The following is a 72,089-nucleotide window of genomic DNA, read 5'->3' as shown; positions in this document are numbered from 1 at the left end:
CTATGGATGAATCATCACCCTTTGATAATCAAAATTCTTTGGATGAGTCTGAAGTTCCTGAAGAAGATTCTTCTCAACTTGAATCTACACATGAAAAGGCTTTTGATCCTGAGAAGGTTCTCGCAGAAGACGATTGGGGATCTCTTGATTTTAATCCCACCTTTGTAGGTGAGTATAGAGTTCCTCCTAGAGAGCTTAAAGTTAAAAAGGAGGAAGAAACTAGAGATCAATCAGTCTTACCTAAACCTATGAGCAATAATTTTGTGGCTGCTTCTCAAACTTCTTCTCCTCACACCTCTAATTCTGAAGAATTTGTTTCTTTGTCTAATGAAAAACCACCTTTTCTCTCTGAAATGGCTAATTGTTATGGTCGTGGTTTTCATATTTTGGCTAAGAGTGGCTATAGTGGAAATGGTTGTGGCACAAATGAACAAGGAATTAAAGTTCCTTTAGAACATAAAATGCATGAGTATTCATTTGGACTTGGATATAATCTTTCTAAGCCCACCAAAGCATCTAAAAGACCATCTCTCAATGTGAATGCTATATTTAGTAGTGATGATGATCTCACTTCAACTAAATCATCTTCTACTTCTATCAACTCTCATTCCCCTCATAAGGAAATCTTGGTGATGAACAAATCTCTTTATGACTCCCCTCAAATTTCTAAATCCACTTATGAATCTTTATCTCCTATTCATTATAAAGTCCTTTCCTCTGGGGATAAGGCTCTAATAAATTACACTCATCCCTCTTCTAAGATTTCTTGTAACTTTTCTTCTTCAATTTTTATCATTTTATACATGTTTTTGATCTCACTTATAGTTGAGCATTTAGCATGTCATATTCAAATACCTCATTCAATCTATCGTGTCTTTAAATAACATTAATGGCTGTTATGTTGCTCATCATTATGTGACATTGGTAGCTCATTTACTGGGGGCTCATTGTCATTCATGATGGTTCAATTTCAAGTGCAATCATATTTTTGAAGCAACATAATAGCCTAATTTTTCTATGTTATCTCTTATTCCTATGGGGTAATAGTGTGGAAATATTGATCATCTTTTCTTTAGAATCCTCTTTTCCTAGATATGGGAGAAGATGTGTATTCTCTTTCTTATCCTACCCACTTCTTGTGAGGAGCATTTTACATACACTAATGTCTTGCTTGCATGAACTCATGTGAGTATGTAGTACATTTGCTTATGTCTAAATCTCTCCCTGGAAGATTGTGTAAGTCCTTCTCATTGTCCTTATCCTTGGGAGGCAATGATCTTTCCTTATTTTTATCTAAGTATCCACTTTTTCCTATTTCGTGGATGGTGTGAACTTTATTACTTGATGTTATTCCTTGTATGCATTTGTTGTTTGTTCAAGGATTCTCTCGTACAAGAGGTGTAAGTCCTTGACTACAACCTCTTTTGCACTTGGTAAAATACATCCATAATGAATTCACTCTCCCAATTGGGTTAAAAAGAGCGTCATCCTTCATTAAGAATCAATTTCACCTTGCAAAAGAGGGAAGTATTGCATTCTTATTCTCTTCTTTGTCTTATTCTAGAAGATGTTATATTTGTCTAAGACAATTCCTCTCGGGGATAGGTGTCTTTTGTACAAAGATCTCTTCTCCTCTAAGGATCTCCTTTACACATACTACAAGATATCCCTTTTCAACTATCTTATCCTTGCTTAAAAAGTAAAAAACTCTCTTGCTTGGATCTATGACATTGTTGCATTTTTGGGGTAGCTTCTTTTGTGATGAAGGTAGGTATCCTTGTTCTACTTTGCTTATGACATAAACATTACACTTTTTGAGCAGTGGGTCATTCTCGGAACCAGAGCACAAACTCTTAGAGCGAGATGTCTCCATTTTTCTTTTATGCAAGGTGATTATTCTCGGAACCAGAGCACAGACTCTTAGAGCGAGATGTCACACTTTTGTACTATACATATACAGGTTGTAGCATACTCAGGCATAGACTCCTATGAGGTGCTTCTAACCTCCCTTACACACACATGCACAAGGTTGAGTGGAAACTAGCGGCATAAGGCTAGACTTTCTCACTCTCCTCCCTTACATGGATCACCTAGAAAGACTCTAGGGGCTAGTTTTCCATGTCCTTTTTCCCATGGATCACCTAGACAAGATCTAGGGGTGAGAAGTCCATGTTTTCTCTCTCACTATTCTTTTCATGGATCACCAATGTGTGTATTCATGCTTTTTTCCTTTCTTTTCTTCTCTTTGCATTTTGTTTCCATTCACATCCTTCATCTTGTGTTAGAGAACTCTCAAATCCTCACACTCTTTGTTGTGTTGGAACTGAGATTTAGTCCTCTTTCTTACCAAATGATTCTCCATTAGTTTTTGATCTCATATCAAATCTTCTTGTGAGCATTTGTTATCAATATTCTTTAACAATTCGAAGTGGTAAACATGATACCCTGTTTCAACTCACTAAAATTAGCAAGCCAAAATAGGGGGGGGCATATAGTTACCCTCGAATTTTCATCACCTTCCTTAGTAAGCATTAGGTGATTTTGTGATCTAACATGTGTTTTGTAGGGTGCGGTTCCTAACTGTGTACTGCAGATACCGCTGGGGGCTTCATCCGACAACTTATGGATATATCCTTTTTCAAATAATGTTTACTTTTCTATACTTTAGCTTGCATATGCACGTAGTGTTCATATGACCGCTAAAGTGGGGGCTAAATGTAGCGTCATAAATTGTACGCACTTGCTAGGGTGGTACAATTTCACACCTAGTTTAGCACCTGCCTTGGCACATTTTGCATTTTGCATTGCATTTCCCCTTTAGCACTTAATTAATTAAATTAATTAGGTCTAAGGTTCTATTTTATCATCTCCCATATCATAAAGTTGGGCCCTTTTCATTAAAGTGTGCCCCTTTCATTTTATTCCTCTAATACATCATTTAATCTAAAACCCTAATTAGGTCTTATTTTGAACTTGGGGGCTTGATTTCAGGGGTCAAAACATCTCGAAATCACCTATAACTTCGGGATTCTCTCTAAAATCATCATATCTGATGGCCCTGAAAATTTGGTGAAAAGTTGTTGGGACCATGGCACCCGGAGTGCACATGGTCCTGGACATTTTTCTCAAAATTTTAGGAGCGCGATCCAATCATAAAATAAAGCTTAACCCCAAGAAATTGGCGGGAGATTCAATCTCTAGGTCGGCCAAAAGTTCAAATTAAGACCTAGGGTTTCATATATAAGAGCTCTCTTTCTTCATTTGAAAGGATCCAGAATTTTGGTTTCAAGGACCTTCTATGCAGCGAAAGAGTAGATCTTTGAAGACTTCAACAACATTCAACATCCATCCATCAAGCATCTATCAATTTCATTCATCCATTTAGGGCTTTGAAGGCATTGAAGAACAATAAGGGATCACCGACTGAAGATTGGCTTGTACCCCTCCCTTGGGGTTAGGTATGATTTCATGTTGTTTTCATGTCTTTGCATAAGCTTTATCATATCATTTGTATTTACGGAAGCGGACCGAGACAGAACAACACACCAAATTTCAGAGCAAAAGACTAGGACAGGGGCATGGGGTGCCCTAGTCCTACCAGGACAGGGGCACTGGGCGCCCTGGTCCCTGGGACAGGGGCGCTGGGTGCCCTGGTCCTTCTGTCAGACAACATTTCCGACAGTTTTCCAGGTTGTAAAATAGCAGTTTCAGGTGTAGTTTCAGGAGCAAAATCAGGACAGTGGCACCCGCACCCCCGTCCCGAACATTTTCACTCCGATTTTAACCCTGGGTACGCATCCGCATTCTCCTTTTATCCTTGTGTTTACAGCTTTTCATCACTTAATCTCAATCTTGCAATCTTGTTACTAGTTCATACTTGCACTCTAGGGCTAGTAGTTGAACTTGCATCATTTTATCTTTCAATTACAACAAAGGAATAGAAATCCTAATAGGTAGCCCGTGGCTCTCTCTTCCACAAAAAGAAGTAGCCAATTGTGTGATACCTCTAGGCTCTTTCATATTCCACAATGTGTGTCAAAAGGTAGGATTAGGACATGTTAGCCTAGTCTCGCTTTTCCCCCCTACACAGTTACCAGTTGGTCAGGGGACCACTGGACATCTCCTACACCTAGAAAGTAGCCTTGGAAATAGAAAAACAACCCTACCAGTAGTTGTCCAAACTTAAACCTTAGTGAATTGTCCATTTTGATTGCCTTAAGATTTAACAGGAGTTGCCTCTGCATACCAGTGCATATGTCAAATGATTTATCCTCTTTAATCATCCGGTAAGCGGCATTTATCGCTGCAACAGATATAGAATTAGTCTTGCTGGCTGAGAATGTTCTGTAGCCTATCACCATGCAGGCGTATTTCACCAGTTCATCCTTGATAGGATTAACTATCATACCTCATGAATCACTTGTCAAACCGGTGAGCTTGGTCAGTTCCATTTTGCTTACCGTTCTCAGGGCTGACACTTCCCTTGTGTTGCAGAAATCGATGACTGGATGAATTGCCTCAGGCATGATATCATGCGTCCTCTCCAGGTACATCTTGTCACCATGGACTCTGCTCAAGATGATCCTGATGTGATCCTCCGTGAAGTCTTCCAGAAAATATACCGCATTATGGAGTTTCCTCTTCTCTAAGATACTAAACTCTGGTTTGATCTTTTTGTCCTTGCCACAAAATAGACCTAACTGAGTGTGAATAGCTAAAGACCCTAGGTCTTCTATTTTGCAATCAATATAATCAGAAATTCCTTCTTTGACTATGACTCCAACTGGAACTTGTGATAAAGCATTATATTTGGCCTTCCTTTGAATAAAACTTTCTGACTCTATGGATGTACTTGAACTCGTATGAGATGCGGAAGCCATTGTAGAGTATTTCAAGAACACGAAAAATACCTTTCAAATGCGAATTTAGGGCTTCCAGATTCTTCTTCACTTTGAGTTCTCCACTATTGCTTGCAAACTAAATTTGAATCTCTTTCAAGGTTATCGAATTTCTTGAAATCTTAGCTCAAATCATCTTTTCTTCGCTCGAAAACAGATAGTGAGAAATGATTTGAAAAAAATTGCATTTATACATGTCTCTCACCTACCGTCATTAATGCTCCTCTATTAGGGTGTAAACCCTAATTTGCCTTTTTACCATTTTCGGTCTTCTGCCAAGCAACAGGTATCACATATCGGTTAAGGTCTTTTACCAGTGTCAACCGGGGGTTCGAAAGAATTTCGCCGTTTGCTCCCCCTAAGCCTTTGAGGCTTAGTTTGCCGGTTCTGATATTTCCACACTAGGTGCAGAAACCAGTTCCTCCTCCGACAATATTGGTTTCTTCCTCCATGTTTTCTTCATGTCTCCTTGAAATTTTTCAACATCTATTTCTCCTTCCTGAGTGACCGGTATATCATCAAATATACTTTTTCTGCTTCTGCAGAATCTTGCAATGTGACCCGGTTTGTTGTAGTGATAGCAAGCAAGTCCAGGTGCTCTCCAAGGTCCATTGTACATGTTTCCATTCTTTCTTCTACATGTTGCAGTAGTGTGACCATGACCATGACAAATCATACAACTTTCTCTCCATCCGGTTGCCACTTGATGACCACCGCTTCTTGATTGATGATTGAAGTCATTAAACTGGTTGTGGTTCCAGTTCATAAAAGATTCAGGACCAGTTCCTTGGGTCCTCTGAGGATATCTTCCAGTGTTATCCACTATAGACCTGCATTCAAATGCTTTATGCCCAAATTTGTTGCATGCATAACAATGACCATTGAACTTATTGAATCTAGGTACATTGTTGATGAAATAAGGAAGATTATTGTAGGATTTGCTCCTACATACATTGGCAGTGTGTGCTTCTTTAAGACAGTTAAAGAAAACAGATTTGAATTTTTGCTTACCTTTTCCTTTGAGTGTCGGTTGCTTCTTTGATGCTTCAGCATTTGTTCCTGAGGATTCTCCTTCCTCATGTCTAGAAAAACCAAGACCATTGGTATTCTTTGCTGGTCTAGATGACTCAAGCTTTTGCTCTAGCTTGACAGTACTTTTTCCAAACTTAGCAAGTATTTCCTTTGACTCAAAGAGTTCTTTGGAAATAGCAGTATTTGTCTCCATTAGACTTGCATTTTTAGTGATGGCTATGTTCAGTTCTCCTTGCATGTCTTCCTTTTCCATTCTGCTCTCATGAAGGTGAGCAGTCAGTGCACTAATCTCTTGTTTCAACTTGGAGATCTCATGATCTCTATCCTTTATCCGATCTTCAGCTTTTCTCCGGTTCTCAAGCTCTTGACTAAACCGAATAGTCAGTCCCTCCAATTCCTTTCTCAGATTGGAGTTTGAATCATTCAGCTTATTCACTTCAACAATCATGGCTTCCATGTTAGCTTCATCTTCAGAACTACTTTCAAATAGTTCCATTAGTTTCTCTGCATGTTCTCTTTTTTTGCTTGAGATGCCTTGTATTTGACCATAAGATCATCATAGGCTTGCTCAGACTTAGTGAGCTGTTGAGTAAGTTCCCTCAAGGTGTATTCCCCCATATCTCTTTCCAAGTGGTTAAACTTATAGAAAGGTTGTCTCTGATACGAATTGATGAATACTAAGAGGGGGGGTGAATTAGTAGTGCAAAAATCTTTGCACTAAAACACTTACACAGTCTAAAGATAAACTGGTAAAGCAGTCTGATAGTCAAACCGGTTACCACACATGCAAACCAAAATGCGAATAAAACATTCACCCACAAAAGTAATACAACCATAACACAAGATATTTGACATGGAAACCCAACTGGGAAAAACCATGGTGAGATGGAACTCACAAGTCACTATCTGTAGAATAGAAACCAGATCAGTTAAGGTTAGACCGGTTAAGGTTTTACAATGTTCTTCACCAGAACAAATCCTGTTAGGAATCTCAATCTCTGTTAGGAGATAAGTCTGATTAAAGACTACCTTGTTAGAGGATTTTAGATTCACATGTGTGAACCATCTTGTTAGAGGATTTTACAAAGGCTTTGAGGCCTACCCGGTTAGGGGCTACAGACTTTTCAAAGATGTGAGTAATCAACAAGTGTTTGATCTATCTAATAGCACAAACTTCTTGGTTAGATCCAGTATTGCTCATAGCTAATGCATTCTAGCATTACTTCAGTCTTCTCTATCTCTCGCTCAGTTACAACTCGATCTTCTCAGATAAGATCACTCTTACAACAACTCAACATCCACCTTAAACCCTAGCTCAACATTAACCCTTTTTGCAGCCACCTAAAACCCTAGACATGATGTCCTTTTAAAAGAATCTGATTTCATGTTGGTCCAATAGGATTTCTTTACAATTTCCTAGGTTCAATGAACCTAGACATACTTAGTAACATGACACAGGAATCACCGTCAATGTGTCAGCACTGTCAAACAATCAGTGGATTGGTAACTCATCACAAAATGTCGGTTGGTAACTCATCACAGAGTATTACCGGTTCATACAAAATACCGGTTGCCGGTTTGACAAAAATGAAGACTGGTAAGAATGTGTTGTGCTGCTTTGCTCCCTCGTACTGCTTGTGATTTGCGAACCGCTTGGGGTCGACATGCCGCTTTAGACCGAGAAACACATTTTGCAAAATCGCCACTAGTCTAGAGACTAGTATAAAACATATTGGTTGGAACAAATACCGGTTGAGCATAAGCTCATACATATAAAGGGGATCTCAATACAATTGTGTGTCTATCAATGACAATCATAGCATAAACCACAAAAATGCCAACAAGTTGTTGATTACTCACATCTTTAACAAGTCTGTAGCCCTTAATCGGGTAGGCCCAAAAGCCTTTTGAAAATCCTCTAACAAGGTGGTTCACATCTATGGATCTAAAATCCTCTTGCAAGGTAGTCTTTAATCAGACTTGTCTCCTAACAGAGATTGAGATTCCTAACAGGATCTATTCTGGTAAAGAACATTGTAAGACTTTAACCAGTCTGGTTCCTATTCTGTAGATAGTTACTTGTGAGTTCCATCTCACCGTGGTTTTTCCCATTTGGGTTTCCACGTCAAAATCTCATGTGTTATGGTATTTGTGCTTTTGTGGGTGAATGCATTATTTGCTATTTGGTTTGCATGTGTGCTAACCGGTTTGTCTGCTAAATTGTTTTATCAGTTTACTGTCAGTCTTGTAAAGTGTTTAAGTGCAAAAAGTTTTGGCATACTAATTCACCCCCCTCTTAGTATTCATCAATTGGTATCAGAGCCTACCTTTCTATAAGTTTAACCACTTGGAAAGAGATATGGGGGAATAATCTATAAGGGAACTTACTCATTGTCTCACTCAGTTTGAGCAAGCCTATGATGATCTTATGGTCAAATACAAGGCATCTCAAGTACAAAGGAGAGAACATGCAGAAAAGCTGATGGAGTTATCTGAAAATAGTTCTTTAGATGAAGTAGACATGGAAGCCCTAATTGTAGAAGTAAATAAGTTGAATGAATCAAACTCCAACCTGAGAAAGGAATTGGAAGGACTGACTATCTGAATGTGTCAAGAGCTTGAGAACTAGAGGAAAGCTGAAGATCTGGTGAAAGAAAGAGATCATGAGATCTCCAAGCTGAAACAAGAGATCAGTGCCCTAACTACTCAACTCCATGCAAGCAAAGTGGAAAAGGAAGACATGCAAGGAGAACTGAACATTGCCATCTTTGAGAATGAAAACCTGTTGGAAACAAATGCTACTATTTCCAAAGAACTCTCTGAGTCAAAGGAAATACTTGCTAATTTCAACAAGAGTACTGTCAAGCTAGAGCAAAAGCTTGAATCTGCCAAACCGATCAAGAATACAAATGGACTTGGTTATTCCGGTCGTGAGGAAGGTGAGACCTCTGGTACAAATGCTAGAACATCAAAGAAACAACCAACATCAAAGGATAAAGGTAAGAAAAAGTTTAAACATGTTTGCTTCAACTGTCTCAAAGAAGGACATACTGCAAATGTGTGTAGGAGTAAGACTTACAACAATTTTCCTTATTTCCTAAATGATAAGCTTAGATCCTTTAGATTCAATGGTAACTGTTATGCATGCAACAAGTATGGGTATAAAGAATCTAAATGCAGGTCAGTTATGAACAACATTGGTAGATATCCTTAGAGGACCCAAGGAGCTGGTCCTGAACCTTTTGTGAACCGAAATTACAACCGGTTTAATGCCTTCAATCATCAACAAAGAAGTAGTGGCTATCAAGTGGCAACCAGATGGAGAGAAAACTGTATGGTCTATCATGGTCATGGTCACAACACTGCAACATGCAGAAGGAAGAATGGAAACATGAATAATGGACCTTGGAGAGCACCTGGATTGGTCTTCTATCACTGCAATAAATCGGGTCACATTGCCAGATTCTGTAGATCAACAAAGAACATATCTGATGATATACCGGTCACTCCAGAAGGAAGCATTGATGTTGACATTGTTCAAGTGGATATGAACAAGACCTGGAAGAAGAAACCAGCAATGTTACAAGAGGAACCGGTTTCTACACCTAGTGTGGAAATCATGGAACCGACAAACTAAGCTTCAGAAAAGCTTAGGGGGAGCAAACAATGAAATGTTTTGAACCCTCAGTTTACACTGGTAAAAGACCTTAACGGGTATGTGATACCTGTCACTTGGTGGAAGACCAGAAATGGTAAAAGGCAAATTAGGGTTTACACCCTAATGGAGGAGCATTAATGATGGTAGGTGAGGAATATACTTAAAAGCATTTTTCAAATCATTTCTCACTATTAGTTTTTGAGCGAAGAAAATTTTTTTAAAGAGAAGAGCGACGAAAAGGCGATTTGAGCTGAGATTTTGAGAAATTGAGAAACCGCGAAGGAGATTCAAATTCAAACTGCAAACAGTCAAGTGGAGAACACAAAGCGGTGATTTAGCAACCGACGAAGTATGAAGTGAAGGAGAATTTGCAAGCCCTAAATTCACTTGTTTTAAAAGGTATTTCTCGAGTTCTTAAAATTTCTATCATGGCTTCCGCATCTAATACCAGTTCTAGTGCATCTGTCGAGTCTTCAAGTTTTATTCAACGAAAGTCTAAGTATAATGCCCTATCACAAGTTTCGGCTGGTGTGATAGTAGAAGAGGGAATTTCTGACTACATAGATTGCAAGATTGAAGACCTAGGGTCTCTAGCTATCCACTCCTAGTTAGGTTTATTTTGTGGAAAGGATAAAAATATCAAACCGGAGTATAATATTTTGGAGAAGAAGAAGCTCCATAATGCTGTTTACTTCCTGGAGGATTTCACAGAGGATCATATAAGGATCATTTTGAGTAGAGTCCATGGTGACAAGATGTACTTGGAGAGAACACATGATATCATGCCGTAGGCAATTCATGTAGTCACTGGTTTCTACAACATAGGGGAAGTGCCAGCCCTAAGGACGGTAAGCAAAACTGAAATGTCCAAGCTCACCGGTTTAGTGAGCGACTCACGAGGCATGACAGTCAATTCCATCAAGGATGATCTGGTTAAGTATGCCTGCATGGTGATAGGCTACCTGACATTCTCTACCAGTAGAATTAACTCTGTATCTACTGCAAGGGTAAATTCTGCTTACCGGATGATAAAGGAGGATGCATCATTTGACCTGTGCACTGGTATGCAGAGACAACTCCTATTGAATCTAAAGTCGATCAATCAGGATAATACACTAAGGTTCAAGTTTGGATAGCTACTGGTTGGGTTGTTCTTTTATTTCCAAGGCTACTTTCCAGGAGTAGGAGATGTCCAATGGTCTGCTGACCAATCGGTGACCAAGCAAATCAAGGAAAGCATTCAAGCAATTGGAACTAGTTACCTTGATGTTCTAAACAAGTATTTTGATGGGTTCAGATGGAAAATGAGCCAAAGAATGAGGATATTAGGTGACATTGTCAAGAAATATGAAGACAATATCTGTTTCACCATCCAAGTGGATAAATGCATAATGGAGGCTATTGAGCCTAGACAGGAAGAAGTGGAGCCAATGGGCTATGAGGTGATATACGATGTGCTAGAAGGGTATGCCTCTACCCTTGTTGCCTCACCTCTTGATCCTAAGGCAAAGAGGACCGGAACCTATTTGGAAAGGGTTACACCGGTCGAGGAACCCTTTGCAAAAAAAGGAAAAGAACCTGCAGTGAAGAAGGCAAAGGTAGTGCCTGCAGCATCAACACCGGTTACTACTGCAACTCCAAAAGTGACCAAGCGGTCACCAACCAAAAAGAAACCAGAAGCGACACCTGCAAAAGTCTTCAAAAGGAAAAGGAAGACTAAGTCAAATGAACCGGACTCTGAAGAGACTGTGTCTGAGGAGATGCCCAAGAAGGTCAGACAGACGAAGAAAAAGACAAAGAATGAACTGACATCATCTACACTAGTAAATATAGATATCTCTTCCTATAAACCTTTGACACATTGTCAAAGAACAATAAATAATATTAGGAGAAAAGTGCTACATGACTTAATTGAGTATTTTCTTCATGAGAAGAAGAAGACTCCTATTATTGGAAGGAAAGGGTAAGGAAGTGCTCAAGTATACAAACACTCATGCTCTAGAAGCTCTGAAGATGCATCGAGTGACTGAAGCCAACGAACAAGCTAAGAAAGAACTGGTTATATCCAAATCGGACGAAGTACTTGATGATGAAGGAAATCCGGTTGATGAACCGGTAGACACTATTGATGTCGATGCCCTAGATGTAGAAGATGTAACTCAAGAAACACCATCTGAGGCAATAGGATAGGAGCAATAGGTTAAACAGGTTGATAAGCAAGCCGAGGACAGACAGGATGTGGCAAAGGAACAGGCCGGGTAGAGGAAAAAGGATGAAGAAGAGAAGCGGAAAAAGGGTGAAGAAGAGAAGAAGAAGAAAGATGAAGAAGAGAAGAAGAAGAAAGATGAGAAGAGAAGAAGAAAAAGGATGAAGAAGAGAAGAAGAAGAAAGATGAAGAAGAGAAGAAGAAGAAAGATGAAGAGGAGAAGAAGAAAAAGGATGAAGAAGAGAAGAAGAAGAAAGATGAAGAAGAGAAAAAGAAGCAAGAAGATGAAAAGAAAAAGAAAGAAGAGGAAGATAAGGAACATGAGAAGAAGAAGGAAGCAGAGAGGAAGAAGAAGGAAGAGGAAGATAAGGAATAGGAGAAGCAGAAGGAAGCAGAAAAGAAAAAGGCTAAGGAGGACAAAGAAGAGGAGAAGAGAAGAGAAGTGGAGAAGAAGAAAGCGGAAGAGGACAAGGTAGGAGAAGTGGAGAAGAGAACCTAGATGGAGACTCTGAAGGCAGCCGGGAGTCAAGCCAAACTAGCTAATCTCACCAGTCCTATCGACCTCCAGTTTGCAAGTGAAATGGAGGTGATGCAGAGCATAAAAGTTGTCTAAGAATGGCTTGAAAACATACGGAGGAAGAAGGAGCAGGATGTAATTCAAGCAGCTGTGGACACTCTTACCAGTTTGATACCCGGTACAAATCTTCCCAACACCGATTCATCACTAGCTAAACTTAAGCTCCTATGCACAGTAGTGGATGATTAGGTGCAAATTCTAGAAGAGGCAGCAAAGGAAAATGTCAAGAAGGAGCATCAAAAGCTCTTAATATAGCTTTGGTGAAGAAGTTGAATGAGCTTCGGTCTAAACTAAAGAAAGAACAAAAGGATATAAGGGACGCTCTGGATGAGGGGAATCTGCTACTCAGCAAGATCTACCAACCCCATCTGTTCTATGATGATGTGCTAGCTCAGAAGAAAAAGCTTCAAACGAACTTGCAGTCCTACATGAGCACATTCAAACCACCTTATGATTCCTTTACAACTTATGAGCAAACCGTTCACCGGTTTCACATCCAGTCAGCCAAAAGGGAGCAAGAGATCAGCACCCAGTCTAGAGATTTGTAGGAGCTACAACTGGTTCTACTTCCATGATTGCAAATTCTTCAGAAGTGCTATCTAAACCTGGATGCCTTAACAGTGACACAAGAGATGAGCACAATTGATGCCATGGAAGAACAGGTTTCCCAGATGCAGACAGAAAAAGAAGTAGCCACCTCCCTACTTGCATCCTGGGCTTTGTTGATGAAACAATTCTTGTAGGACTTTAAATCTGTTTTTGACAAGTATTATTCCTTATTGTCATAAACTTTTATTATTTTAATATCAAATGAAAACAAGGTTGTTCAGCTGTACTTTGTCATTGTTGGAAAAGGGGGAGAAGAATTCTATTTGTGAGAAGTATCTGGTAATCAAAATTTTGATATATGCTCTGAATATCTCAATGTTTATGCTCTTTATGCAAAATTGTTATACATTTTATTGCCAAAGGGATAGTGTATATGCTTAGGGGGAGTAATTTTGCTAATGGCATGATTTTGTTGTAAAACACTTAGATGTCAAAATTTTATTTTCCTAAGTGTTGCCATAAATGCCGAAGGGGGAGATTGTTGGCATTTTTGATGTTTATGTTGTGATTGTCATTGATGGACACACACTTTCATTAAGATCTCCTTTATATGTATGAGTTAGAGCACAACCGGTATTTGTTCCAACCGGTATGCTATATTATAGTCTTTAGACTATTGGTGTTTTGTAGAATGTGTTTCCTGGTCTGAAGTGGCATGTTGACCCCAAGCGGTTCGTGGATCCCAAGTAGTATGAGGGATTAAGGCGGCATAACACATTTTTACCAGTCTTCATTTTGTATGAATCGGTAATACTCTGTGATGAGTTACCAACCGGCATTTTGTATGAACCGGTAATACTCTGTGATGTGTTACCAATCGACATTCTGTGATGAGTTACCATCCACCGATTGTTTGACGGTGCCGACACTTTAACGGTGCTTTTTGTGTCATGTTACCAAGTATGTCCAGGTTAATTGAACCTAGGAAATTGTAATGTAATCCTATCGGACCAATATGAAATTAGATTCCTTTATAAGGACATCATGTCTAAGGTTTTAGGTTGTTGATGTGATTGTAGCAAAAGTTTATGTTGTTGCTAGGGTTTAAGGTGGTTGAGGAGTTGGAGAGAATATGAATGTGTAGAAGACTGAAGTAATGCTAGAGTGCATTAGGAATGAGCTATCAAGGATCTAACCAAGCAGTTTGTGCTATTAGCTAGATCAAACACTTGTTGATTACTCACATCTTTGACAAGTCTGTAGCCCTTAACCGGGTAGGCCCAAAAGCCTTTTGAAAATCCTCTAACAAGGTGGTTAACATTTGTGAATCTAAAATCCTCTAGCAAGGTAGTCTTTAATCGGACTTATCTCCTAATAGAGATTGAGATTCCTAGTAGGATCTGTTCTGGTAAACAACATTGTAAGACCTTAACCGGTTTGGTTCCTATTCTGTAGATAGTTACTTGTGAGTTCCATCTCACCATGGTTTTTCCCATTTGGGTTTCCATGTCAAAATCTCATGTGTTATGGTGTTTGTGCTTTTGTGGGTGAATGCATTATTTGCTATTTGGTTTGCATGTGTGCTAATTGGTTTGTCTGCTAAACTGTTTTACCGGTTTACTGTTAGTCTTGTAAAGTGTTTAAGTGCAAAGATTTTTGGCATACTAATTCACCCCCCCCCTCTTAGTATTCATTAGAAAGGAAGAATAGGATAGTCAAGGAGATGGCCAAAACTATGTTGAATGAGGTCAGTCTACTGGATACCTATTGGAAAGAAGCTGTTCATACTACTGCATACACCTTGAACCAGGTTTAGTTAAGAACAAACAACAAGATGACACCTTATGAGTTATGGTATGACCGGAAGCCATCAGTCAAATATTTCAAAGTTTTTGGAGGCAAATGCTTCATTAAGAAAGATATGGATGGTTTGGGAAGCTTTGAATCTAGAAGTGATGAAGGGATCTTCCTTGGTTACTCATCTAACAACAAAACCTACAAATTCTACAATAAAAGACTAAGAAGAATTGTTGAAAGTGTGCATGTAAGAGTTGATGAGGATATGCACAAAGGATGTCAACCACACATTAACCAATATGATGACTCCGATGATGAAAATAATGAAGTTCAGTCTGACACTGAACCGGAGGCAACACCTCAGAAGGTTCCCAACCAATATGTACAGTTGAATCATCGGGAAGAGCAAATTATGGGAAATAAGAGTGATGGTGTGCAGACTAGAAGAAGACTTGCCCAAAATGATGAACAAGTCAACCTATGCCTCATGACTGAAGTTGAACCCAAAACCTTCATTTAGGCTAGCAAAAGACAAGAATGGATGGATGCCATGGAAGAATAAATGCACCAGATTGAGAAGAACAAAACTTGGGAATTAGTCTGTAGACTGGAAGATAAGAACATCATTGGCAAAAAGTGGGTCTACCAGAAAAAAATGAATAAAGAAGGTAAGGTTGTGAGGCATAAAGCTAGACTAGCATGCAAAGGATACTCTCAGGTAGAAGGGATTGACTTTGAAAAAACATTTGCATTGGTGGCTAGATTAGAAGCAATTAGGATGTTTCTAGCTTACTCTGCCTACAAGGGCTACAAAGTATACCAAATGGATGTAAAATTTGCTTTTCTAAATGGAAATCTAGAAGAAGAAGTATACATGGAGCAACCAAAAGGATTTTTGCTGCATGATGATGAGAGATTTGTATGTCAGTTAAAGAAAGCTCTATATGGTTTAAAGAAAGCCCCCAGAGCATGGTACTCAAGATTGGATCTGTATCTGAAGAAGCGGAAATTCAAAAAGGGAAGTGCTGATAGCAATTTGTACATAAGGAAAGATGGGAATCACATGATTATTGTGGTTGTGTATGTAGATGACATCATCTTTGGTGGCAACAAGGATACTCTTTGCAAAGAGTTTGCTGATTAGATGTAGTCAAAATTTGAGATGTCAATGCTCGGTGAATTGACTTACTTTCTTGGCTTGCAGATACTACAGAAAGATAAAGGAATCTTTATCTCACAAGTCAAGTATGCAAAGGAGATGCTGAAGAAATTCCAACTGGAAGATTGCAAACTAGTAAGTACTCCCATGGTGACTGGCAGTAAATTGAGTAAAAATGATGAATCACTGGTAGTGGATCAGACTTTGTATAGATCCATGATAGACAATCTACTATATCTAACTGCTTCAAGATCAGATATTTTTCAGGGAGTATGCATGGTGGCCAGATTTCAAGCTGCACCAAAGTAGTCACACATGAATGCTGTTAGTAGGATTTTTAGGTATCTACAAGGAATGCTTAGCTATGGTTTGTGGTATCCTAAATAGGGAAATTTTATTTTGGAAACATACATTGATGCTGATTGAGCAGGATGCATTGATGATAGAAAGAGCACAAGCAGTGGTGCATTCTTTCTAGGGGACCGGTTGGTCTCATGGCATAGCAAGAAGCAGGACTCAGTCTCCCTATCTACTGCTAAAGCTGAGTACATTTTTGCTGCTACATGTTGCTCTTAGATGCTTTGGATGAAGCAGACTCTCAAAGATATCCAAGTGGATATCACTGATCCCATTCTCATCCAGTGTGACAATTCGAGTGCAATCAACATAGCAAAGAATCCAGTCATGCATTCTAGAACAAAACACATTGCAATCAAATACCACTTCCTCAAAGAGAAGGTTGAAGGACAAGAGGTAAGAATGGACTATGTTCCTACTGGTGAACAAGTAACAGACATTTTCACCAAACCACTACCGATAAGCACGTTTGAGTACCTCTGACACAAGTTGGGAGTTGTATCATATGCCTAGGAAGGTTTATGTGGCTCAGGGGGAGCATGGTATGGATCAAAGAGCGAGTGTGCAAGTACCCTTTGTAATCATGTCAAAGGGGGAGATATGTACCGGTGTGGAGTAGACTATGAGAAGTTGACATCAATGCCAAATGGGGAGATTGTTGGCATTTTGGCACTAAGTTGTCATTGATGTCAACTAGTAGAAATTGAGCATGGAGGATGGTTGCTTGTTTAATGATGAAGAGGCGGAATGTTAAGATGTGCAATTGGTACAGGATGCTATACTGGTCAATAGAAGAAGAACACTCTACTAGCAAAGGGTTTTACTAGTATGTGTTTGTTGGACCGACTGCGTATTGTTAGGCTGTGTCTTGATCGGTGTGATGCCATGTGAAGTTGAGGTGGCAAGTAGGGTGTGGTTGGTGAAGCTTCATCCACAGGGTTGATGAAACATATGTTTTCGATTAATGAAGGAACTGCAAATCAAGAGATTGCATCAGACTAATTGCAACTCAAGGAAGAAGGAATGATAGAGGAAGATCATGGGAGTAGTTGGTGCCTGGAACGAAGCAAGAATATCGGATTGAAAGAATACCTCAAGAAGGAAACAATAGAGGCATTAATAGAAATTTGATAGATGTAGATCTATATAATGGATCGTGTTTCCCTTGTCTGGAAAACATGTCTTAAAAGGCACAAAAATGACAGAGATGAATAGATGGACATCAAGGTGATTAGTTCTTGCAGGATCTGGTTGGATTTGGTTTGCCTCGTAGATGGTGAGGAAACCCTAACCGTCAAAAATTTGAATTTCTTTTTGGTGGGAAATCATCTAATAAGAAAGGGGAGCGATGGACAAAAAAAGATGATGTTTTTGTGAAGATTGTGTAGAGGAGAGGAGTTAGTATGAGCAAGGAGATAACTTGAGAAGGGGTTCTAATCAAGTTATAGTGTGAGTGAGCAAGCGAACCGGTGAGAGAATTCTACCGACAGCTTCATAGTTAGGCAATTGAGCATAACCGGTAAGGTGTGGTAGAGAAGGAAACATCCTAGTGTGACACAGTATATTGAGAGACTGTGTGTGAAACAGAGAGAAATATAACAGAGAGTTAATTGATTCAAGAGTTGCATAATTCATTTGCAGCAAGAAGCCTTAATTGTATTCAAATAGATTTCAATATACATCGCCAAGTCAGAGCTTGGTGTAGGGGTTGGTTCTCCTTGGGTTGGTGCCCTAAAAGTGTAGGGGTTAGTGCTCCTTGGGTTGGTGCCCAAAATCTTTGTAAATCTATGTTTTACCTGTGAGGCTGGATTGGAGCAGTAGTCTTCAGCAACATTTCTCACTGAGGATTTTTGCATATTGGGTTTTCCTCATAAATCTAGTGTTGTGAGTTACTTGTGTGTGTATGGTCACTTTGGCTTTCTTTCTTATATTACCAGTTTGATTGTTTATGTGATTAAGTACATAATTAATATTCTCAAGTTAGATTAGAGAAAAGAAAAGACTTAGGAACCACTGATTCAACCCCTCTCAATGGTACTCTGTGTTCAACAAAAATGTTGCTTGTACTCTTCCACCAATTGCTTGTAAGGTGTCATCTTGTCATCTTTTGTATTATAATCATCATTCACCTGATTAATGATAAGTTGTGAGTCCTTATATACTTGTAACACTATTATCTTCCATTGTACTGAAGTATGAAGTCCTATGACTAGGGATACATATTCAACTATGTTGTTGGTGCAAGGGAAGTTGATCCTGAATGATTTTGGGATAGAGTCTCCTTGAGGAGTAATAAAAAGTATTCCTCCTCCTACTCCATGATTAGTGTATGATCCATCAAAATACATTTTCTTGGTTGTAGAAGTTGAAAGTGAAAACACCGAGTCATTAGGAAAGTCAACCACCAATGGATGACTGTCTAGTATAGGTGTTTCTTCTAGTTGATCTGCTATGATCAGCCCTTTGATGGCCTTTCTATCGACATATTCTATGTCAAACTCGCTTAGGACCATAACCAATTTGGCTATTCTTCCAATTAATGTTAGATCTGCTCAATAGGCATTTTAGAGGATCAAAATGTGCAATGAGCTCAACTTTATGACTCAACTTGTAGTGTCTAAGCTTCTAGGAGGTGAAGATCACTGCTAGACATTCTCATTTGATAGGCTTATAGTTGAGTTCATATCCAATGAGTGTTCTACTGATGTAGTAGATGGCTCTTTCTTTACCTTGCTCATCATGTTGTGCTAGGAGAGCACCCAAAGAAGAGTTCATTTGTAGATATGTACAATAGTAATGGTTTCCTATGTACTGGTGGAACTAATATTGGTGTGGACAAAAGATACTCTTTTAATGCTTGAAATGCCTCCTAGCATTGTTCTATCCATTTGAATGTTACACTTTTCTTCAAGAGGTGTTCAAATGGTTGGTATTTGTCTACCAATTGTGCAATGAAACACCTTATAGATTGTAGTCTCCCCTGCATACTTCTCAATTGTTTAAGTGTGGTAGGTGATGGCATTTCTAGGATAGCTTTCACCTTTTTCAAGATATATTTCAATGCCTCTATTTGAGACAATAAACCCCAAGAAACTACTAGATGTTACTCCTGTAGCTTCCTAAAATTGCACCCCTTGCAATTTTGACCACATTTTGGGCCCTCACCTTGTTGATCTCATCCTCATGCTTGATTGGGACCCATTTATGCCTCCCCTATGCAACCAAACTTCATTTTTCTATCTTACTATAAGGAATTCAAGTAGCGGAACAACTTCCTACACTAACCTTGAGAGGAGAGTAATGCAAATTTTTTTACAAATCATCACAACAATTATAAAAAATAGAAATAGATATAATAACCTTCAAACCATAACACAGTGATTTACGTTGGAAAAACCCTTTTGGAAGAAAAACCCCACACTCCAAAAGTCACCCAATTTATTATTCAGCAATCAAAAATAGATTACAATATACTTGCAGAGAAAGCTCTTCGCAGGAGTACCACTAATTAGAGATTCAGAGGTAGCTCAATAGCCCTAAGACTCTTACACACAACCACTATCTCATGCACCTCATATATAGGAGACACAATACAAAAAAATCGTCAAACGGTATTACAAAACCATGGGATAAAACCACCCAATAAGGTGTATCTGACCTTACCTCTCTTCTAGATGCCCTATGATGTGTGTCCCTCCCTTTTACAACTCATTTATGTGTCTAATGTATTTTATATTTCCTATTTTAGGAGTACAAACTTGTGGAGGCCATAACTTGAGCATTGTGTGTCTTATTGATGAACCATTTGAAGCGTCAAAAAGCTTGTGAAGTTCTCTATTTCCTTGTAAATTGCTATGCCATTTACACCCACTTTTCAAGGAATTTTGGGGCCTCTAAAGTCCTCAAAATCAAATTTAAACCTTTCATTAGACCCCTCCAAAATGGAAAATTTAACATCTTCAAAACTAGCCATGATCTTGCGACGCAACTTTACCGGAATGCTTGTCTAGCCAACCAAAAGCTTTGAGGAGAATTTCACACATTTTATGCCGAAATAAAAAATTACTATAAATAGTAACCTTATGTAAATGCAAGATTGAGACACCATTTTCCGAACAAATTTACCACTTGTCAAACACCTTGCAAGACAAAAGGGAGTATCAATATAATGAATCAATTGCTAGGGGCCATGAGGCCCATAGACTCTGAGCACTATCTAAAATTCTCTATGCTCACAACCTTAGTTAAAGAATTTGCACATTCATCAAAGTTTCTACCTTAGCAAGCTTCACCCTACCATCTTTGACCATATCTTTGACAAAATGATACTGGACATCAATGTGCTTGGTCTAGGCATGAAATGTTGGGTTCTTAGCTAGGTAGATCACACTTTGATTGTCACAATGAACTGTCACGACTCCTTGTTTTATTCCAATGTCTGAACATAGTCTGTTAAGATAAATGACCTCTTTACAATCATGAGTAGCTACCATATACTCTTCTTCAGTAGTGGACAAAGCAACCACAACCTGTCGCTTACTCATCCAACTAATTGGACCACCAAATAAAGTAAACACATAAGCATTGGTGGATCTTCTGCTATCAATATCACCTACCCAGTCTGAATCAACATAACCATGAATATCAAGGGAAATCATGTCTCCAACTAAATTTCCATGATAGCACAAAGAATACTCTGAAGTACCCTTCAAATATTTGAACTCTTTTGACTACATCCCAATGAACTCTACCAGGATTAGACATATATCTGGACAAAACTCCCACTACTTGGGAAATGTCTGGTCTAGTACAGACCATAACATACATCAAACTTCCAACTGCACTTTGGTAAGGCACTTTGCTCATGTCTTCCCTCTTTGATGGGGATGTAGGACAATCAGTAGTAGATAATTTCCTTCCAACTATAAAAGGAACACACAATGGTCTACAATCCTGCATGTTGAACCTCGATAACATTAAATTCACATACTTATTCTAGCCTAGCCACAACTTTCTATTCACTCTATCTCTTTTAATTTCCATCCCAAGAATGTGTTTCGCTACACCAAGATCTTTCATTTCAAATTTAGCAACGAGCTGAGACTTAAGTTTTGAAATCATACCTTTCCCTTTACCAATGAATAACATATCATCAACATACAATGCAATGTACAGGAAACGATCACCAACAGATTTATAATAAACACAATGATCTGATTTAGAACGCTCAAATCCCAAACTCAACACATATGTATCAAATTTATGGTACCACATCCTAGGACTTTATTTGAGCCAATATAGGGATATCTTTAATTTATAGACCAAATTACTTTTACCTTTCACCACATAGTGCTTCGATTATGTCATATAAATATCCTCAAATCACCATTAAGGAAAGTAGTTTTTGTTGGTCATTTGGAGGAATTGATTATGTGTTGCATTGATGTTTTTTCATTGATGTCAACACTAGTTGTTTTGGTTGCTTTACCGGTATCCTTCTGGTCTTGGTAAGTTGTTTGGTTTCTGGTTGGATTAGATCATGATGATCCGGTATGTTTGGGTTATGGAATTGGCTTATTCATGCTACTCAGATTCATGTTCAGTCAGTTGGTTTTGATTTGGTAATCGGATGCTATCTTGTATGCTGGCAAGCTTGGTTTGTTATTCTAGTGAGGGTTTCACCAACAAAGCATTGTTTGAAGATCTTTGATGATATGCATAAGTGGTGTTGGTGTGGCTTCTAGTAGAGATTTAGGATGCTGATGGTGATCATGTTCGAGACTTGGTTGATTGGGGTCATTTCTTTAGCATGTGTGGACCTAAATTGGGTCCCGATATTATCTAGGTTATGGATCGGCTTAATGTTACATGTGGATTGGACTTCTCGATGTGTTTTTGGGATGTCTTATGGTTTGGATATTATTTGTTTAATCTCAGGCTGACATGTCTTGTAATTATGTAATTGTTTTATTGTCTGGTGGCCGACCTTATTGTTTGTGGTCGAGGGTTTGTATATATATGATATAAAATCTCATTGTAGATCATATAGGAAAGGGATATAATGTAATAATCATTTAGGCAGAGGATTTAGTCGATCATTGGTGATCGAGTTGGGTTTATGTAAGAGGATTTAGTCCTCCGGTATTGACCTTAACTATAACTTACTTAGGCATAGGAGATGCTATCTTTACAGTTCATTCATTCTTTCGGATTGTAGTATGGATTTCTATGTAGTCAGTGAAACTCCTTTGGTGATGAGCAGTGTGCTCTAGGTTGTTGGCCTTCCTGCAAGTGCTAGCCCCTTAATTGCAATCACATACTTACTGAAAAAGTATTATATGATTGTGGGTAGGCTTCCCACCATGGTTTTTTCCTTTATCGGGTTTTCCATGTACAAATATTGGTGTCATATGGATGGTATTTATTCTTTAATTATTGCTTATGCTTAATTGGTTATCTGTTATTTTAGTAATTGGTTTATGCATTTCGATATTGATCTTCTAGGTTCTGGTATTAAAGTTTTCATTGCTTAAGGTTTTGGTAATCTGGTGACAACTGATTCACGCCCCCCTCTCAGTTGTCTTCCAATTATTTGAATTGTTTAACAATTGGTATCAGAGCTCTGGTCCTCTTTGCAGAAGCTTAACCGCTTGAGGAAAATCCTATGGCAACTAACTGTTCAAGTTCATCTGTTGCTATCTTTTAGAGAGATATTCCTAGGCTTGATGGAACAAATTACAGAGTATGGAAGATTCAAATGGAGACTCATATGAGATTTCTTGGTAAGGAAATTTGGGAAATCACAGAGAATGGTGTAACTCCTTATAATACGACATCTAGCAATCCTCCTCCGACAAACTTGGATATGGAGATTGAGAATGATTGTAGAGAAAGAGAAGCCCTCTTGTGTGCACTTTCTAGTCAACAAATAATGGGATTAACTAACAAATCATCAACAAAGGCTATATGGGACAAGTTGGAGACTCTTAATGAATGTGACCCTACTATTAAGATTGCTAAACTTGATGGTTACCGGGTGATATATGAAAACTTGAAGATGGAAGAAGAGGAAAGGATTATTGTATTCATAGAAAGGGTAAATGAAATTGTTATGGGTATTCAATGTTGTGGTGGAACTCTGAGTGAAGATGAGTTAGTTTCTAAAGTTTTGAGAGCTTTACCACCGACTTACAAGATGAAGGGTACTGTAATTAATGAATTGAGAACAATGGCTAATACTTCTATCAATAGAGATACCTTGGTTGGGAAATTATTTGCTTTTGAGCTTTAAGAATTTGGACCTTCAAGAGCTATGAAGTTTGAACCTGCTTTTCATGCATCTACATCATCAACTGGCAAGCAATATTGGAAATCTTTATATGCAAAGGAATTGGATGATATGAAGAGAGAAGATGAATAATTTGAGTAACTTGAAGCCCTATTTGCTAGAAGAGTACCTAAAGAACCAGTAGGAAGTAAGTATGAAGGAAAAACACCTTTAAAATGTTTTGCATGTAATAAGATAGGTCATTTTGCATCTAGATGTCCTAAAATGAATTTAAGATTTGAAGAAAGAGATAGAATATATTTTAAGCCTAACCCTCGATATATGAACAAGTATAAGTACAGGAAAAATAGAGATAAATCATGCTACATAGCGAATGAGGAAGGCGTGACTGATTCTGATGATGAACCGACACAAGACTCTGCTAGTGGTTCTAACAATGGAAAAGAATGGGTGTTCTTGGCTATCAAGGAAGATGTTCCAGAACTGGAAGAGAATGTACCCAAAGAGAAGGCACTTTCTTCTAAAATTAAAGATAAGGATGAATGGGTAAGTGACAGTGGATGTTCACATCATATGATTGGAGATAAAAGGAAGTTTCTATCTTTGCAAGAATTTGATGGCAGTCTGGTTAGATTTGGAGATGACAAAGCATGTATGATCAATGGAAAAGGAACTATATTACTGGATGGTAAGAACAATACTGATAATGTTTATTATGTTGAATGTTTAAGGCATAATCTTTGGAGTGTAGGAAAATTGGTGGATAAGGGATTTCAATTACAATTCAAGGTTGGAAAATACAAAATCATTAATAGAATTGGATTGGAGATTGCAACTGGTACACAAGAAAAAGGTAATATATTTCATTTGAATTCCGGTGAGAAGAAATGTTTGATTGCACAAATTGATGAGAGTTGGCTATGGCATAAAAGGCTATGTCATGTGAATTTTGATTGCATTGGGGAGATCGCTAATGTCAAGGTGGATGAGCCGAATAAAAGTTAAATTAGAGTTTATGAGCAAGAACTAGCAGTAGAAATGATCATAACTGAACCGGTAACATCTTTACCAGAAGAGAATGTTGAACCAGTTACTCCAATAGTATCAAAAAATTCAATAGTAAGTGAAGAACTAGGAAGAGGAATAGAGAATCAAAAGACTTCTAGGGATGTAAGGATGAATCATTTAGAAGATCAGATCATTGGGGATAAGAACAATGGAGTGATGACAAAAAGGAGATTGGAAACTAATTGAAGATCTTATTGAAGATAACGATCATGATGAGTGTGTGCGATTATTGAAGAGCGAAAATAGCAGTCCTTGTGCGAATCACACAGACATTATCTGAAGGTTGAAGGAAAGGTTATGAAGGTGTTTGATACTCATGTTCAGAGCTTAAACTGGTACTGAATCTAGCATTGCAGATGCTATTCTGAGGTAGTACATTATTATTGGATTTAACCATCCAATTATAGTCAGTGTGACTCTTATTTTTTGATTGAGCAGTGAGCTCTAGGCGGTTGGCTTTTCTGCATGTGCAAACCCCATTTGTATACACTTACTATCTGTAGTATTATCATCTGACTGTGGGTAAGGTTTCCCATAGTGGTTTTTCCCCTTACAAGGTTTCCACATCAAAATCTCTGTGTCATGTGTTGTTTCTCTTTCTCTTTCATGCATTAAGTTACACCGATACTGCTATAACTGTTAATCTGTCTCACCGACATTTAAGTTTGGTTTACTAGCACTAAGTTTTGAGTTGGATTAATTTGCTTTGGATTATAATTTATTGACAACTAGTTCACAATTGATTCACCCTCCCCGCCCTCTTAGTTGTCCTTCCTGGTTCCTAACAATTGGTATTAGAGCCAAGTCCTCTTTTTGCAGAAGCCTAATAGCTTGAGGAGATCCTATGGCAACAAATATTTTCAGGAAGGATAGTCTGAAACTTGATGGAATTAACTATGGTATATGGAAGATCAGAATGGAAACACATTTAAACTACATTGGAAGAGATATATGGTATGTGGTATGTTACTAAGAATGGCTATGTTGGTCCTACTCCAAATCAACCTCATCCACTGACATTGGCTAAGGACTTGGAGAATGAGTGCAAAGCAAGAGACGCACTTCTGAGCACATTATCAGATCAACAAATCATGGGATTATCAGACTGATCTACTGCTAAAGCTATTTGGGATAAACTGGAAACATTGAATGAAGGAGATACCACTGTCAAGATTCCAAAATTGGAACGTTACCGGGTCATGTATGAAAATTTAAAAATGGAAGAAGATGAAATAATTTTTGCATTTATGGAAAGAGTTAATGAAATTGTTTTAGTAATACAATGTTGTGGAGGATCCTTAAGTGAAGATGAAATTGTTTCTAAAGTTTTAAGAGCTTTTCCACCAACTTATATAATGAAAGTGGTTGCTATTAATTAGTTGAGAACAATGCCTAATACATCAATTTTTAGAGATACTTTGGTTGGAAAACTTTCAACATTTGAGCTTGAAGAGTTTGGTCCTATTGCTAGAGTCAAGACTAATTTAGCTTTCAAAGCATCATCATCATCACCATCTAACAAAATTGATTGGAAAACATTTTATACAAAAGAACTTGAAGATATGAGAAGAGAAAATGTAGAACTTGAATAACTTGAAGCACTATTTGTAAGGAAGATGCCTATGTTGGCAATATTGCATTATAACAGACAATGAAAGATTGTTGGCATTTCATAAGGATATTGAGAAGGTTGTTGATGATTATGGATATAACTGATTAAGGATGTTTACTATCTTGATATTATTATTTTGTCATTGATGTCAAGAAATTGATTTTCTAATTCAGTATGACTTGAAGAATAGAAAGATGTCGGTAAAAGACACAGGAAAGAATATGATGAATAAGGGGATGAATAAGATATTCAACGGGCAATTATTACCGAGTCAGACAATGATGAGATCATGATGTTTTAGATAGTTTTAACATCATGCATATGTTGTAAATTGTAAAGGTTAATACTATACTATGTTATCAATCAAAGAACCTAGTCGGTAAACCCTAAGGTTATTGCTATCGGTTAATGAAGGCGGAATGTCTATCGAGTAAAGTTTAGTATTTACCGAGTTGTTACCAAGTTGTAACCGAGCTATAAAAAAATGCATTAACTGTTTGCATGCATTATTTAATGAAGGAAGCAAATGAGCTAGAATTGATTGAATGATTGGTATGCCATTAATATAGTTTGTTAATGAATCTATGGCAAAGGAAAGTCGACATGAAGATCTACAGCTCAGATTGAACCGCAATACCCTGGCACACGTTCCAAGAAATTTATGCAAGTTCCTAGGCAGGGTAAAATGTTTTTAGATTGAAAGATGCATTGAACTTGGACAAGAGCAAAGATTTGATAGCTATGATTGATCATGGGAAATGTGATCAAGGAGATTAAGCAATTACCTAATTGTTTATAAATAGGAAACTGTTGATAAACAATATATGCGAGCAACTGTATGCACAGGGATGCTACATAGTGATTACTGAGCACAGAAGTTTGAAGACCTGTTTGAATAATAGAGTATAGAAGCCCAACAAATGGACAAGATTAGTTCTATGTCTAGATTGTATTGAACAAATAAGAATCTACTTTAGCATTTTAGATGTGAAGTTGTAGATAGATTTTATTACTGTTATTTTGTGAAAGTGACAAAAAATCTCTTAACCGAGTGGACTTAACAATCTTATTTGTAAAACCCTCTAGCAAGGTGACATTCTGATTGAGTGTTTGGAATCCTTTAACAAGGTCACTTCTAACAAGGTGAAGATCCTAATAGATCTGAGGGAAATCCCTTAACTGGGTCACATCTAGCAATGTGTTTGTAATCTTTGACAGGATTTGCTTTTAACTGAGCATACTCTAGAAGAGTATATTTCTTAGTGGGTCCGAAATCCCATAGTGGTTTTTCCCTATTTGGGTTTCCATGTTAAATTAGGTGCTATGAGGTTTATGATGTTTATATGCTTTTGAGTTTGCATGTTTAACAACTTTGGTTATATTACTGAAATATATGTTACCGAGGTTGAATCTAATGTTTTAATGGAAGATTAAGTTTGTATGATTCACCCCCCCCACTCATCTTGTTGGCTATTGGATCTGTACTTACATTTAGTATCAGAACTATCAATTGGTATTAGAGCTTTGGATCCCGGAAGGAAAGTTTAAAGGCACTTGAGTTAGAGATCCAAAGATGTATAAGAGGGATGCACCGAAGCTAAACAAGTAAAATTTCTCTACATGGTAGAAAAGGATGAAGCTACATCTATTAGGAGTTGGAGAATATGCTGTATATTATCTGGAGAATGATTTTGTTACACCGAGCACCTATCCATTGACTATGGAAGAGATAAAGGCAAAGCAAGAACATATTCAAGCAATGATTGAAATAACATCTGCATTGACTAATTTAGAGTTTAATGATCTAGAAGGCTACAATGATGCAAAGGCAATGTGGGATAAGCTCATATCAGTATATGGAGGAGATGAACATGTTCAAAGAGCAAAAGTAGATAGTCTAAGAGGACAACTTGAGTCTATGAGGATGAATGAAGGTGAGAACATAACTTAGTATAGTACAAGACTAAAGGAGATTGTCAATCAAATCAAAGGAGTAGGTGGAACTATTGAAGAAAAGGATATAACAAGTAAGTTGTTAAGAACCCTTCTACCGGCTTATCCAATCCAAGTCTCTGCAATCAATGAATTAAGGCTTGTATCTAATATGCCAGTTTCTTTAGATGCTACTATTGGTAAGCTACATGCATTTGAGTTAAGTAACTTTGATAACAGTGGATCTTCAGTAAATAAAGTTGAATCTGCATTTAGTTCTTTTCATCTTGATGAATCTAATGATTTCAATGAAAGAAAGTATAAGTACTTTGAAGGAGATCACAATGGAGCAAGTGAAAGATTTCGTAAGAACATGGAGGCAGTACACAAATTGTATGAGGAAATAAAAAAGCAAGAAGAGTTTGAAGCACTTTTAGCCAAAAGGTTACCAAGAGGCAAAGGTAAGTATAAAGGAAAGCTACCTTTGAAATGTTTCAATTGTGATAAGATAGGACATATGGCTTCTAATTGTCTTGACAAAGATTCTACTGAAAAGAGAGATTACCGAGATGACAGATAGAAAAATAATCAATATAGAGGACACCGAGACTTCAAAAGAAGAGATAGAAAGACATGTTTAATAGCTAATGAGGAATCTAATGATGATAAATCAGATGAGACTGATACAGAGGAAGTAGTTTATGTGGCCATCAAAGATGGATCAGATGAAGAGAGGTATGAAGAAAAAGCCCTAATATCTCACATAAACACTAATGATTCTTGGATTATAGATAGTGGATGCTCACATCATATGACAGGAGATAAACACAAGTTTGTTATATTAGAAGATTATGATGGAGGCTATGTTAGATTTGGTAATGATGCACCATGTCCGGTGAAAGGTAAAGGATATATAAAACTTCTTGATAATGCAAGATGCAATGATGTTTATTGGGTTGAAGGTTTGAAATACAATTTGTTGAGGGTAGCACAGCTAAACAACACAGGTTACCAAATAGAATTTTAGAAAGGAATTGTCAAAGTTCGTGACAAGAATGGAAAGTTAGCTGCTACTGGGACACAAACAAAAGGTAACACATTTCAACTTGAATCAACTCAAAATAAGTGTTTGCATGCAAAGATAGATGATACCTAGTTATGGCATAAAAGGTTTTGTCATGTAAATTTTGATAATCTGATCAAAATAAGTAAGAAGAACCGAGTAAGAGGTCTACCAAGTTTTGAAAAACCTGAGAATGCTATGTGCTGAGGATGCTAGATGGGTAAGATGACAAGATCAAGCTTTACAAGTAAGTCTTACACTTCTAAGGGAATTTTAGATCTAGTGCACACTGATCTTTGTGGTCCTATGAAAGTTCAAAGTTATTATGGTGATAAATATTTCATATTATTTGTGGATGATTATTCAAGGATGATGTTAGTAATGTTTTTAAAAGATAAATCAAAGGCTTTTCAAATGTTTAAATGGTACAAGGCAAGAGTTGAAAATGAAACTGGAAGACAACTGAAATGTCTTAGATCAGATAGAGGATGAGAGTTCACATCTAATGAGTTCAACCTATTTTGCAATGATCATGGTATTAAAAGACAAGTCTCTGCACCGAGAACTCCACAACATAATGGAATAGCTGAGAGAAGAAACAAATCTATTGTGGATTGTGCTAGAACACTGATGATTGAAAAGAAGGTACCACAACATTTTGGAGAGGATCAATAAGCATAGCAGTTTACACCTTGTGTTACTACTTATCAAATTGCCATTAGTTTTTATATCCAAAGTCATACTATATACTCTAGTCGGTTAACACTACCAAATCATGCAGTCGGTACACATAGAAAAGTCAGTATGCACAACCTAGTCAGTTATAGAGGAAAGCAGTCACAGAATGTAGTACACACCAAGCTGTCTACCGAGCAGCAAAGATGACACACCGAGTTGACATACACCGAGTGAAACGTGTTACCAGATTCATTGAACCTGGACATGCATATGAAAACATGTTACAAGATCGAGGCACATCAAGCCATTGTTACATTGGAAATTGCACCAGAAGATTGTGTATGATTTTGAGATCATTCTAACCAATGAAATATTTTGTTTAGTTATTCATTCAAGGAATCTTGTTTGTAAGATCGAAGCAATGAATTGGATTGCCATTTTAAGAGATCTATTTATACAACATTAGTTAAGAGTGTATATAAGTGTGTGTAAGAAGACTTTTATAGAGACACAAAGGTCACCAAGAAGCTTTTCAGAGAGCAGTCGAAGAACAGAGTAAACAGAAGGGTTTACCGAGTTACTATATGGGTTACCGAGGTATGTTATAAGCTAGGTAATCTATTCTGAGCACATAGAATCTGCTTTAACATTTCAGATGTAAAGTTGTAGATATATGTAATGATTTTATTGTAATATTGTGAAGTTGAAAGAGAAACCTTTAACAGGGTAAAAGATTCTAATCAAGTCTATAAATTGTAAAGCCTCTAACCAGGTGCAACATTCAGAATAAATGTTGTAAAATCCTTTAGCAAGGTAGATCTAATAGATCTTGTTACTCCTAACAGGGTAAGCTATCAGAAATAGCTAAAATGTAGCTCTAATTGAGCATTCTTTATTATTGCAGTAGTGAAGTTGTGGGTGCCATCCCCACCACAATTTTTCTCTCTAACCAAGAGTTTCTGCATAGCCAAAATATATGTGTTATGGAGTGAATCATGTATGATTGTTATCTATTTGTTTTAACTTTATTTTATGTTACTGCACTATTCTGTTTATGCATAATAGTAAAGTTATTATTCAAGAAAAGTTTTGGAGTACTGATTCACCCCTCCCCTCTCAGTACATTAGCTTTCCATATTGGGCCTAACAATTGGTATCAGAGCTTGAATCTTAGAAAAGGGTTTAACTGCCTAAAGAGAAAGATTTTATCAATGGAAGGCTACAAACAATCTCAAAGGATTGTATATCTGCAAGAAGAGTTGGATCATGCTAATCAAGTGATTGCAGACATGCAAAGGCAAATGCAAAAATCTCTGAAAGTAAGAAGAAGATTATCTGATGACTTGCAGGATTCTCAAGAGTTAGTGGAACAAATTGAGACATCATCTAAGAACAGTATATCTGACGAGACTGAAGAAATGATTGGAGTATTGAAAGAAAAGAACAAGGCACTAGATGATCAACTAAAAGCAATGAAAAGAGAACATGAACATTTCAGTACACAGATGAGTGAAAATCTAGATGCATTAAGGATAGTTGAGGATAAAGCAAGAGATCTACAAAGAGAGAAACAACAACTTGAAGTCTTAGTATCTAATAAAAATGATGAAATCATAAGGTTGACTAGGATTCAAAAAAATATGATAGATCAACTAGGTTATGCACATCATGAAGCAATTATGAAGAATGATGAAAATCAAGCATTAAAACTTGAAGTATCAGGATGACCAATGAACTTGAAACAGAGAAGAAATCCAAAGAAACATTGAAGAAAAGTTATGAAGAATCAAAGATGTTGGATGAGCAACTGAATATAAGAAGACCCAACAAAGATGCAGGACTTGGTTACAAAGGAAAAGAATCTACTGAGAAAGGAATTCATACTACCGAGAGAGGAGAATCATCAAAGCAAGCTGGAAAAAGGAATAGCATAAAAAGAAAGAAGCCTATTTGCTACTACTATGGAAATCAAGGTCATACTGCCAACATATGCCAAATCAGAAAAGGTAAGCAACCGAATGTCACAAATTCTAATGGTTATTATAACAATTGCAATAAATATGGTCACACATCTAATCAATGTAGGACAAAGTCTGTTAACAACTATCGGAAGGCAAAATTCAAAGGGTTTTGTAGAAACTATAATAGATATGGACATAGTACTGAGAAGTGCTGGTCTAAGCAAAAGAACTACATGTGGTCTACACATCGAGCAAACACTAGAGGTTACCAAACTCACACAAATCCTTACCGACAATATGCAGCAATACCATGGGATTACAATACAAGGATATGGTATGAATGTTGTGGAAGATATGGACATATAAGTTCCAACTATTTTATAAGGTTTGGAATGAACAACCAAAGATCATGGACAAATCCTGGTATGACATGTTTTCATTGTCACAAAGTTGGACATTTAGCTGGAGATTGCAGAGATCAACCTAGAGGAGACACTGAAGAAATAAAAGAAAAATTAAAGATGATTTGAAAAAAGAAGGAAATTGTGTCAAATGAAGAAAGCACCTTACCTACCGAGTTAGGTGCACCTATTCCAAATTAATCAGAAAAGGTATGAAGGGACTGCATTCTCTGAAAGTTAAAATCATAACAGTTCCTATTCTATTATGTACTAAATTTAACATTTGCATAGTTAAGATGCATTAGTAAGTTTGAAATTCTAGCAAAAGTACTTTACAGGAAACCTGTCAAGTCGGTGAATACAAGAAGCCTGTCAAGTCGGTAAATAAAGGAAATTTGGTTACTTGGTTAAAATGAAAAAAAGAGAGTAAATCGGTTAAAGGTGAACCAAGTGCATTTAATGTTTTGACCTAACCTGCACGGAGCCCGATAAGGTATTTTGTGTACTTAAAAGCATTTTTGTGGTCATTTACATTCACCAAGTTTTTGAAAGAACAGAGTAGAGCGAATCAAAGTGATCAAACCTCATTCAGAGCGAATTTCAAGGTATTTACATCAAATCTCATCACACTGTTAAGCTGGTTTACCGATCTTATCAAATTGTTTTTATCTGTTGAGTGTGAAACGTCTGCCATTTGTAAACCATCAAACCCTAAGGATAGTTTGCTAGTTTTATCTAAAATTTACAAATGGCACCCAAGATCCAAGATCCCATAGTTGTCAAGAATGTAGAGAAGCCCTCACTGAAATACTCTTTGACTCCTAAAGTCACCTCTGAACCAGATGACAAAACTACCTTTTCACTCATCCTGGATCGAGTCTTGTTAGTCGAAGATGTTAGATTCTTCACCAAATGCCGTGTTGAAGAACTCGGTCATGTTGAAATTAAGGACACATATGATGAGCTATGTACTGATGGTAAAATGGATAGCAAGTATGAGCATATTAAGATCAAGGGATTTGCTGAAGCCCTAACCTATCCATGTGTGTTCAAACCCCAATGGGTCAAGTTTGTCTTGAGCAGAGTTCATGATGATTTCATGTGGCTAGAAGAGCAACCATTCAAAATCACTAAGGAAATCATTCATGTGATCATTGGTTATCCTATCTATGATCATGCTTGAGCATAGAAGATGATATCATAGAAGGAATTAATCAGTTTAACTGGAGTTGAATCTGATTATAGAGGACTGAAACTGAACAATGTCACTAATGTAGAACTTAAGTTTGCCATTAGAGTAATTGGTTACTATTTCTTCCAATCAGCAAGGCTAAATAGTGTACCCTGTGCCGCAGTTGACATAGCTTATAAAATTGTGAAAAGGGGAATGAAAATTGATTTATGTGAAGTGTTACTGAAGAACCTATCTGAGAACCTAAACACAATAAGGAAGCCGAAGAAGAACAACTCGGCAAATACATTAAAGTTTGGTTCACTTCTTGTATGCATGTTTTTCTACTTTGAAAAATTCTTTCCATCAGTCGATAAAGTAGTTTGGGAGCTACATCGACCAATCACCCATCAGATTAATGACTTTATCAAGATGCTAGGTGATAATTTCAATGACATAATGGATGATTATTTCAGAAAATTTCAAGAGAAGATGCACAACAGGTACCGGATTCCACCCCAGCTGGTAGAGAAATATAAATATGATATATGCTTTGAGGTAGACATTGAATACTATTATGTGAATGCTGTGGAACCAAGGACTCAATCTTTGCCACCAATGGGTTACGAGATTGACTATGATATCACATAACAACAAATTGATGCATTTCTTACATTGCCAAGGCAGGCTATCGAGCTGAGATATGGAACTTATGAAGAAGTTAAGGAAAAGGTAAAAATGAGCATTGTAGTACCCAAAGCTACAAGAAAGGCTACAAAGATGATTAAGGCATTATCTAAAAAATTTGGAGAAGACTCTTCCTCTACACCTATCAAAGGCACTCTTTCCATCACCAAAGAGGAATCAGAAGCTCAAGAGACAACAATAATATTAAGCACTGAATTGCCTAAGGGTAAAGTATTGAAAAGAAAGAAACAAGACATTTCAAAGGACCTACCGACTCCTCCAACAAAGAGACCTAATACAAGAGCATCAGCTACATCACCGAGTAAGAAACAAAAGAGTGTTATTGCTCCCAAGGTAACCAAGACCTACAAGAAATCTACTCGGAGACTCATTTTGGCAAAAGAGTCTAGTGATACAGAATCTGAAGATGCCAACAAATTCTAAATTGTCAAAAGCAAGAAGGTAAATATACATAGTGTTGAAAACTTTTGTGCCAATCTAAAAGAATATGGTGGATTTGGTTCTTTTAGATATGTCAAGTATGAAACAAGAAATAATGATGAGAAGATACAAATTGAAGAAGCTGTCATTTGCACACTTCTAAAGTTTCGGCTATCTCCATTAGAACTAGTAAAGTCACTTCCAAATGAACTTTACTTGCATATTGATAATAGGTGGAAATATGGAATGGACTCAGAGAAACAAATTAGAGAAAGAACTCTAGTCCATCTATTTCCTGATATGTCTGTAGCAGAAATAAAGGAACACTTGACAACCTACAATTCAAAATTTCTTGTGAAACAAAGAGCCTTAAAACTGATGAATGGGCTAGACATTGATGTAGAAAAGGAGACAAAAGCAAAATGGCAGGAAATCTTCAAAATCAAAGATGTTGGTGAACAATCTAAAGTTGAAATTGTTGATGTCACCGAGAACGGTCCTGATGCTACCAAGCAAGACTTGGCTGACACTATTCAAATTGATGAAGATGTCATGGATGCAGAAGCACCAGAGCAGGAGATGATAGAAGGCACTACATATGCAAAACTTGTATCTAGTGAATCCGTGTTAGAAAAAGTTCAGCCTTATCCACCGATCACTCAACCTGTCTCTATCGAAGCTCCTCAGGATACATAACAAGGCACCGAAGGTCACAAGTCTACAACAAGAGAAGAGACTACTCATGACTAGACCTCTGAAGCACCCTCGAGCATCGAAAATGTAGTAGTTGAGACACCCAGTACCGAGACACCAAAAGACACCACAACAGCTACAGGAACCAACCACAGTATTGCCTCTACCAAGCAACCTACCAAGGGTCAGCAAGCCTCTTAAGCTATTGTCTTAGTTCAACCGACCAAAGGTAAAGAGAAGAAGGTGAAAAAGCATAGTTTCAAAGTTGATTTATCTAAACCAATAGTGTTGCCCAATGTGGATATCTCAAAATTAAAGGGGCAAGCACTTATTGATTTCGGTGAACTATGCAAAGAAAAGGCCGAACAAGAAAAACATATGGTCATTCAAAAGAAGAATAAAGTACTTTAGAAGGTGAAGACACTGCTGACAGATATGCTACCTACAGCTATAGTGTCAATCGATGCAGCCATCCACATTCAACTGAATGAACTCCTTAATCAAATAGAAACATCCAGAGTTGATGCATTTGAGTATTTGAGCAAGCTAAAAGACAAGGAGCTTACGACAAAAATGATAGAAGAGGTACAAAAAGTTCTAGCTATTGGGAAAGTCAAGCTTGTCAAATTCATTGCTGAGTTGTCCCCTCAACTCAAGCATATTCTTTATTTATTTCAGAAACTTTGCACATCTTCCATATTCATTAAAGATATCAAGAATAAAACTGATGTAATTGAGAAAGAGATCACCGATCTCTCAAATAAGTTGACCACAAAGCCCAATTCAGTTCAAAATTTTTATACCAAGCTTCAACAGCTCATGGCTCAACAACTGGAACTCAGAAATGAAGAACATCAGATCAGGATGGATATAATGACCCTCCAAATGTTATTCCTTCCTCATCTTTCATTAGTTCAAGAACAGATTAACCGATCTACACACCTATCTACTACACAAGAGGGAAGCACTCTTGATGGCTTAATATCACTATTGGTTGATATTCAAGCACAAAATTCTTTAATGGAAAGTGTCAAAGATGCATTCTCTATCGCACTCACTGACACCCAGAAAAAGTATAAATCTATTTTTGATTAGTTACCACCCCCGGATGGGAATTAAGTTTTTGATGTTTGTCAAAAAGGGGGAGTAATACAATATATTGAGTGATACTATATTTGGGGAGTAATACAATTTTATGATACAGTTTTGATACAGTATTCAGAGTATTGTATACAGGGGGAGTATACCGAGCAGAGTATGCAGAGTAAGTAGAGAACATAAGCACAGAACCGAGCATGCAAAAATCAAAGTTATGTACAATATAATGATAAGGGGAGTATATTTGAATATACTATTTCATTGACTATTGTATTTACTGTTAAGTATAGTCATTTTGCAAAGTATATAGATTTTTGAGTTATGACTTTGAAAGTAGTTTTTGTCAAACATCTCAACTAATGTCAAAAGGGGAGATTGTTACTACTTATCAAATTTCCATTAGTTTTTATATTCAAAGTCATACTATATACTCTAGTCGGTTAACACTACCAAATCATGCAGTCGGTACACATAGAAAAGTTGGTATGCACAGTCTAGTCCGTTACAGAGGAAAGCAGTCATAGAACGTAGTACACACCGAGCTGTCTACCAAGTATCTTTTTGAGACTACTGAGCAGCAAAGATGACACACCGAGTTGACATACACCAAGTGAAACGTGTTACCAGATACATTGAACCTGGACATGCATATGAAAATGTGTTACAAGATCGAGGCACATCTAACCATTGTTACATTGGAAATTGCACCAAAAGATTGTGTATGATTTTGAGATCAATCTAACCAATGAAATATTTTGTTTAGTTATTCATTCGAGGAATCTTGTTTGTAAGATCAAAGCAATGAATTGGATCACTATTTTAAGAGATCTATTTATGCAACATTAGTTAAGAGTGTATATAAGTGTGTGTAAGAAGACTGTTACAGAGACACAAAGGTCACCGAGAAGGTTTTCAAAGAACAGTCGAAGAACAGAGTAAACAGAAGGGTTTACCGAGTTACTATATGGGTTACCCAGGTATGCTATAAGCTAGGTAATCTATTTTGAGCATATAGAATCTACTTTAATATTTTAGATATTTGTAATGATTTTATTGTAATATTGTGAAGTTGAAAGAGAAACCTTTAACAGAGTAAAATACTCTAATCAAGTCTATAAATTGTAAAGCCTCTAACCAGGTGCAACATTCAGAATAAATGTTATAAAATCCTTTAGCAAGGTAGATCTAACAGATCTTGTTACTCCTAACAAGGTAAGCTATCAGAAATAGCTAAAATGTAGCTCTAACCGAGCATTCTTTATTATTACAGTAGTGAAGTTGTGGGTGCCATCCCCACCATAGTTTTTCTCTCTAACCAAGAGTTTCTGTGTAACCAAAATATATGTGTTATGGAGTGAATCATGTATGATTGTTATCTATTTATTTTAACTTTATTTTATGTTACTGCACTATTCTGTTTATGCATAATAGTAAAGTTATTACTCAAGAAAAGTTTTGGAGTACTGATTCACCCCTCCCCTCTCAGTACATTAGCTTTCCATATTGGGCCTAACACCTTGAACCGAGTACAATTGAAGAAAGGTACTTTGAAGACACCATATGAAATATGGTATGATAAGAAACCTAATGTAAGTTATTTTAAAATCTTTGGAAGTAGATGCTATGTTCACAAAGATGATAGAAATGGCAAGTTTGACTAGAAGAGTGAAGAAGGAACATTTCTAGGTTATTCTTCTAGAAGCAAAGCATTTAAATGTCTAATCAAATCATCTAACAAAATAGTAGAAAGTGCAAATGTGAAAATTGATGAATTTGCAGAAAGAAATGATGAAGGAAACTCCAAGGAACCAGAAGACTATGATGAATTTGTCTATGTTCAACTGAGAAGTCTTACCAAGAAGACTGTTGAAGAAAATGAAGAGAATATCCAATTATCGAGTAATGAAGAAGATCATATAGAGCCTACTGAGCCTGTATTAGCCAAGTATGTTAGAAGACATCATGCACCAAGTCAGATTATAGGAGATAAGGATGATCCAATGATGACAAGGAACAAACTGAGACAGAACACATGTTTGATATCTGAATTTGAACCAATAATAGCGAAAGAAGCATTTAATAGTGAAGATTGGATAAATTCTATGACATAAGAGATTAATCAAATCAAGAAGAATGGCACATGGGCACTAATCCAAAGACCAAAGGACAAAAATGTAATCGGTACAAAGTGGATTTTTAGAAACAAGCTAAATGAAAAAGGAGAGGTCATTCGAAACAAAGCAAGACTAGTTTGCAAAGGTTATGCTCAAGAAGAAGGAATTGATTATGGTGAAACTTTTGCACCCATTGCTAGACTTGAAGGAGTAAGAACATTGTTGGCATATGCTGCTTTCAAGAACTTCAAGGTATATCAAATGGATGTCAAATCTACATTTCTGATTGGAATATTAGAACAAGAAGTTTTTATTGAACAACCTAAAGGATTTATTGAAGACAAGAATAAAGATCAGGTATGTAAATTGAACAAATCTTTATATGGTTTGAAACAAGCACCTAGAGCATGGTATGAAAGATTGCACTCTTATTTGATTAAGATTGGTTTTATAAAGACAAGTGAGAACAACAATATATACATGAAGAATGATGAAAATGGAATACTGATCTCAGCCATATTTGTTGATGATATTGTATTTTGTGGAAATGACTCTTTATGCAAGAACTTTGGAAATAAAATGAGTAAAGAATTTGAGATGTCATTAATCGGTGAGATAAAGTATTTTATAGGTTTACAGATACTGCAAATGAAAAATGAGATTTTCATTACTCAATCCAAGTACATAAAGGAAATCTTGAAGAAATTTGGAATAGAGGATTCAAAACCAGTAAGTACTCCTATGACTACCAACTATAAATTATCAAAGAATGATGAATCTGTATCTATTGATGAGACACTTTACCGATCCATAATTAGAAAGCTACAATATGTTGTTCACAGTAGACCGGACATAGCACATGCAGTAGGTATAGTTGCAAGATTCTTTGTAGATCCTAAGGAAACACACATGACAACAATCAAAAGAATCTTTAGATACTTGAAAGGCACTGAGGATTATGGCTTAGTTTATTAGAAAGGAAATGATTTTGATTTAAAAGTTTATACTGATGCTAATTAAGCAGGCAACATTGACGACAGAAAAAACACAAGTGGAGGAGCTTTCTTTTTAGGAGAAAGACTAGTGAGTTGGCTTAGCAAGAAACAAGGATGTGTTTCACAGTCAACAACAGAAGCTGAATATGTTGCTTCAGCATTGAATTATACCAACATTGCATGGATCAAACAATTGTTGGAAGGTATAAATGAGAAAGTCACTGAGCCAGTAACTATATTCTGTGACAATACTAGTGCCATTAATATCTCAAAGAATCCTGTAATGCACTCTAAGACAAAGCACATCTCTATCAAATATCATTATCTTAGAGAAGAAGCTCAAGAGAAGAAAGTGGTGTTGGAGTATGTTAGCACAAAGGAACAAACAACAGATATCTTCACCAAGCCACTACCAAGGGACACTTTTGAATATCTCAGAATTATGTTAGGGGTCCTACCCCTATCTTCTACTCACTGACCTAGTTCGGTGAAAGCGTCAATCCGATGACTCTATCGAATATCTTTTGGGAGTTGATGCTGATTTATACACTTTAGGATGTTTTCTAAAGGTGTACAGGAAATAATACAAGAAATATTATAGGGAACAGGAATTGAAGACAAAATGCTCTGATCGAGACTGAATTGATACACAATAGCAGGAAATCACTTCATACAGGAAGAAATTATGTTTTAGTTCTTTAATTTTTGTCATTGTTGTCAAAGGGGGAGAAGACTTAAAGAAAACTGAGAAGACTATAGATTGGAAAGAAGACTGAAGAAAACAGGAGAATTCTAATGTATGGGGGAGAGCATTTCAGCATTTCAAAATCACAGCAATCTGAATCTTTTAAGGTCAAATCAATTGGTTTTGCCATCAATTCCAAAGGGGGGGATTGTTGGCAATATTGCATTATAACAGACAATGAAAGATTGTTGGCATTTCATAAGGATATTGAGAAGGTTGTTGATGTTTATGGATATAACTGATTAAGGATGTTTACTGTCTTGATATTATTATTTTGTCATTGATGTCAAGAAATTAATTTTCTAATTTAGTATGATGTTGCCATATCTTGAGAAGTATGATTTGAAGAATAGAAAGATGTCGGTAAAAGACACAAGAAAGAATATGATGAATAAGGGGATGAATAAGATATTCAATAGGCAACTATTACCGAGTAAGACAATGATGAGATCATGATGTTTTAGATAGTTTTAACATCATACATATGTTGTAAATTGTAAAGGTTAATACTATACTATGTTATCAAGCAAAGAACCTAGTCGGTAAACCCTAAGGAACCTAGTCAGTAAACCCTAAGGTTATCGCTATCGGTTAATGAAGGCAGAATGTCTGCTGAGTAAAGTTTAGTATTCACTGAGTTGTTACCAAGTTGTAACCAAGCTATAACAGAATGCATTAAATGTTTGCATGCATTATTTAATGAAGGAAGTGGATGAACTGGAACTGATTGAATGATTGGTATGTTGTTAATATAGTTTGTTAATGAATCTATGGCAAAGGAAAGTTGGCATGAAGATCTACAACACAGATTGAACCACAATACCCTGGCACAAGTTCCAAGAAATTTATGCAAGTTCCTAGGTGGGGTAAAATGTTTTCAAATCGAAAGATGCATTGAACCTAGACAAGATCAAAGATCTGATGGCTATGATTGATCATGGGAAATGTGATCAAGGAGATTAAGCGGTTACCTAATTGTTTATAAATAGGAAACTGTTGATAAACAATATATGTGGGCAAGTGTATGCACAGGGATGCTACATAGTGATTACTGAGCACAAAAGCTTGAAGACCTATTTGAATAACAGAGTATAGAAGCCCAGCAGATGGACAAGATTAGTTCTATGTCTGGATTGTATTGAACAAATAAGAATCTACTTTAGCATTTTAGATGTGAAGTTGCAGATAGATTTTATTACTGTTATTTTGTGAAAGTGATAGAAAATCTCTTAACCGAGTGGACTTAACAGTCTTATTTGTAAAACCCTCTAGCAAGGTGACATTCTGATTAAGTGTTTGAAATCCTTCAACAAGGTCACTTCTAACAAGGTGAAGATCCTAACAGATTTGAGGGAAATCCCTTAACCGGGTCACATCTAGCAATGTGTTTGTAATCTTTAATAGAATTTTCTTTTAACTGAGCATACTCTAGAAGAGTATATTTCTTAGTGGGTCCGAAATCCCACAGTGGTTTTTCCCTATTTGGGTTTCCACATTAAATCTAGTGTTATGAGGTTTATGATGTTTATATGCTTTTGAGTTTGCATGTTTAACAACTTTGGTTATATTACTGAAATATATGTTATCAAGGTTGAATCTGATGTATTTATGGAATATTAAGTTTGTATGATTCACCCCCCCTCTCATGTTGTTGGCTATTGGATCTGTACTTACATTTAGTATTAGAACTATCAGCCTAAAGGTCCATAATGAAGTAAGTATGTGTTGGTATTTTGGTATGGTTTTGTCATTGATGTCAACACCTACTAAATACACCTACTTTGGAGATCTAGCAGCATTCACCGACAATCAGTAAACTGTTCAACAGTCACCGATATATGGTTAATCGGTAGGATATAATGTTCACCGGTACCTGCATTGACATGGAAGACACCTGGTAATGTCAAAAACATCACGTGGACACTTTTCTTTGAATTAATAATCATTGGCATATTCTTATTTGCATATTTGCTTTTACCGGCAAATAGGTCCAGGTTATCTAGGGTTACATCGGTAGGTTTATCTTTTCCAAATCAGCATGGCACGCTATAGAGATGATTTATTATTGTTGTAAATGCATCAAGCCGACATGTTCAATCGGTTATTGCATCAAATATTATATTATTTGTAAAATGTTTTATTGTAATATCCTGTAAAGGCGACCTACTAAAATTGGTCTTAGGGTATAATATAAATGTAAGATCTTATTTGTAAGATTAGGTGTGGAAAATGAAAAAGATTTAAGGAAGGGTATATGCGAGATCAAGTAGAGATATACACGAAGACATCATTTGAAGGTGAAGTTAGGTTTTTGTAGAAGCATATCAGCATTACACCGGTACTGAATCCAGCATATGAAGATGCTATTTTGTGCAGTACATTCTTATTGGATTTAACCATCCAACTATAGTCAGTGTGACTCCCATCTGTGATTGAGCAGTGAGCTCTAGGTTGTTGGCCTTTCTGCATGTGCAAACCCCTCTTTGTACACTTACTATCTGCAGTAGTATCATCTGATTGTGGGTAAGGTTTCCCACCGTGGTTTTTCCCCTTACAAGGTTTCCACGTACAAATATTTGTGTCATGTGTTGTGGATGACTTTATGTTTATGTTTCATGCATTAACTCTTACCGGTATAGCAATTTTCTGTTAACACTATTTACCGACATACTTAACTGTCTTATCGGTACTAAGCATTATGATGGTTAATAAGATTTTGGTTTGAATTTATTAAAAATTGATTCACCCCCCCTCTTAGTTGTCCCCGGGACCTACAATTGGTATCAGAGCCTAGTCCTCTTTTTGCAGAAGTTTAACAACTTGAGGAGATCCAATGTCTACTAATTATTTCAAAAAGGATAGTCCTAAACTTGATGGAACCAACTATTGAATATGGAAAATCAGAATGGAGACACATCTGAATTGTATTGGTAAAGATATCTAGGAAGTTACTAAGAATGGTTACACTGCTACTGTAGCTGGTCAGACTCCTCCTATTACTTTAGCTAAAGATGAAGAAAATGATTGTAAAGCAAGAGAAGCACTTTTGAGCGCATTATCAGATCAACAAATCATGGGGTTATCAGATAGATCAACTACAAAAGCTATTTGGGATCATTTGGAAACACTGAATGAAGGGGATTCCACAGTCAAAATTGCAAAACTTGAAAGCTTCCGAGTCAGGTATGAACATTTGAAAATGGAAGAAGATGAAAGGATTTCTGCTTTTATGGAAAGAGTAAATGAAATTGTTTTAGGTATCAAATGTTGTGGAGGAACCTTGAGTGAAGATGAGATTGTTTCAAAAATCTTAAGAGGTTTGCCACCGACATATAAAATGAAGGTTACTGCTATTAATGAGTTGAGAACAATGCCTAATACATCAGTAACTAGGGATACATTGATTGGAAAATTTTTAGGTTTTGAAATTGAGGAATTTGGTCCTGTTGCTACTATAAAAACTAATTTGGCCTTCAAAGCATCAACATCATCTGCTCCATCTTTTGATAAATTAGACTAGAGAGCCTTTTATGCAAGAGAACTTGAAGAAACTAGGAAGGAGAGTGAAGAGCTTGAAGAACTTGAAGCACTATTTGCAAGAAAAATGCCAAAAGGTCAAATTGGAAGTAAGCATGAAGGTAAAGCACCCTTTAAATGTTTCAACTATAATAAGATTGGTCATATGGCTTCAAGATGCCCAGATAGACATGCTAGACTAAGAGAAGAAGCTAGATGGACATACAAACCTAATCCTAAATATTAGAGATACAAATTTAAGAAAAACAAAGATAAATCTTGTTACATTGCTGATGAAGGTGTGACTGATGATTCTGATGAGGATCCAACAGACAATGGATGGGTCTTTGTTGCTATAACAGAAGATCAACCGGTACCTATTGCTCAACCGGTAGAACAAGACCTAGCAGCTAAAGTGGAATCAAAGGATGAATGGATTATTGACTCAGGATGCTCACATCACATGACTGGAGACAAAGGTAAATTCTTGAACTTTCAAGAATACAATGGAGGTTTAGTAAGATTTAGAGATGACAAAGCTTGTTCAATCAAAGGTAAGGGTTCAATATCTCTTGATGGTAAACATAACACTGACAATGTCTACTATGTTGAAGGATTAAAACATAATCTTTTAAGTTTTGGTCAATTAGTTGAGAAAGGTTTTCAGTTACAATTTAAAAATGGAAAATGCAAAATCATGAATAGAACTGGTTTGGAAATTGCAACCGGTAATCAGACTAGAGGTAATATCTTTCATTTGAATAATAGTGAAAAGGCATGCTTAATTGCTCTTATAGATGAAAGTTGGCTATGGCATAAAAGACTATGTCATGTAAATTTTGATTGCATGGTAAAAATCAGTACTTCTAAGGCAGTTAGAGATCTACCTAAAATTGTGAAACCTCAAAATACAATTTGCAAAGAATGTCAATTTGGAAAACAAGTTAGAGCTAGTTTCAAAAGTATTCCAGAAAAATCCAATAATGCTCTTGATTTAATTCACACTGATTTATGTGGTCTGGCTAGAACTAAAAGCTTACAAGGTGATAGATATTTCATGCTAATTATTGATGATTATTCTAGAATGTGTTGGGTTACTTTTCTCAGAGAAAAGTCAAAAGCACTTGGGAAGTTCAAACTATTCAAAGCAATGGTTGAAAATGAAACTGGTAAGAAAATTAAATGTTTAAGATCAGATCAAGGAGGAGAATTCACATCCAGAGATTTTAATACATTCTATGAAGTAAATGGAATCAAAAGACAATTATCAACACCTCAGACACCACAACAGAATGGAGTTGTTGAATGAAAAAATAGAACTATTTTGGATGCAGCAAGAAGTATGTTATTAGAAGCAAATCTACCACATGTGTACTGGAGAGAGGCAGTAAGAATTGCTGTCTATACATTCAATAAAGTTCACATCAAAGGTGAAACCGGTAAGACCCCTCATGAACTATGGTCTGGTAATACTCCTACTCTTAAGTATTTCAGAATTTTTGAAAGTAAATGTTATATTAGAAGAGATGAGTATATTGGCAAGTTTGATCCTAGAAGTGATGAAGGAATATTTCTTGGTTATTCATCTAAGAGTAAAGCTTATAGATGTTTTAATAAAAGATTACAAAAAATTGTTGAGAGTACAAATGTAAAGATTGATGAACAATTTAGAGGAACTTCAAGGTATATAGACTCTGAACCGGTAACAGAAATTATGACAAATGAACCAATAGTAAATCCACTAGTACAAAATGATGATCTAGTTACTCCGGTATCATCAGAGGATACCATAGTAATTGAAGAACAACAACAGACTAAGACACCCCGGTATGTAAGACTGAATCATTCTGAAGATCAGATAATTGGAAACAAATTTAAAGGAGTCATGACAAGAGGAAGATTGGCAAATGAAGAGGTATGTCTTATTTCTCAAATTGAACCATTATCTATCAATGAGGCATGTGAAGATAAATTTTGGATTAAAGCTATGGAAGAAGAATTAGGACAAATTGAGAAAAATAATACTTGGACATTAGTTCCCCGGCTTGAAAATAAAAATGTAATTGAAACCAAATGGGTCTTTAGAAACAAACTCAATGAAGATGGTAAGGTTGTCAGGAATAAAGCAAGACTAGTGTGTAAGGGATATTCTCAGAAAGAAGGAGTTGATTACAATGAAACCTTTGCATCGGTAGCCAGAATTGAGGTAGTTAAATTATTCTTGGCCTTTGTAGCTCACAAGGATTACAAAGTTTATCAAATGGATATTAAATGTGCATTTTTGAATGGAGATCTTGAAGAGGAAGTTTATATTGAACAACCTGATGGGTTTTCTTTGACAGATGACAATGATATGGTTTGCAGATTAAGAAAAGCTCTGTATGGACTAAAACAAGCTCCAAGAGCCTGGTATGCAAGATTGGATAAGTATCTTTTAAAAATTGTTTTACTAAAGGAAATGCAGATAGCAATTTATATTACAAAGTAACTAATGATGACATCTTGATTATGGAAGTATTTGTTGATGATATAATCTTTGGAGGAGAAGATGGATTATGCAAAGAATTTTCTCTTAAAATGCAGCATGAATTTGAAATGTCTATGATTGGAGAAATAAAATTATTTTTAGGATTGCAGATTTTACAGACTGATAAAGGCATATTTTTGAGTCAATCTAAGTACTTGAAAGAGCTACTTAAGAAATTTGGGATGGAAAACTCTAAACCAGTAAGCACACCTATGACTACAAATGACGAATTATCTCAAAGGGATGAATCTACACCTGTTAATCCAACTAGATACAAATCTATGATAGGAGGTTTACTGTATTTGACACAAACCAAACCTGATATTATGAATGAAGTATGTATAGTTTCTAGATTTTAGAGTAATCCTAAGGAAAATCATGAATCAATAGTAAAAAGGATTTTTCAGTACTTACAAGGCACAACAAATCTTGGATTATGGTATCCTAAAGATAAATTTTTTGATCTATATGCATACACAGATGCAAATTGGGTAGGAGATGTGGATGATAGAAAAAACACCATTGGAGGAGCATTCTTTCTTGGAAAGAGATTAGTTTCTTGGTTAAGTAAGAAACAGAGTTGTACATCTTTATCAATAGCAGAATCAGAATATGTTGCAGCAGCAACAAACTGTACATAGGTACTTTGGCTTAAGCAAATGTTGAAAGACATAAAGGTAAAATGCAGGGAACCTATTACTATATATTGTGATAACACTGCAACAATTTATATATCTAAGAATCCAGTATTACATTCTAAAACAAAACATGTTTCTATCAAACTAATTTTTCTAAGGGAAAAAGTTGAAGAAAAGGAACTAAAACTGGTTTATGTGAATACTAAAGAACAACTTGCAGATATTTTTACAAAACCTTTGCCTAAGGAAACTTTTGAGTATTTCAGAGATCAGCTCGGAGTCTTACCTCCACCGATAGAGACTTAGACAGTTGATGATTGTCATCAATCGACAGAATTAAATGGACAAATCTTTTATTCCGATATTTGATGAGGAAGCTACTTCTCAGGGGGAGTAGTTGGTATATTGAATTGGTTAGTATTTTGTATGAACTTGACGTTTTGTGACTTTGGCATTTGATGTCAAAGGGGGAGAGATATATTGAAAAAATGCATTATCTTTTGAGGAGAGATTGGTATGAGAGTTTGGTATAATTACTACCAGGGGGAGAATTGGTTTCTATACTTGGCATTTTTGTTCTGGCACTTTGATGGTTTTTCCATCTTGTGTTGCCATCAATGCCAAAGGGGGAGATTGTTGGTATTTTGGTATGGTTTTGTCATTGATGTGAACACCTACTTTGGAGATCCAGCAACATTCATCGGCAATCAGTAAACTGTTCAACAGTCACCGGTATATGGTTAACTGGCAGGATATAATGTTCACAGGTACCTGCATTGACATGGAAGACACCTGGTAATGTCAAAAACATCATGTGGACACTTTTCTTTGAAGTAATAATCATTGGCATATTCTTATTTGCATATTTGCTTTTACTGGCAAATAGGTCCAGGTTATCTAGGGTTACACCGACAGGTTTATCTTTTCCAGATCAGCATGGCACGCTATGGAGATGAATTATTATTGTTGTAAATGCATTAAGCCAACATGTTCAATTGATTATTGCATCGGATATTATATTATTTGTAAAATATTTTATTGTAATATCCTGTAGAGCCGACCTACTAAAATTGGTCTTAGGGTATAATATAAATGTAAGATCTTATTTGTAAGATTAGGTGTGGAAAGCGAAAAAGATTTAAGGAAGGGTATATGCGAGATCAAGCAGAGATATACACAAAGACATCATTTGAAGGTGAAGTTAGGTTTTTGTAGAAGCATATCAGCATTACACCGGTACTGAATCCAACATATGAAGATGCTATTTTGTGCAGTACATTCTCATTGGATTTAACCATCCAACTGTAGTCAGTGTGACTCCCATCTATGATTGAGCAGTGAGATCTAGGCTATTGGCCTTTCTACATGTGCAGACCCCTCTTTGTACACTTACTATCTGTAGTAGTATCATTTGATTGTGGGTAAGGTTTCCCACCGTGGTTTTTCCCCTTACAGGGTTTCCACGTACAAATATTTGTGTCATGTGTTGTGGATGACTTTATGTTTATGTTTCATCCATTAACTCTTACCAGTATAGCAATTTTCTATCTGTTTACTCGCATACTTAACTTTCTTACTGGTACTAAGCATTATGTTGGTTGATAAGATTTTGGTTTGAATTTATTAGACCACTGATTCACCCCCCCCTTGCAGTTGTCCCTGGGACCTACAGTATGAAGGTAAAGCACCTTTCAAATGTTTTAATTGCAATAAAGTTGGTCATATGGCTTCTAGGTGTGTCGATAGACATGCAAGACTAAAGGAGGAAGCAAAAAGATCATATAAGCCTAACCTTGAATATTAGAGATACATATTTGAGAAAAATAGAGATAAGTCATGTTACTATGCAGATGAAGGTGTTACTGATGACTCAAATGAAGATCCAGTAGATAGCGGATGGGATTTTGTTGCAATAAAAGAAGATCAATTGACACCTATTGTGAAATAGGTATAGCAGGCACTGGCAACAAAAATTGAAGAAAAGGATGAATGGATTATAGATAGTGGATGCTTGCATCATATGACTAGTGATAAAAGAAAATTCTTATCTTTTCAGGAAATTCATGGAGGTCTAGTAAGATTTGGTGATGATAAAGCTTGTTTAATCAAAGGAAGAGGCACTATATCTTTGGATGGTAAGCATAATACTGACAATGTTTACTATGTAGAAGGTTTAAAGCATAATATTTTGATTGTTGGTAAGTTAGTGGAAAAAGGATTTTAGTTACAATTCAAGAATGGAAAATGCAAAATCATAAACAGAACTAGATTGGAGATTGCAACTGGTAATCAGACTAAAGGTAATATCTTTCATTTGAATACCAGTGATAAGACATGTTTGATTGCATACATTGATGAAAGTTGGTTATTGCATAAAAGACTCTGTCATGGGAATTTTGATTGCATTGTAAAGATCAGTTCGACTAAGGCAATAAGGGATTTACCTAAGATTGTGAAACCTCATAATCCAATATGTAAGGAATGTGGGAAAGCAAGTTAGAAGTACATTTAAGAGCATTACTGAGAAATCCAATAATATTCTTGATTTAATTCATACTGATTTATGTGGTCCAGCAAGAAAAAGAAGTCTGCAGGGAGATAGATACTTTATGCTAATAATTGATGATTATTCTAGAATGTGTTGGGTTACTTTTCTCAGGGAGAAATCAAAAGCTTTTGGAAGATTCAAGATATTCAAGGCAATGGTAGAGAATGAAACCAACAAGAAAATCAAATGTTTGAGATCAGATCAAGGAGGAGAATTTAATGCATTCTGTGAAGTGAATGGAATCAAAAGACAACTATCAACACCTCATACACCCCAACAAAATGGAGTTGTGGAAAGGAAGAACACAACTATTCTGGATGCAACAAGAGCCATGTTGATGGAAGCAAATCAACCTCATGTAGACTAGAGAGAAGCAGTGAATACATTAGTTTATACTTTCAACAGAGTTCACATCAAAAGTGAAACCGGTAAGACCCCTTATGAACTATGGTTTGGTCATACTCCTACTCTTAAATACTTCTGAATATTTGGAAGAAAATGTTATATTAGAAGAGATGAGTATATTGGTAAATTTGATCCTAGAAGTGATGAAGGAATATTTCTTGGTTATTCTTCTAGAAGCAAGGCATATAGATGTTATAATAAAAGATTACATAAAATCATTGAGAGTACTAATGTGAAGATAGATGAACATTTTAGAGAAGATTCAAGATCTGTAGAACTGGCAATTGAAATCATTATAAATGAATCGACACAGATTGCACCAGTACAGAGTGAAGATCCAGTCACACCAGCATCATCAGAGAACTCTACTGTGACTGAAGAACAACAACATGTGAATGTAAATCATAACAAACCTAGGTATGTAAGATTGAATCATTTAGAGAATCAGATAATTGGAAATAAGAATCAAGGTGTTATGACTAGAGGGAGATTGGCAAATGAAGAGGTATGTTTAATTTCTCAAGTTGAACCAACATTTGTTATTGAAGCATACCAGGATAAACATTGGATAACAACAATGGAAGATGAATTAGAACAAATTGAAAAGAATAATACTTGGACTTTAGTTTCCCGGCCTAAAGACAAAAATGTAATTGGAACTAAATAGGTATACAGAAATAAACTTAATGAAGATGGTGAAGTAATCAGGAAAAAAACAGGATTATTTTGTAAATGTTATTCATAGAAAGAAGGAATTGATTATAATGAAACCTTTGCACCGATAGCCAGAATTGAGGCAGTTAGACTATTTCTTGCATTTGCAGCTCATAAGAACTATAAAATTTATCAAATGGATGTAAAATGTGCATTTTTGAATGGAGATCTTGAGGAGGAAGTTTACATTGAACAACCTGATGGATTTTATTTGACAGATAACAAGGATATGGTTTGCAGGTTAAGGAAAGCTTTATATGGATTGAAGCAAGCTCCCAGAGCTTGGTATGCTAGATTGGATAAATATCTTTGGAAGCTTGGTTACACAAAAGGTAATGCTGACAACAATTTGTATTAAAAAGTTACCGATGATGATATTTTGGTTATCGAAGTATTTGTGGATGATATCAGTTTTGGAGGTGAAGAAGAGTTATGTAAAGACTTTGCTAACAAGATGCAAAAAGAATTTGAAATGTCTATGATTGGAGAGATAAAAAAATTTCTACGCTTGTAGGTTTCACAAACAGATAAATGTATATTCACATGTCAAACAAAGTACTTGAAGGAACTTTTGAGTAAATTTAGTATGGAAAACTCCAAACCAGTAAGTACTCCTATGACTATAACTAATAAATTAACATTGAAGGATGATTCAGCTCCTATTAATTTGACAAGGTGCAAATCTATGATTCGAGGATTACTATATTTGACACAAACCAGACCTGATATAATGAATACAGTATGTATTGTATCTAGATTTCAAAGCAATCCTAAAGAAAATCATGAATCAACAGTTATAAGGATTTTCCGGTACCTACAAGACACAACAAATCTTGGTTTATGGTATCCTAAAGATGAAAATTTTGATTTATGCATATACAGATGCAAATTGGGTAGGAGATGTAGATGACTGAAAGAGTACCACTGTCGGTACATTGTTTCTTGACAAAAGATTGATTTCATGGATAAGCAAGAAGCAGACTTGTACATCATTATCTACAACAGAATCAGAATATGTTGCAGAAACAACTAATTGTACTTAGGTATTATGGATAAAGCAAATGTTGAAGGATATAAAGGTAAAATGCAAAGAACCGATAATAATTTATTGTGATAATTCAGCAGCAATTGATGTATCAAAGAATCCGGTATTTCACTCTAAAAAAAAGTTGTTTCTATTTAGTACAATTTTTTGAAAGAGAATGTTGAAGCAAATGAAGTGAGATTGGTTTATGTGAATACTAAAGAGAAAATTGAAGATATCTTTACAAAGTCTTTGCCTAAGGAAACATTTTAATATCTCAGAGAGCATCTTGGGGTAATTTCCCCACCGACAGAGACTTGAATGATGAAGATTGACATCAAATCGACAGGGACTAATAGAAAAATCTTTTTCCGGCTTTGATGGAGGAGAGCTACTGCTCAAGGGGAGTAGTTAGCTGAATATTATGTTTTGATTCTTAACTGCTTTGGCATTTGATATCAAAGGGGGAGAGATATCTATGGAAAAACATTATACCTTGGGGGAGAGATATACTCTTTGGAGAGATGTATTTTTGGTTTTGGTTCTGTATCAAACTTTGTATTGATATATCTTTGGGAGATTGTTGGTTTATTGGTTTTTGGCATTCTGTTCTTGGCACTTAGATGTTTTTCCATCTAGTGTTTCCATCAATGCCAAAGAGGGAGATTGTTGGTATTATGGATGACTTCATCATGTGTTGCATTGGTTTTGTCATTGATGTTAACACTTATCATCTTGGAGGTCTACATTGTTGATTTGGCACTATGGTTATATTGGTTTATTGTTGAATCAGCATATTGTGTTCACCAGCATGGATATTGGCTTATGCATAGTCACCGGTATATATTCACCAGCAGGATATATGGTTCACCGATAACGGTGATAACTTGGAGATCATTTGGTTATGTCAAAGACATGGATTGGATGTTTGGATTTGGTGTTTTTCTTATTGGTCTAATCGGGTTGAAATATTTGCCTTTACTGACAGATAAGTATAGGTTATGGATTGGTACATGATATCTATTCCAGATCAGCACGACACGTTATGGAAATGGTTTATTGATTGGATATTGTATTGAGCTGACATATTGTATCGCATCAAGACTTACTTGCAATTGATTTTATTGTAATATCTTTAGTGAGCCGACCAAATGTATAGGTCTTAGGTTTTGTATATATGATTGTAAGATCTTATTGAAGATAATGATCATGATGAGTATGTGTGAATATTGAAGAGCAAAAAGAAGAAAATCCTTGTGTGAATCACATAGACATTATCTGAAGGTTGAAGGAAAGGTTATGAAGGTGTTTGGCACTCATGTTCAAAGCTTAAATTGGTACTGAATCCATCATTGCAGATGCTATTATGAGGCAGTATATTGTTATTGGATTTAACCATCCAATTGTAGTCAGTGTGACTCCTATTTTGTGATTGAGCAATGAGCTCTAGGCGGTTGGCCTTTCTGCATGTGAAGACCCCATTTGTATAGACTTACTATCTACAGTAGTATCATCTGATTATGGGTAAGGTTTCCCACCGTGGTTTATCCCCTTACAGGGTTTCCACATCAAAATCTTTATGTCATGTGTTGTGGATGTTGTTTCTCTTTCTCTTTCATGCATTAAGTTACATCAATATTGCTATAATTGTTAATCCGTCTCACTGGCATTTAAGTTTGGTTTACCAACACTAAGTTTTAAGTTGGATTAATTTGCTTTGGATTATAATTTATTGATAGCTGGTTCACAACTGATTCACCCCCCCCCTCTCAGTTGTCCTTCTCGGTTCTTAACAGTCTGCTCTGACCTCATAACCCATGGAAGGCATCCAAAAGGTTCTAGTTTGAACCACTTGAATGATGCAACAATCGGTGTTAACCAGAAAACAAATGTTGTCCTTATACTTCTGAATTATACCGGTTGGGATTCTCTCTCTTTTGTGCATTCTAGTTTGGAATTCTTTAAAATATCCCCACATTGTTTCTCCAAACCTATCTCCTAAATCCCTAATCATCTCACCTATCTGAACCTTGATAGGTTTTTCTTCAGACCACACTACATTACCCTTACCAGGAAAGAAGTTTTGTACATAAAAAATATACATACCAATAATGAGCCATATTTTAATGATTACTTTTTTTCCTTCTTTATTCTCTCCATGTTCACCAGAGATTGACTTTTGATCATCTTGCAAATATCATATGTGGCATCCTCCTTGATGATTTGATAGGTTGCATGTATAGCACTACTACTCAACACACTAGTCATGCAGATCGATTAATAGACCCTATAACCTAGCACTGCGGAAGAAAACCTCACTTCTGCATCCTCAATATGAGCGATTATCATTTCTCTCCTATCACATCGAGATTGAGTCAACTGGGTGACTTCAGTGGATGAAATTGTTCTTAGGGTTAGTGCTTCACTGGTTGTGCTAAACCCTGTTACTCTCTGAATTACATCCTTTGTAATCTTGATCGGTGCTTCAACTTCCAGCCATATAAATTGATCATGCACTTTGCTTAATACATACCTAACCCAATCAACATGAAATTGATCAGGAAAGTCAACAACATTTGACAAACCCTTGGTCTTCATATACAAATATTCTACGTTCAATAGATCATGATTATAGAACCCTTTGAATTCACTTCAAATATATTTGTCTCCAAGTTCTTTAAGCTTACAATGGATGAAGGAGTGAATATCTTCAACCAGTAACACACCGAAGGGCACAAATGATAGGGCACCGGTCATGTCGATCTCTCTAGCCTTCATAGGATGAATTTTTAATGTGGGTTGTGGTTCCTTAAGTGCTTCAACCAATACAGGAGTCGATATAGAAGCTTCCATGATGAACTTCAAACAAATTATTCAAAACAAGGTTTGAATACCTAGAATACCTTCTCCTCTAGGATTTCCAATCACCACTATAATTCTTCTTGATCACTTCGCACAAATAGCACTAGCAAGATTTTGATCATCTTAGGTTGCACGAGAGCTCAAGAATGTTCACAAGAAAGCAAGGTAAATGAAATGTATTGAAATTTCATTTATCCATTAAGATTTATCGGTGCTTCAATGCAACGGCTAGTTAGTGTAAATTTGACCATTTACAACTTAAGGTACACCAATTTATTTTTTACTGGTTGATGGTTACTGATATCAGTACATAAACAATATTTAAACTAACCCTCAAAAAATTTACCAAATAAGAGCTTTAAAAAAACTTTATGCATCTAAACTATGCAGATAAATATAACCTCATATTGGTCAAGGGGATTCAATAATGATCTTACCATATGTTCTCCCCTTGAGCATCGATATGCCTATTTTGAAGAGGAACTATCATCATAGATGGATGATGACTTAGTTACAGAATGACTTTCTCCTTCTTTTCTTTCTTCCTTCTTAATCCATGTCTTTTTCATTTCATTCCTCACTTCTTCAATTGTCTTCTTTCCTTTCAGGTCATTTTTCCCTTTCTTCTTGCCAAACTGGTTCCTGTCTTCAGAGTGGTTATAGGATTTGTTCCTACATTCTCTGGCTAAGTGACCTATCTTATGGAAATTGAAACATTCCATACAAGTTGTCCTCCATGGTCCTGCATTATTTCTCTTACCCATTCTCATTCTACAATTTGCTGCACCATGACCAAAATTACCACAAGTGGAATAGGTGGCATTGAACTGAGTACTCCTTTTATTAGGGATAATCATTTTGAATGGTGATCTTGATACATTTGACTTGAACATGCACTCTTCATCTTTGTGTCCATATTTATTGCATGTAAGGCAATATCCATTAAAGCTTCTTCTATTTGACATGCTGCTAGATCAAGATCTACACTCATAAGCAGTGTGATCATACTTGTAACAATTATGGCAATAACCATCAAAGGTGAAAGACTTATTTTGAATAACCGGTTGATTTCGATAGACATCCGACTTATGACCTGGTTTACCACAATAATTGCAAGAAGATTTAGAAAACTTCATACCTTTCATTCCTAAATGGTTCCTTTCATCATCCTTCATCCTTTTGGATTTAGATGATTCTCTAGTTTCCATAGGACCTATCCCGGAGTAACCAAGATTGGTTGTCTCCTTTGTTCTCCTCTGAGCTTTTAATTGTTCATCTATCTTCTCAGAGCTTTCATTAAATTTTCTCAGCTTTTCATTTCTCTCATTTGTAGTTTTCAACTCATTTTTGAGTTGTTCAATCTCTTTCATCATCTTCTCCTTTTCCTTTGTGTTGTCATGTAGATTCTCATGTATGTATTCATTCTCCTGAGTGAGAATTCATATATCTTCATCTTTTTCAATGATGATTGTATCATTTTCTCTCAAGGCTTCTTTTGCAAGCCTTTTGGCTTTTTTAGCTTTTGACAAAGCTTCTTCTGCATCTCTTTTTCTTTCTTCTGCATTTCTGCTAGCTTCTAGTATTTCAGTCATTCTCAAGGCCTGAGTTTCATGTTCTCTTTTTAGAAATGTTATTTCTTTAGTCATCTTCTTGTTCTTTTCCATGAGTTTTGAGACTGCTTCTTTAGCTTCTTCAGATTCACTATGTTCAAAGAGTTGATCTATGATATCCTGACTCTCATTTAGTTGTAGAGCTAGTTCCTTTCTTTTAGCAAGTGATTTTCTCAGTCTCTCTTTCAGTTGAGCAATAATTTCATTAGCCTAATTAATTTTCTTCTGATACCGGTATTCCTCCATGATCTTTTCCTCAAGATGTCAAGCTTTTCTTCAGAGGACCAAGGCTTTGATAACATATTAACTGGTGAATGAGAGGGGGGGTGAATCAGTCACAACAAATTATACACAATTCAAATACTCAAACTGACCGGTCTGCAACTATCCTTCCAAATCTACTTAAACATTACATAAATCATGAAATCAGATAACATCAAATAAAAGATATTTGCACACACAAATAAGCATCACATAACACTAGTAATTATACGTGGAAACCCTTGGTTAGAGGGATAAAACCATGGTGGGGATAACCCACAATCTCTTTTACTGCAGTGAAAAAGAGTGTTTTGTTAAGAGCTTACAACCAGTTCTTTTTCTGAGAGCATCACCCTATTAGAAGTGACTAGTATTCGGTAAAGAATACCTTAGAACCTGTTAAAGTTCACCTTACTAGAGGATTTTACAACTTCATATCTGAAGTGACTCAGTTAAGAGTTTTTACATAAAGAATCGGTTAAGGTTCACCCTGTTAAAGGATTTACAATGTTGCAATTGTTAGAAGGAAACAAAGATGATTGATCTTTTTAATGACACTACCTCTGTCTCATAGATCCAGTTTGCATGCTTTGTTCTTCTGATCAGTTTCTGCTTCATTGATTCATACCTCTATCTATTGCACTCTATTATTCTCCCCCTATTTTCATTCACACAAATCTTTTTCACATTGACAATAATCAGAATGAATTATGTGAATATATTAGCCTTTAGTTCTGGTACCAACTTTCCCTCCAAAAATCAGATTCAAAATTCTGTTATCGTGCCTTAAATTACTCTCCAAAATTCATTCTGGGAATATCAGTTAAGATAGTTGTTCATGCCGATAAGTTCACTGGTTGAAAAGAGAAGACTGTCGGTTCAACTGGATGTTATCTGGGTCTGTCAATTGAGACTCCTTTATTGTCAGTTGTTGCCTATGTACCGGTCCAATTATGCTTAACCGGTTACCTCATGTATATCGGTCTACTCACTTCTTAGCCAGTTAACCTCTATATACTGGTCTACTCATTGCTGATATGAATAAGGACTCTTGTTCTTCACTGGTTACCCTTTACTCCTTTACCGATGGATTGTGGAGACTAGAAGATGATGTTGCCAACAATGACAACCATTTCATCGGTCATACAAAATGCATCATAATGCCAATACAAATATGAGCATGAGTATCATGAACAAGCCAATTCCATCACCAAACTATACCAGAGCCTACTAGATCATGCTAGATCTAAATCAACCAGAAACCACTCAACCTACCAAGATTAGAAGGGTGTCGGTAAAGCATCCAAATAGCTAGTGTTGGCATCAATGACAAAACATCAATGCAACACATAATCAATTCCACCAAATGGCCAACAATCTCCCCCTTTGGCATTGATGGCAACACTAGATGTGAAAAACATCTAAGTACCAAGAAATGCCAAACAAGTCTCCCCCAATGGAAGATAGCCAGCAATCTCCACATATAGCTCTGAATATTAATATCTCTTTCCCTTGACTTTTCTTATTCATATCTCTCCCCCTATGACTTTTCTTTTTCTTCCTTTGTCTTTTTCACATCAATATCTTTCCCCCTTTTACATCAATGCCATAAATCTGACAAAAATATCAAAGCAAGAACATAAACCACTGAATCACAAAGCTAACTATTCCCCCTGAGAAGTAGCATCCCACATCAATGCTAGAATGAATAGTATCTTTGATAATGCATGCCAGACTGATGCCAAACCGCATCAATCAAGTCTCTACTGGAGGGGCAGAAACTCCCAATCTATCTCTCAGGTACTCAAATGATTCCTTGGGCAAAGGTTTAGTGAAAATATCTGGAATCTTCTCTTTAGTGTTCACATAAACTAGTCTAACTTCATTTGCTTCCACCTTTTCCTTCAAAAAGTTATACTTGATAGATATGTGCTTTATTTTAGAATGAAATACCATATTCTTTGATATATCAATAGCAATAGAGTTGTCGCAACGAATAACTACTGGTGCATCACAATCCACCTTTATATCCTTCAACATTTGTTTCTTCCATAGAACTTGTGTACAGTTAGTAGCAGCAACAACATACTCAGCTTCAATAGTAGATAAAGAAGTACATGATTGTTTCTTGCTGATCCATGAAACTGTTGGCATTATGTGAACCGACATGAGCATTATGTGAACCGGCATGAGCCTTGTGTAAACTGGCATGAAGACATAATGATATTGTATGTTGTCATTGATGTCAATATGAGACATAGTGTGAACTGGCACATGAGATAAGTGAAGAAAGAGGTACTGGTATATGCCAAAGTGAAGCGACACATTTGTTCAAAGTGAACCAGCATGCAATTATGGGAACCAGCACATGGAAACACTGTATGACTACCGGTTGGTAAGGAAGCTTCCACTTCGGGGTTTCCGGTTGGAGTATCTCAAGTCTATGTGACTCAATCGGTGATCTTTGTGTGATGAGTTAGCAGTATGATGGAGGATAGATTGTGTTGCCACGTAAGCTCTTTGTGTGTGAAGGATCTTGCATAAAGAAGACTATTCCTATCTACCTCGGGAATGTGTGAAGTCTGTCAAATGGTGATAACGCGTGATGGGTTATTAGCCGCCATGAAAATGGTGGATAATGGACGATGAAGAATGTCTTGAGATCAACTCAAGACTGGTGCATTTAATGCAGTATGTTTCAACGGTCAGGATCGAACCGTTTGAATTGCTCAACCTAACAGTTTAGGGTTTAAGGTTTTTGCTACCGACCTGTATGTTCCCTATAAGGTCGATGTTAGGTTTCTGTCTGAAGTTGCTGGCAAAAGTTGTGAGTGTGTATCCAACGAAAGTGATACAAGATTCTTGCCAGACCATAGGAGAGAAGAGATACCTGCAAAGTGTATGTGCAGAAGGAAAAGAGGATCCTAAATAGATCTGCATTAGTATTAAGTGTTGTTAACAGATCATTGTAATACCTGTTGATCTTTAACCACTTCAACAGTTGTAAAATCCCCTAACAGGGTAGCCTTAACTGGCTTGATTCAAAATCCCTTAAATCATGTGGTCTTAACCGGCTTGTTGTAAATCCCTTAACTAGGTAACTCAAAGCTAATGAGTTCTGAGAAGCTAGAAAAGCTTAGGAGATCCTTTCAGCTATTGAGTTCTTAAAGTCCTCTAACAAGGTGACCCTACCGGGTTTAACCCTTAACCGGGTATCCCTTAATCGGGTGATCCCTAACAGGATCGGTTCCTACCAGAACCTATTGTAATGTTCTTAACCGGATAAGGCTCCTAATAGAGAGGAATTCTAAAGAGTTCAAAAAGCAGCTTGTGGGTATTCATCCCCACCGTGGTTTTTCCCAGTTGGGTTTCCATGTGAAAAATATGTGTGTCATGTGAAATGCTTTTGTCTTGTGATGGTTTGTTTTATCTATTATGCACATGAAAGTTTCTATGTTTTATGCCTATCTATAAAACATATTGAACTCACTGTTGTGAAGATTTGATGGTAAATTCTACTAGTTCATGCATGTGAATATTATGATAATGTGGTATTGAGCTAAGAGAAAATCTTAGTGAGTGACCAGTTAATGACTGATTGAGCTATACTGGATGCTTCCGGTTGCACTCTGTTTTACTGGTATCTCTATTTATTAGTCATTGTGAGTGTTTGCTGTCAAACCGACTTTTGGGCATATTTGTGTCTGTACTGATTCACCCCCCCTCTCAGTACTGGTTTGGTACTAGTGGTTCATCATTGAGTTATCAGAAACCAACTTCTTTCCAAGAAAGAAAGCTCCACCAGAAGTGCTTTTCCGGTCATCAACATTTCCATCCCAATCAACATTTGCATATGCACATAAAGTAAAGTTATCATCCTTAGGGTACCACAAACCATATTCTGATGTACCTTGCAAGTATCTAAAAATCCTTTTCACCGCCATCTCATGATTTTCTCTAGGATCACTCTGAAATCTTGAAACAATACAAACAACATTCATAATGTCAGGCCTAGTCTGAGTCAAATAAAGTAGACCTCCAATCATAGATTTGTATCTTGTAGGATTTACCGGTGCAAAAACATCTTTTCTTGTCAATTTCTCACTTGTAACCATAGGAGTACTTACCAGTTTAGAATCTCCCATACCAAATTTCTTCAACAATTCCTTAGCATATTTTGTTCGACAGATGAAAATACCTTTGTCAGTCTGAGTAATTTGCAAACCTAAGAAATTTTCTATCTCACCAATCATAGACATCTCAAATTATTTCTCCATATTCTTAGAAAATTCTATGCATAACTTATCTTCACTTCCAAAAATAATGTCATCAAAAAATACTTCAATAATCAATATATCATCATCAGTGATCTTATAATGTAAATTATTGTCAGCACTGCCCTTAGTAAAACCAAGCTTCAAAAGATATTTATCCTGTTGGCATATGCACACTCCAATGAGACATTGTATGTGATTGAAGGTTTTGTCATTAATGGCAACCTTATAAATCCTATGGCACCGGCATCAACAGATCACACTCTACACCGACACTCAAGACACCATCATCGACATAGAGAAAGGAAGTTTACCGGCACAGAGGTCGACAAGATTTTGTTATATTATATTTTGTTTATTATTGTAAAAATTTGTAAGCCAACTTGGCATATTGTAAAATGACTCTTGTATATAAAAGAGATCATTGTAGACATTTTAAAATGAGTAAGGAAGGGAAGAAAGTAATGTATGCAAAATGAGAATGATGAAAAGGAATCACTTAATGATCAGATAAGCAAGCTGGAACAAGAGAACATGACAACAAAGAATGAGCTGCAGGATATGACTATGAGATTTTGTAAAGAGATTGAGGATAGGAAGAAGAATGAAGAAGAATTGACCAGAAGACTATGTGATGCAGCAAATGAGAACATAAGACTTAGCTATAAAAATGACATGTTGAAGATAGATCTGATGCACACTTAGAATGACTCAAATGAACTAATGAGATAGAAAGAAGTCTTAGAAAGAGAACTAGAAACTGCAAATCAACATAAAGAAAAATTCAAGAAAAGCTCAGAGGAACTTGGCACCTTGCTGAAGAATAAAAAACCTAAAGGTGACACTTCTGGAATTGGCTTTGAAGTTGGTGAAAGCTCCAGTACTACAAATACTTAGGATCACAACAAACTGGTAAGACAACCTAATGCTTATAAATTCAATGGAAAATGCTTTAACTATAATAAGTATGGTCATAGAGCAAATGAATGTAGATCTAGAAATTATCAGACTATCAACACACCCACCGGTCAATGTTCAAAATGCAACAAAGTTGGTCACAGCTCTAAAAATTGCAGAAGGAATGTGAGATGTTATGTTTGTGGAAGATTTGGACATCTATCTAATCAATGCAGAACACAAATCGACATAGGTTATGGGAAAGCTATTCAGAAGAATAATGTAACTTGTTATGCATGTAACAAGATTGGGCACATTGCTAAATTTTGTAGAAGTAAAAGATCACTGGTAGACAACAAAAGTTCTAGCTTGAAAGGTAAAGAAAAATTTGAAGAGGTTAAGAAAGAATTCTCAAAACAATGGATTAGAAAAGCTTATATAAATATTGGGAATACCCCTCCACCAGTAGAACCAGTCAATACTCCATCGGCAGGACAGAGTGATGCTTCACCGATAGGATAGAGCAGTGCTCCATCGGCAGAAAGTTCTTCATCTAATTGAAGAAAGTTTCCTTGAGGGTTTGGCAATCTAATGACACATGTGCTATTATTCCCTTGGTTAGAGATAAGAAGTTGAAAATTATTTATTACCGGAAGACAATGTTAAGTGAATACTTAACCGGCATGCATTTAATATGGTAGATGGCGAAAAGACACTATAAATTTGAGGTTTTGGCTCTATTTCATTTCACCGAGATTTCAAGCCTACGAAGAGTGCTAAGATTCCAAGCTAAGGAATTTCGAGCAAGAGGCAAGAACACTTCAAGCAATCATCCATCCTAAAGGCAGTAAAAGGTATTTTTATCATGGCATCCACCTCTGCAATTGAATATATAGCAAACCCTATTGTTGTCAAAGTTATAAAAAAACCTAGGCCCGTATTTCAATTAGTTCCTGAGGTAGCCAAGAAAGATGATACCTTAGGTGCTTTTTCCCAAATTTGTAAGGGAATTGTTTATGTTGAAGATCCCATAATTTACATTCACTATAACATTGAGGAACTAGGAGATGAAGAAATCAAAACCATGTTTAAAACTATGATATGTGATAAATCTAGCAATGTAAAAGATGACCACAAGATCATTGAAACCCTAGGATTTACAGAGATCCTTAGCATTCCTGAATTCCCCAAGGATGTGATTAGGATAGTCTTAAGCAGGGTACATGGTGAATTTTTCTGGCTAGATGCAATCCACAAAATCACTAAGGAAGCTGTGAAAGCTATCACAGGGTTACCGACCACCGGTAAAAGGCCAGACAAAACTAAGAAGGTATCCAATGACCTAGTTACAAACCTAACTGGTGCAACATCCGAAAAAAGGTCCTTAAGAGTAAATGATGTAACAGACATTAATGTGAGATTTATCAGCATGATATTAGGGTATAAAGCTACTCATGCAAATAGACTTAATTCAGTTTTAAGTTTATGCATTAAGAGTGCTTATGATATGGTCACTGATAATGCAAAGATTGATATATATGAGTGGTTGAAGGATGAATTAATTGACAACTTAGGCAAGATTAAGAAGGACAAGAAAGGAACTTTCAGGTTTGGAAATCTGCTAGTATGTCTGATGCTACATATAACCAAACAGGTTCCCGGTATAGGCTACAAAGAACTTGGATATGATATACCGGTAGGTAAACAGTTAACAGAACTATTCAATAATATGGGAGAAGATAAGGAAAACAATATCCATGATTTCTTTCAAGCACTAAAGGTCAAAATGAAGAAAAGAATCAGGTTATCACAAAATATTGTTGACAGATATAAAGATGAAATATGCTTTGTAATCAAGAAGGATGAGATCTGGATGGAAGCAGTCATCCCCAGGACAATATGGGTAACAGAGATGGGCTACGAAATAGATGATCATATAATTGAAACTTATGCTAAAGCACTTCTGGAAGCCCCTAGAGAACCTAAGGAAGAAATATTTGGTAGTGCAGAAACTATTGAAAGCCAAATACAATCAAAGAAAAGAGTGAAATAGGTTGAGGCAGTTGTAAGAAAAGGTTCTAGATAGGCAAAGGCCATTAAATAAGATGTGTTAAAGAAAACTAGTATAACAAAGGATGAGTTAGCAGCTCCACAACCTGAAACTCACCTATCACCGGTAGGTACTTCTTTAGAGAGTGACATGCCTACAACTTCAAGAGAGTTGTAAGGAAAAGAGACCCCTCACTGACAACCACACCCTCACCTAGGAGGACAAGACAAAAACAACAAGCAATGAGATCTCTGGTAAGAAAGGCTACACCAAAGAAGAAGAAACTGACACCCAAAAAGAAGAAGAGGATAAATAAGGACTTGGGCCCTTTTGACATACTGTTCAATGAAATAACAGAGGAAGGGAAACTGAAAAATATAGAGAAAATATATGACACTCTGACAGCTAATGAAAAAGAACAAGTTGAAAATAGTGTTATATTACATATGGATATGTATAAGAAATTTTTGATCGAAGTAGTAGATGAAGTTCCAGATGAACTATTTAAGAGACTGGAAGCAAGAAGACAAGCAGTAATAGAACAAGACAAGAAAATAAAGATTGAAAAGATACTTGCTGTATATCCGGTGAATTCACCCAAAGAAATTGATGACTTAATTGCTCAAGCCAACCGGTCAGTATTTTCTACTACACACCGACACATTGCTTTAATGGTTGGAAGAGTTAATGAGGTGATTGAGGAGACAGAAAATGAATGGGACATTTTCCTAGTGGAAGAAGAAAAACAAGAAGAATACATAAGTCACAAACCTATAAAGGTATATCAGAAAGAAAGAGACAAGGGTAAAGGTAAAGTTGGTGGACCACCTAGTATCAAAGTTAAAGACAACTTACCCCCACCTCCTTTTATTAATCCATTGGTAAAAACAATAGTTACAAAAGATCAACCGACAGCTGAAAGTATGGATGTAGAGGATGGTAATCCTAATCCTAAAATATTATACACTATGGATGTTGATACTCAAAAGATCAATATTGTGGTAGACAAAGATTCAGCTGATAAAACTGAAATGGCTAGTGAGCCTCTGGTAGTTGAGAAAACTGATAATACACAGAAGAAACCGGCAAATGACAAAGAGCATAAGGTAGAAAATCAGACTCAAACTGAGACAATGCAGTAAATAGAGAAACAAACAGAGCAAAAGGCTCCGGAACAGGAACTCAGAATGTTGGTTCATCATCAAGCTACAAATCAACTAATGTGACTGAGGTACTATTAGATTCAATTAAAAAGATAACAAACTACAACTCACAAGCTTATAAGGCAATAGATGACACCATACCAATTTTGAAGGTAATTGCTCCTAACTATAATATAGACAATAAAGATTCTTTAGGACAACTTGATACCTTGTGTAAATATATCACATAAAACATTGAGAAAATAAAGGAAGAGACATTGACGGATAAAGTAGGTATTGAAAAGCAAAAATTCTTTGATGAGCAAATAAAGAAGTGTACCAGAGATTTTGACACTTCTACCGGAACTATGTAATTTATTGAAAGAGTACAAAACTCTTTACAAAGACACTTGTAAGACAAACTTTTTGACTGTAGATATTGATAAGAAGATGAGCAAGGTACAGGATGAAATCAATAAACTTGTAGATAATTTTTTCAACTCACCTGATACACTATTAGTTTTTGAACAGAAGATAACAAATTTTGAGGAAGAATTACTTAAATTGGAAAGAGAAAAGGAGAGAATAGTGAATAAGGCAAAGCATCTAAGATTAAAACTGAGTCCAAGATTGGACTATCTAGCATCACTGCGGAAGGAAGTATCTGAGGCACTAATACAAGGACAGGAAACACTGACAGAGCATTTGCAGCATCTCACGGGTACAGCTAAGAGAACAGAGATAGTAATAAGAGATAGCAAAAAGCTTATGGAGAGTATAAACTTGATTTTGGTGGATCTATTTCAAATTGTAACTACCCAGTTACAAGGTTGAAACTACAAACTCTACTGACATCTTGACAACCTTTGTCATTGATGCCAAAGGGAGAGTAGTGGGATGAGAAAATTCAATATCACAGGAATCATGTACTCAGAGGGAGCACACACATTTTTGGTAACATTTTTAGACTTCACATTTTTTTTGGATACACTTTTGAAATTTCTTATGAGTGTTGCCATCAATGCCAAAGGGGGAGATTATTGGCATATGCACACTCCAATGAGACATTGTATGTGATTGAAGGTTTTGTCATTAATGGCAACCTTACAAATCCTATGGCACCGACAAGTTAGTGCACCGACATTAGCAGATCACACTCTACACCGGCACTCAGGACACCAACATCGGCATAGAGAAAGGAAGTATACTGGCACAAAGGCTGACATGATTTTGTTATATTATATTTTGTTTATTATTGTAAGACTTTGTAAGATGACTTGACATATTGTAAAATGACTCTTGTATATAAAAGAGATCATTGTAGACATTTTAAAATGAGTAAGGAAGGGAAGAAAGTAATGTATGAAAAATATTAAGGCAGACCTATTATGCGAAATATAGGTTAAAGGGTTTATGTAAGTAGTAGAGCAGCAATCGGTACTAGATGAGGCATTATAGATGCTATTGTAAAGCAGTACAAGATATTGGATTTGTATACTCCACATTGTAAGTCAGTGAGACTTCCTATTTGAGCAGTGAGCTCTAGGCAATTGGCCTTCCTGCATGTGCAGGCCCCTTTTGTAAGTAATATTCTCTTATTGGCCAGTAAGTGGATATTGTGGGTCACAAATCCCACTGAGGGTTTTCCCACACTGGGTTTCCTCGTTAAATCCTTGTGTTATGGTGTGCTTTTCATGTGGATGTTCTTAATTCTGTTTATTGCATTATTTCTTTCTTACCGGTACACTATTATAATATGTTCTACATGTTTTAAGTTAAGAAATTCTATACACCAGTCAGATATTGATTCACCCCCCCCACTCTCAGTATCCGTGGGAATCCTAACATATCCAACCTTTCATACCAAGCTCTAGGTGCTTGTTTCAATCCATATAAAGCTTTTCTTAACCTGCAAACCATATTTGTATCATCTAATAGTGAAAAACCATCAGGTTGCTCAATATAAACTTCCTCATCGAGATCCCCATTCAAAAATGCACATTTGACATCCATCTGATAAACCTTATAGTTTTTATAAGCAACATAGGCAAGAAATAATCTTATAGCTTCGATCCTAGCTACAGGTGCAAAAGTCTCTCCATAATCAATTCCTCCCTTCTAAGAATATCCTTTACAAACCAATCTAGCCTTATTCCTTATAAATTTACCATCCTCATTCAATTTATTCCTAAAAACCCATTTAGTTCTGATAACATTTTTATTTTTATGCCGGGGAACCAAGGTCCATGTGTTATTTTTCTCAATTCGATCTAATTCTTCTTCCATAGCTCTCAACCAATATTAATCTTTACATGCCTCAATTATCGATACCAGTTCATCTTGTAAAATTAAACATGCCTCATTAGTTGCTAGTCTTCTTCTTGTCATCACTCCATTGCTCTTATCCCAAATGATCTGATCTTCTGAATGATTCAATCTCACATGCCTAGGAGTCTTCTGACTTTCGATTCCTCTTCCCTATTCTTTAGTTATTGTAGAATTCTCTAATACTGTTGGAGTAACTGGTTCAACACTTTGTTCCAGTAAGGGTGTTACTAGTTCATATATAATCATTTCCACTATCAGTTCCTTCTCATAAACTCTTATTTGACTTCTGTTTAGCTCATCTACTTTGACATTAACACTCTCCACAATTCTCTGCAATCTCTTGTTATAACATCTATATGCTTTGCTTTCATTAGAATAACCAAGAAATATCCTTCATCACATCTAGGATCAAATTTCCCAATGATATCATCTCTCCTGACATAACATTTACTACCAAAAATTCTGAAATACTTAACTGTAGGTGTATTTCCAAACCATAATTCATAAGGTGTCTTACCGGTTTCTCCTTTGATATGTACACTGTTGAATGTATAAACCGTTGTGCTCATTGTTTCTCTCCAATAGATATGAGGTAGACTAGCTTCCATCATCAATATTCTAGCAACATCCAAGATAGTTTTGTTCTTCCTTTCCACAAATCCATTTTACTAAGGTGTTAGGGGAGCAGAAAATTGTCTTCTTATACCATGATTCTCACAAAAGTTATTAAACTCACTGGATGTGAATTCTCCACCATGATATGACCTCAAACATTTAATCTTCAATCCTATCTTAGTTTCCACTTTATCCTTAAAGATTTTAAACTTTTCAAATGCTTTAGATTTCTCTTTTGGACAAGTAACCCACATCATTCTAGAATAATCATCAATAATTATCATGAAATATCTATCACCTTGAAAACTTTTAACTCTAGCATGCCCACACAAATCATTATGAATAAGATCAAGAACATCATTTGATTTATCTTGTATACTCCTAAAAGAGATTCTGACCTGTATACCCATTTGACATTCTTTACATACCATATTATAGGGCTTCATGATCTTAGGTATGTCCCTAACTGATCTTCACAATGCAATCAAAATTTACATGACACGGCCTTTTATGCCATAGCCAACTCTCATCAATCTGTATAATCAAACATGTATTCTCACTGGAGTTCAAATGAAATATATTACCTTTTGTATGTGTACCAGTTGCAATCTCCAAACTAGATCTGTTAATGATTTTGTATTTTCCATCCTTGAACTGTAATTGAAATCCCTTATCTACCAATTGTCCTACACTCAAGAGATTATGCTTGAAACCTTCAACATAATAAACATTGTCATTATTATTCTTACCATCTGATGATATAGTTCCTTTTCCTTTGATCATACATGCTTTGTCATCTCCAAATCTAACTAGTCTGCCATCAAATTATTGCAAAGATAGAAACTTCCCTTTATCTCCAGTCATATGATGTGAACAACTGCTATCAATTACCCATTCATCCTCATCTTAAGTTTTAGTAGAAATTTCCTTCTCTTCCAGTGCCGGATCATCTTCTTTGATAGCCAGGAACACCCATTCCTTCCCATTACTGGAACCACTAAAAGAATATTTTGCCGGTTCATTATCAGAATCAGTAATGCCTTCCTCATCCGCTATGTAGCATGATTTGTCTCTATTTTTCTTGTACTTTTACTTGTTCTGATATCCAGGGTTAGGCTTAAATGGTCTTCTAACTCTTTCTTCAAATCTTGAATTCCTTTCAAGACATCTAGATGCAAAATGACCAATTTTATTACATGCAAAACATTTAAAAGGTGCTTTACCTTCATACTTACTTTCTACCAGTCCTTTGGGCACTCTTCTAGCAAATAGTGCTTCAAGTTTCTCAAACTCATTATCTTCTCTCTTCATATCTTCCAATTCCTTTGCATACAAATCTTTTCACTCTTGCTTACTAGTTGTAGATGTAGATGCATGAAAAGCAGGTTCAGACTGCACAGCTCTAGAAGGTCCAAATTATTCAAGCTCAAAAGTAGATAGTTTCCCAACCAAGGTATCTTTGTTGATAGATGTATTAGCCATTGTTCTCAACTCATTAATGTGTGTGTGAAAAGTGGACTTGTATCTATATCTATATTTGAATACACAACACTTCAATTAAGTCATTAGATGCATGGTTAGTAAATCAATAATCAATAATGAACCATAAACCATTACAAAGTGACCTATTTCCTTCTAGTAGATACCAGTTTAGTCTTGCTCTCAGATTTCATATGCAATACCAGTGACTAGACAACATCTAAACAAAGGATTTTTAATCTATATGAGCATGAATTTGAGCTAAATGAATGCAATATTTAAGCTAGATGAATGCAAGATTTAAGCTAGATATGCATGATTAATCTAACATGATTTAAGCAATATTAAGCTATATGATTTAATAAGGATGCAATAACTAATATGAAAATATCTCAATGCAAAATCTCAATGAACCTAGAGAAAAACCAACATGATAACAATATATTCTCCATGATCCTTGAATGAGAGATGAGAGCCTGAATTTATAGAAAATTCAGAAAGAAACCAACGGCTGAGATCAAATGATGATGAGTGGTCAAGATTTTCCAAGAGGAAGCACAATCTGGGTGAATTGATGTGATTGGATGCTTTTCTCAGTTTTAAAGGAAATTGAACTAAAATTAAGGTAAAAAAAAAACTGATTTATTTTCTATTTCATTCAATTTTGATATTTAATTGTTTTAATTGCTTTCTGAGATTTTTCTTCAATTTTTAATTCTTTTTTGTCAATTAATTCCTTTTTTGATGATTTAATGGCAAATTGATTTAATTAATTAAACATGCTAGGATATTTAATAAAATAAATAGGATAATTGATTAAAATGATTTACTTGGAATGATCAATTAATTAAATAAATATTTAATTAATATTGTTTGATTAATTTGCCATGTGACATTGGCGATTTAAGAAATTAATTGTGTGCTCAAGATTAATCTAATTGCCTTTGGTTAGGACCTTGGTGATGTTGTCGAGATTAGGGGCCCATGGTTTAGATGACCATTTTTAGGGTATTACATTTGCCCCTCTTTGAATTAATGTGCGAGCAACGTGTTGGTTCAAAGAATTGTTGATGTCTAGAAGATACCAGTTCTGAACTTGATTGATCACGAACTAGATGAAGAGCGAGGTATTCAGCCTATTTTGAAGCTATGAAACTAAACAGAGTTGATTAAAGCAAAACTGATCCTAAACTTGATTGAACTAAGACTGATGAAGAGAAAAGATACCGAACTTGAACTTGATTGATCAAGAAGCGAATCTTACTAATCTAGAACTTGATTGAACTAGACACAGTGAGCGAAGAGAAAAACTGGTCTTGAACTTGATGGATCAAAATACAACGAGTGAAGGTAAATTGTCCAGCTTGATTTGATTGGATGAAACTGAACACCTGCTTAGATTGAGTTTGATCAAAGATACTCTTTAAACCCTTGATTGAGTTTAAACGAATAATCAACTTGATGAAAAGTGATGCAACTGATTAACGTTAAGAGACTGATTCAAACAAAGACAATATCAACTTGATTTGAAGTGATGAAATTGATATGCCCCTAGAGATTGATTTGATGAAGCTTAGCTGCTCGACTTATAATGAATATTTTTGAAAGAAATTCTCGACTTTGAGGTCATGAGTATGCCCCCTCGGTAGCGAAATCGGAAGATAGCGAGTGTTGCACAGTGATTTTAAGAATTTTTTTTGAGCGATGATAAGTTATTTGAGCATGATGATTGATGTTGAAAAATTAAAATCAGAGTTGATTAGAGAAATAAATTGAGATTTAGCATTGATTAACGAGAAATTGAGCACAAATTGAAGAGGAGAATGAGCAGTTGATGAAGGCACTTAAGTGGTCTTAGTTGTGCAAAATTGACTAGGAGGATGATCTTGGATTTCAATTTCGATCCCGAAAATGGAATCAAGACCGTCGATTTAGTTTAGGGTACAAGTTTGACGTTTATCAGAGCAAGTTGAAAAATTAGGGTTTTGGCTATATAAGGGTTATGTGTCATTTTCAAGTCATTTTCACCTCTCCAAGTTTGAAATTTTAAAAGGCCCTCTGCAAAGAAAAATAGCCATTCCAATCCAGGAGCACCGTTTTGAGCACCAGAGACAACATAATCAATCGTGAAACTATGACCCAATGGTAAGTGATTGATCTTAAGCCTGTTTGACTTCTTAAATTTTGAATTTTGATTATTTTTTTTGTGTTTTTAAGTCGTTTAAAGTCATGTCTCATGGTTTATCGTGCGAGATAAGACCATTTCTTGTATGATAAACTATCGCCTGAGTGTTTTATCGTATGGGCATATAGGTTTTGTTGTTCGGTGTTGTCCCATGTCTCATATGAACTTGTTCTTGAGTGCCCATTTTTTTTCTGCAATGTATAATGTTTTTTCGTATTATGATAGTTTGTCGTGCGATGTATAATCCTGATTCGTACGAAATTTTGCCCTTCTATGAAAACTCGTATAAAAAATAGCAAGCATGTTTTAGGGTCAAAATATCAAATTTTGATTTTGCATTTTGTATATTTGGTTTTGCAAGCATGTTTAGCATATTTGTAGTGCAATTTGGATCATGTGCTGATAGTGTTTATGGTTGATTTTGCAAATTCGGTTGCCAGATATCTTGTTTCGATGTGTGTATCCACCTACAATGGGATTAGTTTGTTGTTTATTAGATGCAGATAGGGCACATATTGATTTGTGCGGTTTTGGACACCTTCTTTAGATGCCAGATATCTGTGTAAATCATGGGATGTTGACCGTATTAGCAGAGCGGTTTCATTTAGAGCATAATACCTTCCATTTACCTATAGGAGAGATGACTATCACACCTGAGGATGTCTACTAGATTCTTAGGATTCCATTCATTAGTGATAAGGCCGATTATGATTTTGCACAACAGTCGGGTATCTTAGCTTTGAGATGGATATTCCATGATGAGATGATCCTTAAGCGGGCCATCACATGGGATGTTCTGATGACTAGGTATAGTGAGTAGTTTCTGCTAGCATG

This window comes from Cryptomeria japonica, chromosome 3, assembly GCF_030272615.1.
Source record: "Cryptomeria japonica chromosome 3, Sugi_1.0, whole genome shotgun sequence".
NCBI classification, from domain to species: domain Eukaryota; kingdom Viridiplantae; phylum Streptophyta; class Pinopsida; order Cupressales; family Cupressaceae; genus Cryptomeria; species Cryptomeria japonica.
The sequence above is the reverse complement of the archived record's forward strand: the minus strand, read 5'-3'. Positions refer to the sequence as shown.